The sequence below is a fragment of the Palaemon carinicauda genome, chromosome 28, assembly GCF_036898095.1.
Source record: "Palaemon carinicauda isolate YSFRI2023 chromosome 28, ASM3689809v2, whole genome shotgun sequence".
Classification (NCBI taxonomy): domain Eukaryota; kingdom Metazoa; phylum Arthropoda; class Malacostraca; order Decapoda; family Palaemonidae; genus Palaemon; species Palaemon carinicauda.
Window position 1 is genome coordinate 90,353,567 of NC_090752.1, and position 55,000 is coordinate 90,408,566.

Below are 55,000 nucleotides of genomic sequence, written 5' to 3' on the forward strand. Positions count from 1 at the left end.
TAGTTTTATTCACATTCACTTTCATACGACTGTATTTTTCCACAGAAAACATTTATAGGACAATTCCAGGGTACCAAAAAATATCAAACGTAAAATCAGTTTTAAAAAGTTCACAGATATATTCTTTTTATTTGAGTGTTCGAGATAGAGAAAAATGTTACAAAATGCCAACAATAAACTAGCAACGGCGGCTCTTTATTTGGATTTTCTTTGATCGTTCAAACGATAAAAAATATCAATGTTTGACAAAAATGTTTAAGAAAAAAAACCTATTCGCTTCATAACGAAGTTAAATATGTCCTTTGATTATACAGCCTCCAGCGGAACTGTTCTGATGATGCCTGAAATTTTCGATGCCTTTCATGGACTACATTTTACACAACACGATGGCTTGACATCACAGCTCAGTGTTACCGGAGTTCAATCCCACTAGGTCATATTAATTTGGTCCCGTTTCCTGAAAACTCCATTTGACCTTCATTGACCTGACCACTGTATAAGGTACAGTTGGACACAGGAATTCCTGGTACACTGCGCTATGAAAAAGGGCACCTTGTCCCACCCTCACTGCGGGGCGAGATCCTGTATGTAGCCCCACCTGGCGTCTTTCCCAAAGCAAGGGGTTCCCAACCTTGGGTACATTTGCCCTCAGAGGTACATTTTTTACTCGTCAGGAGATACATTGGATCAGGTAATCTGCACTGAGATTTAATTACAATTACATCACAATATCAATTTCATAGTTTTTCTTTTTTAATTAAATTTAAGGGCACCGTATTCTATAAAAAAAAAGGCCCAAGAGGTACAAAAGAACAAAATGGTTGGGAACCGCTGCCCTACTCTATCGCTGCGCAGTAAGGGTGTGACAGGGTACACTTCCTAAGAGCGAGGACTGTCAGGAATATCCAACAGTACCTGGTGGCTAGTCGACTACGGTGCTTCACAGTTACGGTTAAAGAGACATGGTGATAATGCCCTTATTAGATTTAAAAATATTCAGAGGAAAATAATGAAGGGAATAAATGAAAGATATAAATATGCAATAATTTGTTTATGAGTTTTCGTTGCAACTGTAAATTAATAATGATGGAGAACTCTCTATGATGGGAAAAGGCGACGAGTTGAAAAATATTCACTTGAAAAAGTTTGCTAAATATTTTGCCAACGAAGGGATATGAACTATTTTTTTATTGCGAGCCATCGAATTCAATTTTCCTTTTATCTGAGGGATATATATATATATATATATATATATATATATATATATATATATATATATATATATATATGTTTGGATGCAAAAAAAAAATTCTCTTTTCTTCCATAAGCCCTTATGAATAAATATTTCAAAATCTATAACATATAGCTATATGAATTTTACCCTAATATCATGAAAAAAAATTTCACTTCGAGATCTTTTTTTTTTTTTATTTTGGTAAAAGCCTATCCGACGATTTGATTCTATATCACATAAAGTGAACTAGGAATTGTTTTTTTTTTTTTTTCTTTTTTAAGGGGAGAAATTTACCAGCCCGTTGAGTCCAGGAATATAAAGTGTGATAAAACCATAAATTGTATATTTCGGACTTTTCATGTGGCCAATTATCTCTCTCTCTCTCTCTCTCTCTCTCTCTCTCTCTCTCTCTCTCTCTCTCTCTCTCTCTCTCTCTCTCTCTCTCTGGTGAGCGTACACGTACGGGGAATTTTCTGTTCGGTTTTTGATATTTCAAAAGCAGAGATAACTTTGGCACATCTAATTCTAATTTATGAATAAAAAAAAAAGCTGATCTTAACAAATGAATTGAGTTAGAATAAATTCTATCATTATCTCCCCTTCATAATAAAAAGCAAGAGTATGACTATATATATATATATATATATATATATATATATATATATATATATATATATATATATATATATATATATATATATATTCTGGTCAAACTGAACGTATGACAACTCGGTTTGGGTATGAGGGAGTAGTCATACCCCGGGTGAAAGGGGGTACCCTAAGAGGTACGCTCGGAAACCACAATCTCCCACAAATTGCCGAAACTACTGTGTTGTAGTTAGGAAAGAAGAGTGTAGAAAGAGTTGAGCCTCTGTGTGTGTGTGAGGGTGTGTGCATACCTCTCTATTCAGACGTCCTTTTTGCCCAGTCGTGTACATTAATATAATATGAGCGATTAAAAATATTTAGGGTTAAGATCAAACGAAGGAGGGAGAGAATTTCAAAGCATGAAAGCACACGGGAAGAATTCACTGAACCGTTTAAATGAAGGACTAAAAAATTCCCAAAGAAAAAGAAAAGAGAACGACGAACTATAAAAGAAAAACTACAGATTTTCAAGACTTCACACAATTCGGGAGAGTGAATTTGAAAATCCTATGATATATAAAAAGAAAAAAAAAGGAAAAGGGCGACTACTCCATTCTATCCCGTCACGCTGTTTATGTGCTGCGAGTAAACGCTTGCAAGAGAGCTCTCAAAGGAAGCCTTTGTGAGGTAACTTGCCTTTGAAGCGGCACTTCATGGAAGCGACACTTCATAGAGAAACTCAGATTCTACGCTTTTTTTCTTTTTTATTGCAAATTAAATTTTGCATTCCGGATAAAACGTACAAAGGGAAAAATGTCTTGCAATCAAAAAACTTTTGTGTGCGTGTGTGTGTGTTTCGTTAACAAAAAGTTTGTCTTCGACGCAAAAACGATTACTTTTATAGAAGTATATTTATTTTCTTATTGGAATTTATTTCTTGCTGAAATTAGCATAAAAAAATTTAATATAAATCTAAAATAAAATGTAGTCTGAACAGCGAATTCTTAAAAATTAACGAGAGAGAGAGAGAGAGAGAGAGAGAGAGAGAGAGAGAGAGAGAGAGAGAGAGAGAGAGAGAGAGAGAGAGAGAGAGAATAATATACAAGAAAAACTGAAACAGTAAAAGAATCAAAGTACATAAGTTCAAATAAAATTAGTTTCATAATTCAAATCTATAAAAAAGCAATACCCTTTCACAAAATTTAATTTCAAACACTTCTCCATAAAAGTCGAAATTGCATCGGGATTACACATAAGAACGACTTGGCGAGGAGGTCATGCTATAAAAATCTGTCTGTTTATCTGTCTGTCTCCTTCTTTATATATATATATATATATATATATATAATATATATATATATAAACTATGCATTTATATAATTATTATTACAAGCTAAGGTAAAACCGAAATTATAAGAGCAGAATACTATAAGCCCAAGGGCTCCAACAAGGACAGCAACCCAGTTCGGAACAGAAATGGAGAAGTAACGAATAAACTATTATTGTGAAATAAAATGATATCAAATATATTAAGATCACCGAGATTATTAAAATGGAATGAGACATGATAAGGTGTTAAACAGAAAATCATTTGCAACATATTTGAACTTTTGAAGTTCCACCGATTCAACCACCAGGTTAGGAAGACCATTCCACAATCTGGCCACACATAAAATAAAAACTTCTAGAATACAGTATACCATTGAGCCTTATGAAGGAGAAAGCAAAACTTAGAAGTAACTGCATATTTGAAATAATAATAATATTAATAGTATTAATGATATTAATAATAATAATATCAATAATATTAATAATATTAACTATTAATATTTATAATATTATCAATTTACTAAGTGAGGATTGGCTGATCTGAATGCAAAGGGTGGTCTTGACTCTGAAAAATCTAATCGAAAGCCGGTGCTAGAGATCAATGTTAAGATAAAGAATAACAGATTCAATAGACCAAAATTTAGTTCTATGAATCAAGATGAGAGTCACCAGCTGGAGACAAGGCAGGAGAACAATATTTATGAAACTCAATAAGATATAGACTAGATGTCTTTCTCAAAAGTAAATTTGCAATCAAGAAGCACATCTAGAATTTTCAATGAGTTTCTCACAGTTTAAAAGATGTTATCAATGCAAAGTTCTGGATGTTGAAGAGCCACTGTCATTAATCTACTTAAAGTCATACTTTGAGTTTTGTTAGGGTTCACCTTCATCACCATTATCTTCACCAAACACCAATTTTAGCTGGATCTTTATTGAGGGATTCAGTAACCACAGGTCTATATTCAAGAAATGGAATATCAGCAATGGGAGCAGCAGCATCTGTACACAGATACATACACAAAACACACACAAACACACTCATATATATATATATATATATATATATATACATATATATATATATATTTATACAAACACACACACACACACATATATATATATATATATATATATATATATATATATATATATATGTGGAGAGTCCTGCGTTATTATAGAGTTCTTCTTAAATATTTAAATTTGATTAAGCCCGTTCATGAGCATAGCAAGTGCAAAGTTAATGTTAGTGGAGTCCTATCAAATGAATTTCCAGTGAGCATTGAAGTACTCCAAGGAAACGTGTTGTCATCTTTGTTGTATATCCTCCTCATGGACTTTGTAATGCATAGAACAGTTGAAGATGGTGGAGAATGATTGGACTGGATAGGTAACAGGAAATTAGCTGATCTAGAGTATGCTGATGACGTTGTCTTTATTAGCAAAACACCACAGGACTTGCAATGCTTGCTTACCAGGATGCATGAAATATCACATGAGGTTGAGCTGAAGATAAATAGGAGAAAGACAGAGATGATGAGAACGGAATATGCAAAAGATGATGAAATATCATTCGAAGGAGAAAGTATTAATGAGGTGTAATCATTTAATTATTTAGAAACTATAATCTCTGATAAAGGATCTTTAGGATTTGATTTTAATGAAAGATTGAAAAAAGGAAATCAGACATTGGCTAGGTTGAGTTAAATTTGGAAATCAAATCACCTGTAATTACATATAAAAACTCAGGCTGTATATCAGTTTAGTAAGATCTGTGTTACTGTATGGACAAGAGTCGTGGTATGACAATGTAACAATATCCAACTGATTTTGTAGATTTGAGAACAAAGGCCTCGAAAGAGGTGACCGGAATTCTTGCCGCATGCATTTTCACCGTAGGACTTTTTGTCATGGACTTTTTGCCGTAGGAATCTTTGACACTAGGTATTTTTGCCGTAAGGAATTTTTGCCGCAAATTGCATATTACTTTTATAATTTAAAGGTATATGAAAGAGTTGACCTATAAAAAATAAGTATAGTGGGCTACATACATACATCTAATGCGATGGATGGTCTCTGATAATTAGCTCTTACTTATGAAGTTTTAAACAAGCAGTTTTAGCCCATACATACACTCCACTGGTCTTTGATAAATAGCTCGTGCTTCGGTTGTTACATACCTACTTGCATACATACATACACACATACATCTATGTATGTATTTCTAAAGTTAGAAAATATTTAGAATAACAGTAACTTTTTTCGGCTTAGAATAGATTTATGTTCCATTATTCAAGCCCTTCACAATGCCGCATACTGTGAAAACTATCCGTGGAGGAGAAAAGTTAGTTGACGATAATAATTTCGTATATAGAATCGACAGAACATTAGAAAGTAAAACTTATTGGAAGTGTGAAATTAAAAACTGTAAAGCTAGAGTCCACACACTTCTGGAAAGTGAAGGTGATATAGCAATATGCAAAACTGTTGGTGAACATAGCCATTCCGGTAACCCAACAAAACCAAATGTGTACTCCACCTTAGCAAAAATGAAAGAAAATGCTACTAATTCCCAGTTGTCTGCAAGATCATTAATTGCCAGTGCTTCTGCTAGCCTAGATGAAGCGGGATGTTATCTTATGCCATCTAATGCAACTTTGTCTCGAAATATTAGGAAATGGAGGCAGTTTCATGTACAGGTTCCTCCTATTCCTAATGCAAGAAATGGCTATGCAATTCCTGAAGACTTTACGCGTCTCGAAAGTGGCGAAAACTTTTTATTATATGACAGTGGCGAAGATGACGTCAGCAGAATATTAATATTCGGCACTGATTCTGGATCAGATGACCTGGAAAATCACAGACATTGGGCTTGTGATGGAACATTCAAATGTGCCCCTGATATATATTACCAGCTATATACATTACACATTCTTATAGATAACATTAGTATACCACGCATATTTGCCTTACTTCCTAACAAGTCTGCGGAGACGTATGGAATATTTTTTGGGGTTCTCAAGGAATTGCGTTCAACTTCGCAACTTGAAACTTTGATGACTGATTTTGAAAAAGCAAATTTTGATAGTTTTCAAAATTATTTCTCAAATGTGAGTGTAACCGGATGTTTGTTTCATTTAGCTAAAAATATTTTTCGAAAAGTCTGTGAATTTGGCCATAAAGTGCGTTACCAGAGTGATTCGGAATTTAACACCTTGGTCAAATGCTTTACAACACTTGCATTTGTTCCTTCTAGTGACGTTATTAGAGCATTTGAGGAACTGGTTGACAACGATGATTTGCCTCAGGACCTGGTATCTTATTTTGAGACGTATTATATTGGTGGGGTAAGAGGCAGGGGCCCTCGTAGACGAAGAGTCGATCCAACATTTCCTGTGCATATGTGGAATGTTTATGAACGGACTTTAAATAAGTTACCAAACACCAATAATAGTGTAGAAGGGTTTCATAATGCCTTGCAAAGTTCTGTTACAAATATCCACCCAAATATTTGGCAATTAATTAACCTTTTGAAAAAAGAAGAGTCTAGCAAAAAAGAAAAGAATTGATATTGAACGCGGCGAAGCATCTCACATGAAGAAAAAGTACTAAGATGTTTATGTACGAATACAAAGAATTGTTTCGAGATATGATTTTCAGCATAAAATACACTATTTACGGAGTATTGCAATGAATTTGCACTCATTCTAAACTTAAATTTTTTTTTTTTTTCAAATATTTTGAATTTTGAATAAATAAACCTTCTATATTGTAATACCTTTGTTATTGATTTTATTTTGACAATGATGAATATTTGAATATTTATTGTAACTTCAATTGCTCTTAAATTTATTACTTGTTTTAAATAAATAAACTTTCAGTTTTATAATACACTATTATTCTCATACCCTTTTATACTCATAATTTAGATATATTTTATCAATTATACGGCATTTATGTATGTAGTAGAGTATGTATGTATACTAAAAACTGCTTGTTTAAAACTTACTAAGTAAGAGCTAATTAGATGTATGTGTGTATGTATGTATGTAAGTAGGTATGTATACTTCTTGTTTATAAACAACTTGTTTTACAATTTAGAAGCACGAGCTATTTATCAAAGACCAGTGGAGTGTATGTATGGGTTAAAACTGCTTGTTTAAAACTTCATAAGTAAGAGCTAATTATCAGAGACCATCCATCGCATTAGATGTATGTATGTAGGCCACTATACTTATTTTTTTTATAGGTCAACTCTTTCATATACCTTTAAATTATAAAAGTAATATGCAATTTGCGGCAAGAATTCCTTACGGCAGAAATACCTAGTGGCAAAGTTTCCTACGGCAAAAAGTCCGTGACAAAAAGTCCTACGGCGAAAATGTATGCGGCAAGAATTCCTAGAACCCTCGAAAGAATATTGGGAGTTAAATGGCAGGACAGGATTAGAAATGAAAATAAAAGAGATTACTCGAGTGTCATATGTGGATGAGATCAAGGTGAGGGGTAGATGGAGATGGTTTGGGCATGCTCTTCACACTCCCCAAGAGAGATTAGTTCACCAAACCTTCAATTGGGCTCCACTAGTCACAAGAAGAGTTGGAAATCCCAGGCCTACATGGCTGAGGACTATAAAGCGTGAAGTAGGAGATGAAGAATGGAGAAGTATTGATTTAAAAGCTGGCGAAATCTAACCGAGGTCCAATGCGTCTAAAGAGACGGTTGGTTAACTTGAAGAGATTTGAGGTATAAAGTAAACCGGGAGTAATTGCATGTCATGTATGTTAAAAAATCAGGATGCTATACTCCAAGCGCTTCAACAGTGAAAATAGCCCAGTGAGGAAAGGAAATAAGGAAAAAGACAGAATAATGTGCGTGGGTGTACCCTAAAGAAGGAGTATTCTAACCCAGGACAGTGGCAGATCATGGTGCAGAGGCTATAACATTACCCATGACTAGAGATCAATAGTTTGATTTTAGTGTGTCCTAGAGAAGCTGCTTATCATAGTTGAAGAGGATCTCTTTTACCCTAACGAAGTGGAAAGTTGCCTCTGAATAGAGTGCAACAAGTCCCTTGAGTGAAGAAGTATTTTGGGTCATAATATTGTTGTCTGGTGTATGAGGAAACAGAAGAATGTTTAAGAATAGGACAGACTATTCGGTATCTATGTAGACATTTAAAAAATGCGCCGTAACAGAGAGGGACCCAATATAATACTATCTGGAGATTCAAAAGACCCAATAACTTTTTAGCGGTTGCATCTCAACAGGTGGGTGGTACCTTGACAAACCTACAATACTGCAATAAAAATAATACTCATAATAAATAATCAATATTTACACATTATAATAAAATCTAAAGTAATCGCATTTTTATGTGTAGTACAACGATAGTCTATGAGTTATTAAATCTAAGCCAAGAATGGCAGGTTTAGTCCGCCATGACGTCACTCAAAGCTGTCCAAATATGGGAATGCAAAAAGAAAATATAATACATATTCCAAGCTTAAGGAAGTTACGTAAAGTTTCGATCATTTCTCATGATCTTTATATTAATACGATAGCGTGTGTGTTATTTATTTTGTGTGTCACGCTTTAAAGAACACTGAAATATTTTCATGGTATACTCTTACAAATTCACGCTTTAAAGAAAACGGGAATAATTTCATGGTATACTCTTACAAATTCACATTAGACTTTGATTACTTAACCAAAGCACATCTTATATAGTTTTCCCAATTTTGTCTTGAGCACCTGACTCTTCTTTTAAGTACTAGACAAAAAATTGAGTTCTATCAATTTCCATAAACTAGATTATAAAATTACTCTCGGGCCTTTTCGTTTATCGACTAATCCGTTCTTATTGTAAAAGATTTCTCATAATTCTGATCACCCTTTGCTTCAAATCTTCCTTTTTCCCGTCCGCCTATCATATTCAATGATCATTAATAAAGCTCAAGAACAGACTTTCGATAGGGTTGGGATCTACCTACCACAACCTTGCTTTCCTCATGGGCAACTTTATGTAACCTTCTCAAGAGCAAGGTCTATGAACAGTGTAAGAGTGAAAATTTGTCCTCAAAATAATTCTAATCATGGCCAGAGAAGAGGAACTACCTTCACTAGAAATATTGTATATAAAGAAGTTTTGTAAATTGTTTCATGTATAGCTCATTTTAAAAAATAAATATACAAGTCAAATCTTATCAGATTTTATTCAAACATGTATAGGAACAAGATAATTAGTATTGAAAATATCATTTCATGTAATTCACACGGGTTCCGCTAGTAAAATCATGAATGACAGTATGGGTATACTAGATATCTTTATATGAAAACAGAGATTTTTTCAATACAGTATAAACAAGTTCAAAACTATGTTCAATATCTATAAATGGCTTTTAACAATTCGCAAATCTTATTGAATAGAAAAAAAAAAAGTTCATCAGATTTGAAAGGCATGATAATCCTTCCCCTAACACAAAAATTAAGTCTTGCCACTTCAGTTAACTATGTTATTATAAATCTGTTTGGCTAAACCGAGTCAGATACCTAGAAGCGACAACCCAGTCACCCCAAATGGGCTTGCAACTTCATCTCTTGTGAAAATAAGGACAAAAAGAAGAAGGAACATTATCTTCAATGCAATGTTTCAAATTTGTGAATGATAAAATATATGATATAGGATAAAATATATAAAAATTTAAATTCTCTATTCTTTGAAATGAAATGTTACTAATATATTAGAGTGCTTGAACAAGATAAAGGCGTAAAGAACAAAATTTAAATACTTTTTGAATTAATTTTCACTCGACATTTGAAATACAGATACCCAGCAGAATATTCAATTTAAAGGAGGTATTAAGTATTTCTCATATATCTTATACTGAGAGAGAGAGAGAGAGAGAGAGAGAGAGAGAGAGAGAGAGAGAGAGAGAGAGAGAGAGAGAGAGAGAGAGAGAGAGAGAGATCCTTTACCTGAAAGCTGGAAAGTGAGCAAAAAAAAAAAAAGAATTGTAAATTTGACAGCGGGTTGTCTCCCATCCGGATATACACGGTATTTGAGTTCATCTCCATTTCGGATTTGCGGAAAAAAAAAAAAAAACACATTTCTTGCTTCTTATCTTGAACTCGAGCGGATAAACATATGCGTTGTCGGATTATGTAAATTCTGGTCCAAATGAGATATCTTCTTGTCTTCCACGTTGAAATTTTGTCTTTGGGTTTCAGCCTTTATTCAACAAGGCAATTGTTACCTCCACCAACGAAGCTGGAAGGAGGTTATGTTTTACCCACTGTTTGTGTGTGTATGTGTGTTTGTTTGTGAACAGCTTCCTGGCCAAGTTTTAATCGTAGAGTAATGAAACTTTCAGGGATTAACTGTTATGTAAAAATCTGGAAATGATTAAATTTTGGAAGGTCAAGGTCAAAAGCCAAGGTCAAAAGCCAAGCTCAAGGTCGAGAAATATAGTTACTGTTGTGCTAATATATATCATCATTATAACATTAAAACAAACTTTGTCCGTTATAATTTAGTTTTCATCAACTTAATCCTAGCTTTTGTTTCATTATCAATCGTAGCATTACTGTATATGCAAAGTTTAATACGAGCTAATTTTACTTGCACTGAAAATTAAGTAATGTAATCTACCATATTTTCATGATCCTTATTTTAATCAACGTTATCATTATATGTTCTTTAATAGATTCTTTATTTCTTTCTCTGTTGGCCATGAACCCTTAAGGTTCCTCCTACTCAGCTAATAATTGTTGTCTCTGTATGATAAATTTGGGCATCCCTAAAGGGACCATAATAAAACATTATAAGATATAGGGGGAAAATGTTTCCACTTGAGGCAGTTGTAAGATTTAAGAGTTGAAAGAAGGGCAGCTCTTGAATTATCTATGACATTAAGACGAAAAGTTTGATAAATTCCGCTGATGCCGCCATAACTCTCAATAAAACTACTATAAAAGGGGGTCTTTTTCTCGCATCATTATTATTATCATCATTATTTTTATCATTATTATTATTTTTATTATCATTATTAGGTAAGCCAGAACCCTAATTGGATAAGCCGGATGCTATTAGCCCAAGCACTCCAACAGGGAAAAATTGCCCAATGAGAGGAAAGGAAATAAGGAAATAAATAAACTACAAGAAGTACCGAACAATTAAAATAACATATCTTAAGAACAATAACAGCAATAAAATACATCTTTCATAAATAAACTATAAAAAAAGACTTATGTTCAACGTAAAAACGTTCGCAGCAAGAAAAGACTAAATGGACTTTACCTTTCAAAGTAAGAAAACACAAAATGGAAGACCCTGACAATACTCCAAAGTGATTTGGAAAAAAATATTAAGATGATTTGACTTCCCAGAATTTTGATGTAAGAGAATTTTACTAAGTTGCGGCAAATAATGATAATGTCATTATTTGCGTATTATTAAAAGATGAAGTAATAATAAGAATGTAAACGATATCCAGATATTTCAGCAAATAATTTTACTTCCTACATCAATGCCACGTGTTTCTAATGCGTCTAATTTCAATGTGATATAATTAACTAATTAAGTATTTAGAGCAGCCTACCAAGTGTAATGATATTAGCTGAAGAATGTTTCTAAAAAACACTGTTCCGGGTTTCATCTAGGTTTACGGCTTGGTTATAATAAAATTAATTTTGTTTTATGCCTATTAAAATGTCATCACCTGATTAAGTTCCTATTTTTACATAATTCATCTAATTGAGAAATTTTGTACCTTCATTATACAGATGAACTCTTTATGAAAAGTGACCAATTCTGTAATGATAATTAACCTATTAATAACAATAATAATTATCTCTAGCATTTAGTTGCATAAACAGGCATGGCGCCTGTTTATGGTGACTATGATGTTTGGAAACCGATAAACAGATATTTTCCCTATTGAGTTGAAACCGCCTGTTATCTTCGTACTAAAATAAAGTTGCAATAACCGATACTCATTTCCCAGTTTTTAGGAAACTAATTTCCATCGTAGGAAATGCATATTCTTTCTTGTGATTCGCTCTATTGGTCAATTTTCCTTTGTAACTTTTATATATTAATACAACAACAAATGCAGCCATTTCTAGTCCACTATAGGACAAAGGCCTCAGACATGTCGTTGGTCATGTTTGGGGTTTAGCTATGTCCAAAATCACGCTGGCAAAGGTGGGAGACTAGTCTGCTAGCTCACAACAAACCAACCTTGTATGGGTGGCCCTGACTAGTACAGCTTTGCTGATCATGGCGACACTCAAATCTTTCACCACATTAAGGTATACCCATAATAATTCATTAAATGGTTTTTTGGATGATAAAAGAGTGTAGAATGATCTCATTGTTAGATAGAACAGCATTCTTCGTTAATTTAGCTGTGGAAACGAAATATTTAATTTCTATTTTATGGCCATGATAGCTATGGATGGAAAACCAGTAGTGAACACAGATGTCATCATTATCAGCAACATATTTTTCATAATTGTCATTACTATCATTATGTTCTTCTTGTTATTACCGATGCCTAGTATGACATCACACTCAATTTTATCTACATCAATATCTCATTAGTTAAATCCACTGCACTCACCTCCATACATAACACTCCTAGCACTGATGATTCCTTCACAGACAACTCGTTTGAACTAGCAGTTCCTGCTGCTAAGGCTACTATCATTTCCCCCTCCTTAAGAGCGAACTGTTGACTATCCAATAACACTTCCACACTGCAGACAGAACTAGTCACCATTTACAAAGCACTAGAACTCTCACTTACCCCTCAGGGCAACACAGAAATAAACAATGACTCCGTGAGAGACCTATCAACCATTAGAAAGTAACACCTTTAAAGAAAACATCTTTTTAACGTCTTCAATAAAATATCTTGCTCACATTTACCAATTGCAAAACACAAAGGTCATCCTAAACTGGATTCCAAATCATGCAAGATTTCAAGGAAACGAAGAGGCAGATTTTCTCGGTAAAGCACTTGTGCATAGACATAATTAGTATCAAATTTAACTCCCCCCCCCCACCACCTTTCTCAAGTCAAGAAACAGATGAAGAATTTTTGCCGAACGCAACTACAGAGCGAAGAACGACATGTAAACCATGCTAATTCCAAATCAGCCACATAGTATATAAAACATCACAAATATTGAACTACACAACATTCTGAAAGACACGCCCACGACATTAGCGGCAATTATCCACTGACTACATATATGCTAACAATGCTCCTCAGACCTCATAAATGTAATTCATGTTCCTGGCAGCTCATAAATGTCTAGGACAGAAAATGCAAAATCTCCCAGCTTCAACCTCATCTACCCGTTGAGCAATGCCTCTTTCATTACCCAGAGACCTGCAATATCCGACTAAATTTTGCCAAGACCTACCTCTTTCTGCTTACTGGGTGGAACTGAAGGTCTTCAGGAACATATAAATCCTTCCAGGTTTCCTGCACTCGTAGCCTCCTTTGCAGTAATTCTAACCTACTCCCATCTTACCAGCAAGAACACAATCCTTCCTCATCACTCCTTCCCTTCCCAGTTCAGATAAACGCCGAATGACTTCTCTCTACACAACCCAAGTCTCCAAATTTTTCACACTATACCCCTCCTTACAAACTGAAAGCATCCACAATTAAGGACAGTACGCTACATCCTTCAGCACAAAAACTGGTATATTGAGAAACTATTTCAAGATTTTTGAGAATTGTATATCCAGGGGAAATGTTCTAATTCATATATTCTGCCCTGTTTCGAATATAGTTCTATTGTCTAGTTTCCATCTGATCTTGTTTGGAAAAAAATTGTGGCCTATTAAATTGCTCATCCTTGATCTAGCTTTCTCCCAATTCTGGCCATTCTTTTCATTCATATCTTCCCAGACTATATAAACCACTACGTCATAAATAGTCAGCAGTTAATTCTAATAGTCTTGCATTTTCTTCTTTAATACTCATTATAACACAGTATTCTACAAGTTTCATTGTAGCTGTGACCAAATTGTGGAATAACCTTCCCATCCAAATAGTTGAATCAGATAATCTTCAAATACATCAGAAGATCTTCAAAATGATATGGAATAATGGAATGCCAAACTTACAACTCATGGCATGAAAATTAGTAAAGAAAAAAACTGAAATTGTCCAGAAGACATTCTGAAATAAATATCATGCTGGATGATCAGACCTTACACCAGAGTAAAAATGCCAGGTACCTCGGTGTAACAGTCAGTAATAACAATTTTTATATGCAATAGTCCCTAATGAAAGACCGAAACATACCCCGAAAAGTAAGAACTTTAATGTATACATCTATACCACGACCAGTTTTAACCTATGGCCATGAATCATGGACAGTTACATATGAAACCAGAAGCCAGATTCAAGCAGCAGAAATGAAGGTATTGAGATTAATAAAGGGTGTGACAAGATTAGTGGCAGATATTTTCAAACTTATTGAGAGGGGACAATTGCGCTGGTACGGCCATGTGAAAGGAATGGAAGATGTTAGTTATCCCAGAAAATATCTTGAATAGAAACCAGAGCGATCATGACCTGTTAGTAGCCAAGAATGAGATGGAAGGAAATTTTAGATTCATCTCTGAGAAGAAGGGGCACTTCGTTGTTAGGGATTGAGAGGGTTGTGCTATTTAAAGACAGGCAGCAGGAGAAAGAAATCCTTAGGCAGGATGACTGGAAAGATAGTTTAGCTTTCCTGACCTCTGGCGAGAAAGGTGAGAAAGATGAACTTCAGAAGTGCAATTGATTTTTGTTCGGATCATGTTGATATAAACATCGTTTCATAGTTTATTATGTTATTTATCTGTTTAAAAAGTGCATATTATCTTGACATAGTCTATTTTCTATTTATTTCTTTTTTATAGTCAATTATTCATTTCTCACTTTCTCTACTGTTGGTGCCATTGGGATCATAGAATTTTAATTTTCTGTGTAGGGTTGCAGTTTTGCTGATGATAATAATAATAATAATAATAATAATAATAATAATAATAATAATGATAATAATAATAATAAATCATTACCACGTGTCTTGGGAAAATCTTTCTTTTTCATAACATATACTGTATTACTCTTTTCATTCAAGTATATAATGTTTCGTTTCATTTCGAGCACACTTCTTACGCCAGATTCCGTGAACAATAGAAACTTCTTGGTAAATATGAGCTTTCCACTATTTCCATCAAATCTGAATTTCCCCAAAATATAAATCTACCTCCCTCTTGACTTCTATTCCAGGAGGATTTGCATTAATACGGATATTTCTCTTTGTCCTTGTGGCAAACTTACAATTGCAACTTTGCATGTGGTTCTTTTCTTGTTCGTTTCTGCAATTAAGAATCTTTTCTTTCATTCTCCACAATTTTCAGGGACGGAGATAATTGCTTTGCCTGGATGGAATTTTTTTCTTTTCATTAATGACGTTATTGATTATATCTTTCCCCAGTTTTGTTTTATTACAACAATCAGTTTCTCATATTTTACAGATTGATTTTGTTTACAAGTATCCAACTCACAACTTTCATTAACATTTGATGTATTAGTAAATCTTCAACAACAAACTCATTTTTACTATAAACCTTATTTTTTACATTTATCCATTAACGTCACAAATCATTAATTCACTGAGTCAGTCCCCTTAACAGCCTATAATACATTTTCATTATCAATTAAGTATGTCAGGATAATAAACTCATGACAATCCCAAATTTGTATTTAAGAATAAACCAAAGAAACACTGGAAATACAATACTGAGAGAAATAATCTAAGAGGTAATCTCCCTACATAAAAAAGAGTAAGTACCTGGTTTTATATATATATATATATATATATATATATATATATATATATATATATATATATACATACATATATATATATATATATATATATATATATATATATATATGTACATACATATATATATATATATATATATATATATATATATATATATATATACATACATATATAATTTTGTCCCGCTTAGGGGGAAGAAGGAGAGTCATACTCTGGTAAGAGGTTGTACCTCAAAAGGTTCATTCGGAAATCCCAATCTCACCCAAATTGCCGAACCAGTGTGGAAAGAGGAGAGGGATAGGGGTGGGAAGGGTTGAATCTGTGTGGGAACATATCTATCTAAATATTCAGAAGTCATTTTTGAGCACTAGGGTACACTAGTTGTGTCGTTCTTTCCTATGTGTCTGTTAAAAACATAAATTATTGAAATAAAAAAGAAGGTAGGATACTCTAAGCCCAAGGGCTCCAACAGGCAAAAGTAACCCAGTGAGAAAAGAACATAAGGAATTAAACTACAAGGAAAGTAATGAACAAAAAAAAAAAAAAAAATTTCATTAACAGTAAAAACATTAAAATGATTCATACATATATATAACTATAAAAACTTGAAAAAAACAAAAATAACAGAAATAAGATAGAATAGTGTGCCCGAGTTCACCCTCAAGCAAGAGGGTAGCTAGTAATAATAATAACAATTATAATAATAATGATATCTATATGTGAGAGAGAGAGAGAGAGAGAGAGAGAGAGAGAGAGAGAGAGAGAGAGAGAGAGAGAGAGATTTAAAAAAATAAATGCATGAAAATACACTAGCTAAGAAAAACATTGCTTTTGCTTGTACACAGTTCATGCTTGTGCAATGTTTATGCACTCTGGTGTGGAACGACGCGCATGCGTGCGCGTATCAACAAGGATTCCCATTTTGTATCCTTGTTTAAAGGTGATTGAAATACGAAGCTTTGATGACCCCTTTCCGTATCACTCCTCTTAATCAATCCTCTTCAGTCATTGGAAAACAGGATGCAGACACAACAACAACAACAAAATTCATGAAGGGGAAAAGTCGAGGGCAAAGAGGAAATGTGAGTAATTTAGAGAGCAATAAAAGAAAACTGTTACACAAATAAATTGCAAAATAAAGATCCACTAATAAATGAAATTGTCACCATAGTCGAAACAAAAGAGCCGTGAGAATTTGTACAAAATTCAGGAATGAAGAATGAAAAATGTAATAGTGAAATTCTAATGGAATTAAGTTATAAGAAAAAAAATATCCCTTATATAAATAACAAAAAGGATGTGTCTGGATATATATATATATATCTATATATATATACATATATATATATATATATATATATATATATATATATATATATATATATATATATTATTGTCCGATCACGCTCAGAGGTATCGCTTTCTCCCGGTTCCTCGGGTAGAAGGGAGTAGTAGTAGTCATTTCCTGGTCAGAGGGGGTACCCCGAGAGGAAAGGAAAAGGGAGTGGGAATGGTTGAATCTCTGTGCTTGTGTGCATATCTATCTAAATATTCAGCTGTCAGTTTTGACGGGTCGCATAAACTAGTAATATAATAAAAAGACATGAAGCCTGAGTATGAGGCAAACGTCTCTGTTATCTGAAATACCAGAGTTTGTGTATATGTCAAAATCTTTAATAAAAAAAATTAAAAAATATATATTTTTCAAAGATGAGACAATAATTATGAACCGATCACAAATCACTCATCGTTTAAACTATTCGTTACATCAAGTTAATTTACAAACAATATAAAGATACTGTATCTATATAGGATATTTCATTCCCCACAGCCACCTAAGCTTTCGCCGATATCCATTCTCAATTTGTGAATTTTCGCATGCAATTACAAGTGCATACTATTATTATTATTATTATTATTATTATTATAATTATTATTGTTATTATCATTATTATTGTTGTTGTTTACTAAGCTACAACCCTAGTTGGAAAAGCAGGATGCTATAAGCCTAGGGGCTCTAACAGGGAAAATAGCTCAGTGAGGAAAGGAAACAGGAAAAATATATTTTAAGAACAATAACATGAAACTAAATATTTCCTGAATAAACTATAAAAACTTTACCAAAACAGGAGGAAGAGAAATTAGATAGGATAGTATGCCCGAGTGTACCCCCAAGCCGGTATATAGGCATGGACGGAAATAAAGGTAACTTTAAGAAATAATTGCCATTTTGTTGTCTTTATCATTGAATGGCATATACTAATAAACTGTCGTAGTCTTACACGATCACGCCCAGCTCAAACTATTTCATAAAAAGCCCAAATGCAATCGACAATCCTCAAATAACAAGCTAAAAATAGCGTTAATACTCTTAACACAATCACAGTTTTCTGACACTATTAGCTGAACTATTAAAAAACACTAAAAACTAGATAGACTTGTAATGCACTTTTTAATATCCTTAATCCATTTTATCTTTCATAAAGGTAAGTCATTCCTCAATAGTCATTACTGTATGTGTTTTGTGACCAGGGAACTCCTAGGTTAGGTTAGGTGGTTTTGTTAGGTTCTGTGCCCTTTTTGTACTTTTTACATATTTTGTAAAACTTATATGGAAAGATTATTTAAAATTCGTATGGAAATATCTATCATTACTATTGCTAGTAATGTCACCGTACTGCTGGTAACTCTGTGTGTCATTCGTAACATAGAGAATTTTAACGTTTTCAGTAAATACCTGAGGTTTGTGACCTGTCATACTACTAGGTTAGGTTAGGTGTGTTTGTTAGGTTCTGTGCCCTTTTTGTACTTTTTATATATTGAGTAAAACTTATATGGACAAATTTTTTGAAATACGTATGGAAATATCTAGCGTTGCTATCGTTAGTAATGTCATCGTGCCGTTGGTAACTCTGTGTACCATTCGTCAACGTTGGTAACACTGTGTGTCATTGGTAACGTTGCTAATGTTATCGTTCGCAGTACATTCGTAAGGGAAGTGACACCGTTGAACAAGTGCTTATATTTAAATATTTTAACACAACATATATGACAACAGTAATTATATATAACCATCACTGAATATATGTTTTCCTGTAGGAAATAACGTGATTTAACCGGTTTTCACCTTCATTTCATCCGTAATAACAGCAACCAATTCGTCAACTTAAGTTAGCCAAATTGGTTGATCTGTTTGTTTGTGGTTGAAATGAAGATCAAATTCGATTAAATCACGTTATTTACTATAGGAAAACATATATTTTCTGTTCGAAATCACACCCTGTAATACAATACAAATTTACCCTATATCCTACGATAATAGGGGACCCCCAGTGGGAACTCGGGCTCTTGGGTGGGTAAAACATACTGGAGAAACGATATATAATCGCAATACAAGCCTTTTTTTCTCTATACATTACCTTCTTGAATGTATTATAATCGGAGGAAAATACAAAACAGTATATCTGGATAAACTTTGGAGGCGCCGAGGCAAAGATTATTTCATGAAAAAATACAGTAACCAGTGCTGCCAACGTCTGATGCAGATCAAATGTTAGCATTCCATGCTAACATTAGCACCCGTACGTACGTACGTACGTACGTTCGTGTATACCAGTTTTCGATCTGCGTAAAAATCACCCCCCCCCCCCTGCGCAGAAGCTTCTTCCCCTTCAGTTACTCATTTTAATATCGTATACCTTTTAAAATCATCTCATTTTAGATTCCCATTCAATATTATCTATCATACATTCCATTTTATCTTCCTATATTGGGATTATTTCTTTTGTTATTTCCTTTTCTCTCCCCGGTTTCACATAAATACTTTCTCTGGACTAGTTTCCCTATTTAGTTCATTCATGTTTACCCTCTAGACTCCGTTGTTTTTCCCTTAACCAATCACGAACCGATACGTATTCAAAGTTTACACAAGGGGGTGGTCAACTGGTATTTCCCTACCCCCCTTCCTTTACCTCTTTGAGTGGTCTGTTCATACCCCTTCCACCAAATCCTTTTCCCTTGAAACCTTTGTCCTAATAAGGTGTCCGTCATTTCGAGTGAGATTTATTTTTTTGTATTTTGCGATGGAGGAAGTTATAGAACCTTGTGACGGCTGCAGTATTCCGTACCTAAAAGCATTTGCTAAATTCCATGGTGTTTTTTATGATTCTTCAACCAATGTTGATAATTTCCTGAAAGCACACAACGTAATTCCTCAACTCTTATAGTACCCCAAGTGCCTTTCCCTCCTACCTTACAGGAAAGTCTTTCACGTGTTTTATTGTAATACTGAATCTAACATACCTAAAACCAAAAAGAAACGTCGTTGTGGTTATACCGTTACTTCTTAAAACGGTACATTTTTGGGAAAAAGTCGTCTACCCCCATGGTAGATAATATTATTTGCAAACCACTTTTTACATAAGCATTGGCCCCATAACAATCCTCATCCTAGTCATAGGAGTTAAGCCGTCAGTCTCACCCTCCCGTGACCCGCAACTTTCGACATCTTTTTCATAAAGGTAAGTCATTCCTCAATAGTCATTACTGTATATGTGTTTTGTGACCAGGGAACTCCTAGGTTAGGTTAGGTGGGTTTGTTAGGTTCTGTGCCCTTTTTGTACTTTTTATATATTTTGTAAAACTTATATGGAAAAATTATTTAAAATTCGTATGGAAATATCTATCATTACTATCGCTAGTAATGTCAACGTACTGCTGGTAACTCTGTGTATCATTCGTAACATGGAGAATTTTAACATTTTCAGTAAATACCTGAGGTTTGTGACCTGTCATACTACTAGGTTAGGTTAGGTGGGTTTGTTAGGTTCTGTGCTGCCATTTTTGTACTTTTTATATATTGAGTAAAACTTATATGGACAAATTATTTAAAATACGTATGGAAATATCTAGCATTGCTATCATTAGTAATGTCATCGTGCCGTTGGTAACTCTGTGTACCATTCGTCAATGTTGGTAACACTGTGTGTCATTGGTAACGTTGCTAATGTTATCGTTCGTAGTACATTCGTAAGGGAAGTGACACCGTTGAACAAGTGCTTATATTTAAATATTTTAACACAACATGTATGACAACAATCATTATATATAACCATTTTCACAGAAAATATATGTTTTCCTGTAGGAAATAACGTGATTTAACCGGTTTTCACCTTCATTTCATCCGTACTAACAGCAACCAATTCGTCAACTTAAAGTTAGCCGAATTGGTTGATCTGTTTGTTTGCGGTTGAAATGAAGGTTAAATTCGGTTAAATCACGTTATTTACTATAGGAAAACATATATTTTCTGTTCGAAATCACACCTTGTAATACAATACAAATTTACCCTATATCCTACGATAATGGGGGACCCCCAGTGGAAACTTGGGGTTTTGGGTGGGGAAAATATACTGGGGAAACGATATATAATCGTAAAACAAGCCTTTTCTTCTCTATACATTACCTTCTTGAATATATTATAATCGGAGGAAAATACAAAACAGTATATCTGGATAAACTTTGGAGACGCCGTTGCAAAGATTATTTCATGAAAAAATACAGTAACCAGTGCTGCCAACGTCTGATGTAGATAAAATGTTAGCATTCCATGCTAACATTAGCACCCATACGTACATACGTGCATATCAGTTTTCAACCTGCGCATAAATCCCTCCCCCTGCGCAGAAGCTTTTCCCCTCCAATTACTCGTTTTATTATCGTATACCTTTTAAAATCATCTCATTTTATATTTCCATTCAATATTATTTATCATATATTGCATTTTTTCTTCCTATATTGAGTTTACAGTGAGCCCTCGTTTATCGTAGTAGATAGGTTCCAGACCCGACCGCGATAGGTGAAAATCCGTGAAGTAGTGACACCATATTTACGTATTTATTTAACATGTATATTCAGACTTTTAAAACCTTCCCTTGTACGTAGTACTGTTAACAAACTACCCTTTAATGTACAGAACACTTAATGCATGTACTACAGTACCCTAAACTAAAACAGGCACAAATATTAAAGGCGATTTTATATCATGCGTTTCCTAAACACGCCAAAAAGGCAACCAATGTTTTGTTTACGTTTATCTCTGATCATAATGAAGAAACAAACGCATTTACACATCTGTGTATAGGTTAGTTTTTGCATCGATTATATCGATTATTCAGTACAGTATGTTGATTTTGTTATTACCAATGTTTTACTTAATTTTTCTTAGGACTTCCAAATGAAATGTTTTTCTTTATGACGCTGCCTGAAACGGCGGCATCACAAAGTACGCCCCATCTTCGATCGTAATAAACAAACAAAGGTATTTAACGCGCATGATGAAAGTGATAAATGATGATATTACAGTAAAAGCTTTTAGAAAATAAGTTATTACAAATATTATTTACCGTATCTATATATAATCATACAGTACATACGTAGCAAAGCAGGAAAACAATTTACGAGAGAGAGAGAGAGAGAGAGAGAGAGAGAGAGAGAGAGAGAGAGAGAGAGAGAGAGAGAGAGAGAGAGAGAGAGAGAGAGAGAGAGAGAGAGTTGTTTTTTTTAACGTACGTAAATGTAAATTTTAAACAAAAAAATATGATAGGTTATAACATGTATATTCTGACTTTTAAAACCTTCCCTTTAACTTAATGCATACTAAACTAAAACAGGCACAAATATTAAAATGTTAGACTATCAAAGTAAAACATGTATAAAAAAAAATAAAGATTGTTACTGTACTCACCACGAAAGAAGTTGAAGAAAAACTTGAATGATGATGGTGATGAATTTGCTGCACAGTAGAAATGATGATGATGAAGCTGATGATGTCTTCTACTGTGCAGCCAATGATAGTATTTTACATCTCTTTAGACGGAGGTATCTTTTCCTGGGACACCTCTTCAACTTCTTCCTGGGACACTTCTTCAATTTCTTCCGAAGGCGTAGTAGCAGGAGGAACTGGCTCTTTTTTGCGAGGCTGGAAGAACATTGTGATCGGAAGTTGCTGCCGCTGCTTCTTTTTTCGCTCGAAGAGCATCCTGTAGGGAGTCATGATGTCATCGATCTTGTTGCAGAATTGCATAGACCAAACCATATCCTCGTCCCACTCTTGCGACATTTCTTTCACCTCCTTCTCATGGTTGCAGAACTTGGCAAGCCGTTCTAATGTTAAGCCCGTTTCTTCGACCTTTTCTAGGGTCTCTTCCTGCGTTTCACTGTCTTCTTCACTGGCCGATTTCGTCTGGTCTTCTAGGTCTGCGTCAGTTAGCGGCTGGGAATGGCAGTCCAACAACTCGTCGACGTCTTCAGTCGTCATGTCGCCAAACCCGTCACCTCCAATTATCGCAGCCAACTGCACAGATTTGCGTATTGCAGTGTGTTGAATCTCAGACGGTGTAAATCCCTCGTCATCGTAAACAATCTTGGGCCACAACTTCTTCCAGCTCGCATTAACAGTAGCAGGTTTCATTTCTTGCAGTGCCTTTTGGATGTTCTGCAGGCACATGGCTATTGTGTACAGTACGCCTTCAAATTGAAATTTTCATCTTCATCTTCTTGGGCAGCATCCACACACGCAACGCGGTCCGCCAAGGTATTCTTCGTGTAGAGGGCCTCGAACGCCCTGATAACCCCCTGGTCCATCAGTTGAATTAATGACGTGGTGTTGGGTGGCAGGAACTCAACCTGAATGCCCTCATGCGACAGATCAGTTGCGTGTCCACCAGCGTTATCCATAAGGAGAAGGATCTTAAATGGCAAGCCCTTCTCTACGAGATATTTGCTGACTTGCGGGATAAAACACTGGTGGAACCAGTTGGAGGTCAGCATCTTCGTAATCCATGCTTTTTGATTATGCATCCAGTACACGGGAAGGAGATTCTTATTTTTATTTTTCAAAGCGCGAGGATTTTTCGACTTGTAAATAAGCCCCGGCTTTAGCAAAAATCCAGCAGCATTGCCACACATCACGAGGGTAACACAATCTTTGAATGCTTTAAAGATAGAGGCTTTGGCTTCTTCTTTGAACAGGAAAGTTCGCGACGGCATTCTCTTCCAAAACAAGCCGGTCTCATCCATATTAAACACTTGTTCCGGCTTGTATCCACCTTCAGCGATAATGTTCTTGAACGTCTCGTTCGCGTAAGTTTCAGCAGCGGCAGTGTCAGCGGAAGCAGCCTCGCCATGCAGGGAAACGCTTTTGCTGGCGGAAAAACGTTGTTTCTGAGGCTGGGAATCAGTGGATGTCCCTGGTTGAGATTCATCTACATCATCTTCTTCTTCAGCATGGTCGCCATCGTCGTCTTGAGGTTCCTTTGCCGCAAAATTCTCATACAAGCCCAAAGCCTTGGTTCGGATGGTGTTCGTATCCAAGGCTATGTTCTTCTTCAGGCAGGCAGCAATCCAGACTGCTAAAGCACCTTCCATGCGTACGATCGTTTTATTACGCGTGGTAATGACTCGCTTCGCTGATCTGCTAAAGGTGATGATAGCCGTCTTTCTAATGTTCGCCTTGTCCTTCTTGATGTAGCGAACAGTGGATTCGTTCACTCCAAAATGGCGGGCTGCGGCCGCGTAACTTCTGCCTTCTTTTAACATATCGAGAAGCGTCACCTTCTCAGCAATCGTCATCATCTTTCGGTGGCGTTTAGGCTCACTACCAGCCTTAGCAGAAGCAGAACGCTTGGGAGCCATTGTACAGTAGGTGTTAAACAGAAAGTTCAACAAACAGTTCAACTTAAAACAGTCACGCACAGCAGAGATTAAAGTTCACAATAACGCAGCAGCATCTACCCGGCGAGAGAGCGGCGAACAAAGTGGCCGCGAAAAGATGCTGGAGGTTGGAGAAGCGGTCAAAACTCCAATCACAGGCTAGATTTCAAAACTTGGGCTCTGATTCGTCATCTATCAGCACTTGAACCAATCACAATCCGTCTTACATGCTACGTAGTAGTTACCAATTCAAATACAAGGTACTACGTATACAGCTTTACGTACGCTATTTTACGCTTGTTTTGTTGTAGGATATGTACAATTATTCGAGATGTGATATTTGCAACAAAGAATATTATTGGATGCAGTACTACGTACGTACACATACAAAAGATTCATGGAAAAGATGCACATCCATTACATTTGTAGTAGTAGCCATCAGCAGCCTTACACCATTCAAATACGGTATGACTGCATCTGATTTGCGTTTCATGTTCGATTTAATTTTACTACGTACTATATACTGAATTATCGTATGATCACATTCTCTTTTCGTGTTTTATTTCTTTCTGTACTGAATTACAGTGAACCCTCGTTTATCGCGGTAGATAGGTTCCAGTCGCGGCCGCGATAGGTGAAAATCCGCGAAGTAGTGACACCATATTTACCTATTTATTCAACATGTATATTCAGACTTTTAAAACCTTCCCTTGTACGTAGTACTGTACTGTTAACAAACTACCCTTTAATGTACAGAACACTTAATACATGTACTACAGTACCCTAAACTAAAACAGGCACAAATATTAAAGGTGATTTTATATCATGCATTTCCTAAACATGCTAAAAAGCACGATAAAAAATGGCAACCAATGTTTTGTTTACATTTATCTCTGATCATAATGTAGAAACAAACTGGAGGTAGAGCTTTGCTTATTACCCAGACATATTTCCCATACTTTTCCCTTAGAACTACATAACATCTTCCTACTTTAGATATATATATATATATATATATATATATATATATATATATATATATATATATATATATATATATGTATACACATATACATACCTACATATATACATAAATACATGCATACATATATATATATATATATATATTACTGTATATATATGGGTTATGGAAAAAATCCGCGAAGTGGTGAATCCGCGATGGTCGAACCGCGAAGTAGCGAGGGTTCACTGTATATGTCATATGTAATGCAATGAACCATCAGTAAGAGCAGATATTACTAATTACAGTATTAATGGAATTAACGAAATACGTATTTGGGGTCTTCATATATCGCGGTATTTTCGAAATTTCCGGAAAATCCGCGATATGTGTATGTATATGTTATGAAAAAAATCCGCGAATTGGTGAATCCGCGATGGTCGAACCGCGAAGTAGCGAGGGCTCACTGTATTTCTTTTGTTATTTCCTTTTCACTCCCCGGTTTCATATAAATACTTGCTCTGGACTAGTTTCCCTATCCAGTTCATTCATGGTAAAATAAAATAATCTAATTTTATATTCCCATTCAATATTATTCATCATTCATTCCATTTTATCTTCCTATATTGTTTATTTCTTTTGTTATTTCCTTTTCACTCCCCGGTTTCACATAAATACTTTCTCTGGACTAGTTTCCCTATTAAGTTCATTCATGTTTACCATCTAGACTCCAATCACGAACCGATACGTATTCAAAGTTTACACAAGGGGGTTGTCAACTGGTATTTCCCTACCCCCCTTCCTTTATCTCTTTGAGTGGTCTCTTCATACCCCTTCCACCAAATCCTTTTCCCTTGAAACCTTTGTCCTAGTAAGGTGGCCGTCATTTCAAGTGAGATTTATTTTTTCGTATTTTGCGATGGAGGAAGTTATAGAAACTTATAACGGCTGCAGTATTCCGTACCTAAAAGCATTTGCTAAATTCCATGGTGATTTTTATGATTCTTCAACCAATGTTGATAATTTCCTGATAGCACACAACGTAATTCCTCATCGCTTACAGTGCCCCAAGTGCCGTTCCCTTCTACCTTATAGGAAAGACATTCACGTGTTTTATTGTAATACTGAAACCAGCATACCTAAAACCAAGAAGAAACGTCGTCGTGCTTATACCGTTACTTTTTATAAAGGTACACTTTTGGTAAAAAGTCGTCTATCCCCACGGAAGATAATATTATTTGCAAACCATTTTTTGCATAAACATTGGGACCATGAGACCCTCATGGAGGGTATCGACATATCCTCCAAAACTACTGTCGATTGGAGAAGTTTCTGTTCCGAGGTTACTGAATACTTCTTCGATAATTAATCAAGAGGCAATTGGTGGTGATGGACTAATAGTTGAAATAGACGAATCTCATTTTTGTAAAGCTAAATACAACCGTGGTAGACCGTTAAGTGCCATATGGGTCTTTGGGGGTATTGAACGTGAATCAAAGAAATTTCTTATTATCCCTTTAGTTCCCTCCCCCCTTCTACTAAACGAGGTGCTGCTACTCATTCAGAAATATATCACACCTGGTAGTGTTATTATCAGTGATAAGTTGTCTGCCTACAACTCTCTCGGAAATTGGTTACGAACATAAGACTATTAATCATTCTGAACATTTCGTTGACCCCCAAGACCCAACCTTCCATACTCTCTGGAGAGAAGTGAAGGAGTGGGTTCAGAGACCTGGAATGAAGACTGAATATTTCAACCAATATTTTTCCAGGTTCTTTTTTACCCACTACTACCCAGAACATACGTTACTGCACCATTTCTTCATTACTGCCAGTCGCCTCTACCCTCCAATACAACAACAGCCAATGGACCCCCTAGACCCACAAGACCCTGATGCCCCTCATCCATCCACATCCCAGTCATAGGAGTTAAGCCGTCAGTCTCACCCTCCCGTGACCCACAAGTTTCATCGTCATCTTCATATAGGTAAGTCATTCCTCAATAGTCATTATATGTGTTTTGTGACCGGGGAACTTCTAGGTTAGTTTAGGTGAGTTTGTTAGGTTCTGTGCCCTTTTTGTACTTTTTATATATTGTGTAAAAGTTATCTGGAAAAATTATTTAAAATACGTATGGAAATATCTAACATTGCTATCGTTAGCAATGTCACCGTACCGTTGGCAACTCTGTGTATCATTCGTAATATGGAGAATTTTAACGTTTTTAGTAAATACCTGAGGTTTGTGACCTGTCATACTACTGTACTAGGTTAGGTTATGTGGGTTTGTTAGGTTCTGTGCTCTTTTTGTACTTTTTATATATTGAGTAAAACTTATATGAAAAATTATTTAAAATACATATGGAAATATCAAGCATTTGTATCGTTAGTAATGTCATCGAGTCGTTGGTAACTCTGTGTACCGTACGTCAACGTTGGTAGCACTACATATCATTGGTAACGTTGCTAATGTTATCATCCGCAGTACATTCCTAAGAGAAGTGACACCGTTGAGCAAGTGCTTATTTTTAAATATTTTAATACAACACATATGGCAACAGTGATTATATTTAACCATTTTAACAGAAAATATATGTTTTCCTGTAGGAAATAACGTGATTTAACCGGTTTTCACCTTCATTTCATCCGTATTAACAGCAACCAATTCGTCAACTTAAAGTAAGCCGAATTGGATGATCTGTATGTTTGCGGTTGAAATGAAGGTCAAATTCAGTTAAATCACGTTATTTACTATAGGAAAACATATTTTCTGTTCGAAATCACACCCTGTAATACAATACAAATTTACCACTGTAAGTTACATTCATAAAGACATTCATAAAGACATACACAAGTACAAGACACAAACAAAATCATAATTACAGTACAACAAAGTGTTACTCACATATATTAGTGTGTATCTAATCATTACTCTGTTTCTTCAATTATTACACTGAAAAAAGGTCCTCATAAGTAGGTGATGTGTTTCCCATGCATGAAAAGTGTTACCAAATTTTCAAGTGAAGCTATTCGGCTTATCCTATAATATATTTTATTCCCTAAAAGAGTGTGGGATTATAGGCAATATTCCGTAAAATAATAAAGAATTAAAACACTATCATTCAATTAAATAGCACATAATTAAATATGCTTCTAAATCTAAATAAAAATGTAGGCAGCAACTAATGTTTACATTGGAGACCTGTACTCACGTGCCTGTATTTACATCCAGCTGTCAAAACGAGTCTACGACGCTCAAAGAAAAAAATAACAAGGACAATATTTTGGCTTGGTTTTGCTTTTGTAGTTGTTATCCTGCATTACACTTTGGCATGTAATATATATAAACTGATACTGAGTCACAATAAACGCTCACAATACAAATTTCACATAGACAACAGAAACAACACAGCAACACAGCGTTTTGGCAAAGATGTCGTCTTTGTAAACAAACTCTTTTGAATGAAATCCCGTTGTTCACTGCTTTGCCAAACATTTTTCCTTCATTACAAAACATTCAAGAATCAGAGGAAGCCATTATATCAATAAATATTGGCGTATAAATCCGAAATATTACGTAAAAGATGTAGCAATAAGTTCGTGTCACACAACAGGAAACTTGCCGCCGAAAGCACCCACATTCAAGACCAAAACAAAAGCTGATAATGTCATTGGTTGCTACATTATGACATGGCATTAGTGAGCCAATGGGAAGGAAGCATTGCTGTGACGTATCCAGGCCACCTAAATTGTCTAGTGGGGACCAAAGACTATATACTGAAGGAAGATAGGAAGGCTCAGGCTTTTAACACACATATGAGTGTGCTATGAAAAGATGCCAGATACTCCCATGCGAAACGAATGGCTCCATCTGTTGAGCGAGCAACCAAACATTCAGAGCGGTAATGCTTACGGGTATATAGGATGGAATTCGATTGTAAATTTTGCGACATATTTGTTCATAATTTGCATTACTATGTCAGTATATTTTACTCATATATTCATGATATTCTTAAATTTTAGGTAACTAAATTGCAAATTATGTTTCTCAGTCTATTTTTCAGAAATTCAATAGCTATATCTCTTATGATTTAGTTAATTTTCTTGCAAATTGAAGTATTGTACAGTATATTACAACCATTTTTAAATGTTCTATACAATACCATATTCGAATAAATTAAACCATACTGTATATCTGATTTGTTAAACTTAGCCACAAATGCTTATGTGTAAGCATACATTTAATTACAGTTTGTAGGCCACTGTAAGATGGAGAGATATTAGGTGTATTAAAACACAATTGTATTTTATTTTTTATTGAAATGGAAAAGCATGATGCACTCATGTATAGTTTAGTATTATAAACTAATAAATGTATAAATGTAAAATTAGAAGGATCAAAATAACACAAAATTGTATAACACACAAAAATAATCAAAAGGGGGTTGGAAATAGAACTAAGGTAGCATACAAGCCAACAAAAAATGAAAAACAAAATAGATCTACTGTGGATGCCTTGCCTTAATCTTACATCAAATATCAGCGGGGCTTACTCATTAGCAGCACATACTGCATGTATTTACTGTTTGAACTCACCGTTCTTTGTCCTTGGGGAACCTGTGAAACACCTAATGAGGATCGGTTTCTTTTTGTTTATGGCACACAACACACTTGTGTGACTTATTCACTGTCGGCACCATGATTTCTTTTGAGTCAACTGTCAAATTCTGAATATAAACAAACAGACGACAAACGATGTATACTTACAACGCCATCTGAAATCGGAGCAACCAACTATTGTGTTCACTTTGGAGTTGCCAACTAGCGTATTAACATTCTATTTTGAGCCTTCCTATCTTCCTTCAGTATATAGTCTTTGGTGGGGACGTGAGAACAGGGAATTTGAACAGAGGATTAGCAAGCCACGATCGTGGCTTCACGGGGTCTAGCGGTAAAGCCACGATCGTGGCTCAAGATCGAGATGACTATCAAAGTCTAACCGAGGCCCTTGGCGTCAATATGAGTAGGAGGAAGTGGGGATGATGCTGATGATTATACATTAAGTCGTGGCTAAAATAAGACATTGAAAAATTCATGAAATAGACGATAGGTTTTACTCGTTTTTATATATACGTCGTGGCTGCAATATATATATATATATATGTCGTGGCTAAAAAGACACTGCAATAGATATTACATATACGGTACCTGAATTTAACACACACACACATATATATATATATATATATATATATATATATATATATATATATATATATATATATATATATATATACATATATATATGTGTGTGTGTGTGCGTGTGTGTATGTGTGTATAAATATGTTTCTTTGAAATACCCATTAAAGAAACAAAGAAAATGGAAAAAAAAATGTTATTTTTGTTTCTTTTATGGGTCTTAAGAAGATAAATGTTAAAATGTTCAATTACAGTTAGAAGTAATATATTAGACACACACACATATATATATATAGATAGATAGATAGATAGATGGATGATAACGTAGGTGAATGGGGGATTCATGTCAGCATGTAGTAAAATATTACTTTAAACAACGTATACAAATATATAACTTCACATAAACACACACACACACACACACACACACACACACATATATATATATATATATATATATATATATATATATATATATATATATATATATATACCACAACCTACACAAAAGCTCCAATTGTATTGTCCAAATAAAATTTTCCAAATGAAATAATTCGTTTAAATGTTAGTGACTCATATTGCCATAATAGTTTTATAATATTACTGTCATCTCTGCCATTAGTCCTGGAGCCAAGGGGTGTTTGCATCCATTTTATGTCCACAAAATTACCCACCTGATTTTGATAGTGGACCACCTTGGACACATTTTTAGCGAGGGTGTTTGTTCTGAAACCCGGCAGTAATGGAGATATTCACTAGTTTGTTAGAAATGCTCTGATGCAAAATCGCTCCAAAAGTTAGGGGTACGGGAAATTAAAATTAACACAACATTGCACACAATTAACCTATGGTTTTGTGTTGGTGCTTAAATTGAAGCTAGTTTAGTTATCTACAACATGAAAACAAGTTCAAGGTCATCAGATGAAAGTCAAGGTCACCAGAGGTCAAAGTGTGACGTAATTTTACTTATGCTTGAAATTAAAACTTTCTTTCATTTGAAGGCCAACAAAAAAACTCATGATGATATAACTGTTTATTTGAATGCACATCTGAATACCATACAATATTAGGTAATTTTAGAAAAAGAATTGAAGTCTCTAACACAAATAGTAGTCCTTTGAGGTTGAGTTGAAAATAGCGAAAATCGGCAACTTTTGCCAATTACATACATGCAAAAGACAGACATACGGCAATGCACAGGAACATCATTTAACTTAACAGATATGATAAGAAGGGTACAAAAATCATTTTCCATCAACCTTTACACCAACATTTTAGAAGAATATCAGTTGCATGCATGAAACCTATTTACTAGTGAAACGATTCTATGATACCGGATTTCTACAGCCTGTGTTGTTTGACTGGCAGCTGCAGTAGGGGCAACATGTAATTTGATTTTGTCTGCAAGGACAGCGCTGGGTAGCACAGGCAGAACATTTGCATGGGAGTGGAAAATCATTTGGAAGCAATAACTGCATTCTCTCGGGCAGCAGAGCACAGTAATCCTGATAGAAGCCAAACTCGCACGGGTTTAGTTCTGCATTGTCAAGGCTGTGTAACTGCAAGTATGTCCCATAGAATGCTCGAAGTATGTGTCCTTTAACTGAGCGACTAGTTGGAGGAAGGTCTATATGGTCTTCTTGCTGTGATGGTAGAGATGATGCCTCAGCTGGTCCATTGATTTACATGGTGTTCCAGATTTGAAGACGTTCACAAGATACTCTTCAACTGCCGCAAAGTCAATATTGGTTGGATCCTTACCAAATTCACAGAGATATTGAGCAGGCTTTGCTTTCAAACCAGAAGATTTAGTTCCAAATTTGCTTGATGAATCACAACCAGTAAGGTGATGGAGTGGTAGTATGACTTTGCGGATCTCAGGGTCCATCTTCTCTGCCAAGGTATGCAGTGGTATGTGTCTATAACGAATATCACCTTCATTATTTCAAAAGGAGATCAACACTCACAACTGTCATTAGTAATTTAATATTTTCATCAAGATAATTCACATAAGGTAATTGTGTTAATTAAAAAAGGTTTATATTAACCTCACACCTTTCCTATCACTACTTTTTTCTTCTACGTAATTAAAAGCTCCATTCAAATGATCTTAGTTTCTTTCTTCGATTATACATAAATGCACACAAAAGACATACTGTACATTCCCACACGCAACCACACACACTCACTCAGTTACAAAAACACAATGTACACACACACAAATATTTACACACACACACACATATATTTATATATATATATATATATATATATATATATATATATATATATATATATATATATATATATATATATATTCATATGTATACTCTAAATCACATAAATATATTACTGAGAAAAATAATTTTCTTTTTAATAATTTTGGTGAATATAAATTTATCTTACGAAATAATTTGAATCCCATATAAATCACAGCTCATCCATTGAAAAATCACTAAAAGGGAAAACATCGTACTAAAATGTAAAAAAAAAAAAAAAAAGCTATACCTTTTTTAACACAAAATATGATTACCTAATGTCAGTGAAACAAGAAAAATCAAATATCTTTCAAGTCAATAATAAATTTATATACCCTTACGTGTTTTATAAACGTGATATAATGAAATCCCAATACATAAAAAACAACAAAAAAACAATATATAATTAAAACCAATTTGGTTTACAAGGCCTTTTTTTACATTTGAGAGTATAATGAAAATGTTATTTCCAAAAGAAATAGTAACTCATTAAGTAATGAATGTACGACAGTTACATCCAAAACTGTAACTGTTTCAATCTAGAATTCTATCCAAGATTTGGCGATTCTAATTTCAAATTCCAAAGAGGAAACAGCGTATCCTTAACTTTTAACTCTCCCAATGTTTTCGACTACGAGCTCTATAGAAAAAAACCTTCTAATCTCACATAGATGAAAATTGAAATAATCATTTTCAGTCGTCGGCTCATTGAATGGGGAAAGGGGAATGAGAAGTAGTGCTTTCCATTATATCCGTCCATTCAATGTCATTAATCCTGGAAGGGTGACGCAGATGACTACCATCAAAGCATTGTTCTCCCTTAGCCATCAGGACACGTATCATTGAAATATTTAATATATAGGTGAGGATAAGTTTTGTTGGTTTAATCTATAGATTTTCTTTTAATGAGAATAAAACTAAAAATTCTCCCTCCTTGGGTGTTAACAAGAAATACACACTAGTTACACATGGCATGGTATTACTTGCAGGGGTGTATTTCGTAATTGGATGGTACGTACATTAACTGACAGAGAAACTGTATATCTTTATTCAAAGGCAAACATTATACATTCATGTACACACAAACATACACACGCACACACATCTCTCTCTCTCTCTCTCTCTCTCTCTCTCTCTCTCTCTCTCTCTCTCTCTATATATATATATATATAATTAATACTGCCTCCAAAACCATACACACACTATATATACAAATACACACATATATGCATACATAAAAATATTATATATACATATGTACAGATAACATGAGTGTTTTTGTCTGTATCTATGAACATACAAAATACGGCTTTCACTTACTCCCCCTAATTTGTATGCAATTCCGCATAACGCACGAAAAAATACAAACATGTGCGTGTAAAAAAAAAAAAATGTGCATCAACTTTAGATTTCCACGATTTCTAATTTTGAAAAAGAATGGGAAAGGCTGTGTTCTTCTCAAGGCTTCCATTTTATGAGGAAATTTTCGTAATAATTATTATCATCATTTCCCTAAAAATAATCTTTTCAAGTTATGAGGTAAAAGAATGAATGAGGAGAGAGTTAAAAACCTAAAATCCATTCGTATTAAATTACTTAATAAAGTTTTGTGTGACTCATGTTGGTGTGGAAGAAAATTCAACTTCTATTCATAATGAATTAGCTTTTTTTATAGTGTGTCGTTTTGATTTAAGAAGTTGACAGATTTATTGTGCGTGAATCATGGGGATACCCTTTATGAATACAAAATTAATCGTCTTAAATGCAGGAGAGAGAGAGAGAGAGAGAGAGAGAGAGAGAGAGAGAGAGAGAGAGAGAGAGAGAGAGAGACTGGACAGAATGCACACACACACACATATATGTATGTATATACATATATATATATATATATATATATATATATATATATATAAAGAGAGAGAGAGAGAGAGAGAGAGAGAGAGAGAGAGAGAGAGAGAGAGAGAGAGAGAGAGAGAGTGGGGAGAAAATACACAGAGCGTAGCACACCCAGAGAGAGAGAGAGAGAGAGAGAGAGAGAGAGAGAGAGTACACACACACATAAATATATATATAATACATATATATATATATATATATATATATTATATATATAATATATATATATATATATATATATATATATATATATATATATATATATATATAGAGTTATAATGAATATTCCAATTATTAGGTATATAATGTGAAAACTTATGAGTGGAATAGAATAATTATAGAAAGAAAGAACATAATCATCACTAAAATCTAAAATGCCATTCAGGCGAGTTTAAATATATGCTTTAGCGACTAAGAAATTTTATATAATATCAATCAACAGTTTTTAAAATACAAAGGTTTTATTATTTGCGTTAATTAATGAGCATATATGTTTATTTGTTCAGGTGGCATCTGTTTTAAACAATAAAGTTTTACCACTGTCATAGCTATAATTGTATTATAAATCAAAACTTTCCAATCAGTTTATTATCTGACATAAGCGGTAAAGTTTAAATTTTAAATAGATGTTTTCTAAATTAGGCAATTTCAATTTTAACCAATTAGCTGTTTTCTGAATTAGGCAATTTCAATTTTAACCAATTAGCTGTTTTCTAAATTAGGCAATTTCAATTTTAACCAATTAGCTGTTTTCTAAATTAGGCAATCTCAATTTAGGCCAATTAGCTGTTTTCTGAATTAGGCAAGATCACGTTCCAGCCGCGTCAATCCTTTTAAAGAAAAAACATCTTCATTATTGCCGTTGAATATACAAATGCAACATGCTCATCAGCAACGCGTCGCCCAGCCAACACTTATTGCGCCATCGACAGCTATCTTACCTGCATTCTTGCTTCCCAAACGTTAAAGCCGTTCCATTATGGAACCTTTCCACTGCACAGGCTTATTATTTTCCCTTCCAATAATGCTTGCGAATCATCCACTAACTAGTGTACACAACCCGACAAAAATTACTGCTAAATATTTACATAAATTTGCATTCACACGGGCATACAACCTTCTCACCCCTATCACCAGGGTATGACTACTCCCTCTACCCCCTATCCCAGGGACGGGAAGAGACCAAATAATATGTTGCTAAGCATGACCGGTTATTTATATATATATATATATATATATATATATATATATATATATATATATATATATATATATATATATATATATATATTGTACCAACCGTGTATCACACGATCGTACATAGTTCATTTTGTGAATATATTATGCTTGTATCTTCGCTCTTCCCTCGCACTAAAAAGAACCTGAATAAACATGTCTGTTTTTCTCACCGGTAACGGTGTCAATTTTGAACATGAAATTTCCTGTTGCCTTGAGCTTTTGTATATAAAGGAGAGTGTTCAATAATAAACTCACTCAGCTGCTTTCATCCTGTCTTTGAGTCACAACCTTCTCTCGGCCCGTCACATTGGTGACCCCAGAAGTCGACTTGCTCCTCCTGCCTTCCACATCCCCCTCGCCCCTCCATCGTTGGTACTATGGCGGACTTTACAGAAGTTAGCGCTGCGGCTGCCCCATTCAAACTTTCATCGTTCGCCAGTGGAGAGGCATTTGCTTGGTTTCAGCGCGCAGAAGCCCAGTTTCGCATGAAGGGCGTAATTCGCTCAACCACCAAAGCAGATTATGTTCTCGTGGCGATACCCGAGGACACCTTCCCGGAAATATCCGACTGGCTTTGTGAACAAGGAGACATTCCAATAGCGTATGACGCCCTCAAAACATACCGTCTGCAGCAGTACTCGCTGTCGCCAGCTGCCTGTATAGCAAAGCTTTTTCAGCTCTCTCAACAACAGCTGGGGGACCAAAGGGCTTCACTCGCCCTCAGGGAAATGACCAGTATCGCTCGCCTGCAACCTGCCGCAGACGGCTCTCCTCGTGAGGTGAACCTACTTCGTGCCCTTTGGATACGCCGTTTACCCGAACCTGTACGCGCTGCCATACCCGATGCCGATATTTTACCCATAAAGGAGATTGATGACCAAAGCCGACGCCCTTATGGACAGTCACTTCAAGACCTCCATCAACGCCTCCACCCCTGACGAAGAGGACGCCTATTCAACGTCAACCGAAGCTGACGTGAATGCCGTAGGACATACACGCCTACCCCATGACGTGCCGAAGCGGCGACAAAGCCACCCACCATCCACCAATCGCTCGCGCCCCAAGCAATGACTTCTACAGCCACTTACTACCTCCCATCCGCCGCAGTTTTGCAACTACCACTTCAGATTTGGGGCAACCGTGAAGAAATGTGCCTAGGATTGTCAGTGGCCAAATAATGTGTGAGTAGGCAATCGCTCGTACCGGTGGCCTCATGTATTTCTAATCTTTTCTTTTTACATGATGAAGGAACGGGCGTGCGATTCTTGGTAGACACGGGTGTTTGTCGTTCTCTTATGCTAAGGGAACTCTTCAGGACACGACATAGTCTGTCTACATCTGTCGACGTCCGCCTGGTAGCTGCCAACGGATCTGCGATACCCACCTACAGTTACGAGAACCTCACATTATTGTTGGGAAACGGTAAATTTAATTGGAAGATTCCCGTTGCTGATATCACATTGCCAATCCTCGGTGCGAATTTCCTCTCTCATTTCCACCTGCTGGTCGATGTCGCCCACCAACGATTGGTCAACGCAGACTCGTACTTGTCGACACCTCTTCAACCCGCCCCCTCCAACCTCGCTCTCCACATCAGCGTACCCACGGACGCCTACTCCCACCTCCTCACGTCGTACCCATAAGTTTTCCGTCCAGAACTTCGCCAAACACCCACGGCCCCTGCCAAGCATGGTATTTATCACCATATCAAGACGACGGGACCCCCAGTCTTCGCAAAATTCAGACGTCTGGCACTGGAACGATTGGCGGCCGCAAAACAGACGTTCGCCGAAATAGAGGAAATTGGCCTTTGCCAAAAGGCCTCTACCCCATGGTCGTCACCCTTACTCATCGTTCTGAAGAAAGACGGCTCCCTTAGTCCGTGCGGGGATTACAGGTGCCTGAACATGCAAACAGAACCGGATCACTACCCCCTCCCAAACATCGCCGACGTGACCTCCTACCTGCACAAAGCGAAGGTTTTCTCTACACACGACCTCCTGAAGGGGTATTATCAGGTGCCTATGAACCCAGAAGACATCCCCAAGACCGCCATCACCACTCCGTTTGGTACATACACCTTCACTTACTCCTGTTTTGGCCTTCGTAATGCTGGGGCCACGTTTCATCGTCTCATGGATGGCATCTTAGGGGACCTCCCTTTCTGTGTATGTGATGTGGACGACATACTTGTGTTCTCCTCCTCAAAGAGGAACACCTCCATCATCTGCGCATCGTGCTCGACTGCCTGCAACAAAATGGCCTTGTAGTCCGGTATGATAAGTGTACCTCTGGCGCCAACGAAGTGTCGTTCTTAGGGCTCCGCATCACTCCTGAAGGAGTCCATCCCCTCCCTGAGAAGGTAGCAGCTGTTCAGGACTTCCCCGCGCCCTCGAACGTCAAAGCTCAGCAGGAATTCTTGGGCATGATCAACTATTATCACCATTTTCTGCCAGCCATTGCCGCCACTCTTGCTCCCCTCTACGCCTCCCTCAAGGGCAAGCCAAAGGACCTAAAGTGGGGTCCCCTTCAAGAAGTGGCCTTCTGCAATGCAAAGAAGGCCCTATCAACCGCTGCGGCTCTCACTTTTCCTATCCAACATGCCCCTCTCCTTCTCTCCACAGATGCCAGCGACGTCGCTATTGGTGCAGTACTCGAGCAGGTGGTCAACGGCTCGCCCCGCCCATTGGCCTTCTTCAGCAGAAAACTGTCCAAGGCAGAATCGGGTTATTCTACCTTCAATCGCGAATTGCTGGCGGTGCACTTGGCTGTCCGTCACTTTCGCCATTTCTTAAAAGGTACGCCCTTTGTCATTCGCACAGACCACACACCTCTAGTGCACGCCTTCACTCGACAGTCTGACGCCTGGTCCGCCCGTCAACACCGACATCTCTCCGCCGTGGCTGAATACAATTGCACCCTTCAATACGCCCCTGAGAAAATGAATCCCGTTGCCGATGCCCTGTCAAGAAACACGTGGGCTGCTGTTGAACTGGGATTGGATTACAACGCCCTGGCTGAAGCCCAACGACAGGATCCAGAGCATCAAGCATGTAAGACACCCTGCACGTCCCTCCGTTGGGAAGACTTCCCCCTCGAAGACTCCAACACCACCCTCCTCTGTGATGTCAGTACTGGTAGACCGCGACCTTGGATTCCTGCTCCCATGCGCCGACAGGTGTTTGATTTCATTCATGGCTTTTCACATCCCTCGTGCCGTTCTACCGCACAGCTGCTGAAGACGAAACTCACTTGGCACGGCATTTCTAAGGATGCTAAGGATTGGGTCCGCGCCTGTACTTTTTGCCAAACTTCCAAAGTACATCGACATACGGATTCAGGAGTGGGCACCTTTCCTCAACCTCAGCGTCGTTTCGCACACATTCACGTCGACGTTGTAGGCCTCCTACCCACATCACAAGGACATCGTTACCTGTTTACCATCATTGACCGCTCCACTCATTGGCCTGAAGCTATTCCCCTGGAAACTGCAACGTCTGCCTCATGTACATCTGCCTTACTCTCAGGATGGCTTGTAAGATTTGGTATCCTTGAGCATATTACTTCTGACAGGGGTACCACTTTCACCTCTCAATTGTGGACATCAGTAGTGAATCTCCTGGGCATCACCCTACATCACACAACGGCCTACAACCCCGCTGCCAATGGAATGGTTGAACATTTTCATCGCACCCTCAAAGCAGCTTTGATGTCCCGCTGCAAGGATTCCAACTGGTTTACTCAGCTTCCCTGGTCCTCCTGGGACTAAGGACCACTCCTAAAGATGCCCTCGACGTCTTGGCAGCTGAAATGGTGTATGGCACCCCGTTGGTCGTCCACGCCAAATTTTTTCCTCCTACAACCTCCTCCGACGATCTCCAGCGCATACGTCACGTCAAGGGGAAAATTTACTCCATGCCGCCAGACTTACAAGCCCCTAGCTAAGTATCACATACCAACAGGCTTGCGCTCTGCAACGCACATCTTCCTGTGCAACGCACTAGCAAGCCACCGCTAACGCCCCCTTACACAGGCCCTTTTCTTGTGATCCGACGCAGTCCGAAAGCATTCCTACTAAACATTGGTGGCAAAGAAGACTGGGTCTCCATTGATTGTCTAAAACCTGCTTATCTCCTGCCAGTTCACCTCTCTAGATCTGGGCTCCCTATTTAACATGTACAGTATGTCATTTTTAGGGGGGGAGCCATGTACCAACCGTGTGTCACACGATCGTACATAGTTCATTTTGTGTATATATTATGCTTGTATCTTCGCTCTTCCCTCGCACTAAAAGAACCTGAATAAACATGTCTTGTTTTTCTCACCGGTAATGGTGTCGATTTTGAACGTGAAATTTCCTGTTGCCTTGAGCTTTTGTATATAAAAGAGAGTGTTCAATAATAAACTCACTCAGTTGCTTTCATCCTGTCTTTGAGTCACAACCTTCTCTCGGCCCATCACAATATATATATATATATATTTATATTTATATATATATATATATATATATATTATAAATATATATATATATATATATTATATATATATATATATTATATATATATATATATATATATATTATATATATATATATATATATATATATATATATATATATATATATATAGCACATAACAATTACATTAGTTATGATGTTAAACTTGGCACGTTACATTTATGAAGAGGTTGTTGATTATAACTTTAAGAAATGTCAATACGCTTGTTTATTTCTTTTAAAAGCAATTTCCCAGGCTATCCAGACTACCACTAGGAACATCTCCAATCAATACTTCCCTAGTTAGAGTATTCAAGTGAAGAGGACCACCCAACAAACAGGAAACTAATTGAAACAGTCTGCACGAAAAGGAACACTTCCTTTATAACATGCTCACGGGCAGCAGGTTATCCTGATTTAAAAAGAACTCTTACGTTTCTTGTGTTGAGCTATTCCTGGTACGTGATAAACTAATCTGACATTCAAAGAATCATTATGACTGATAGTGCAAAGTGAAGTTTATGTATAAATGTAAATATTCTATTTTTAATGTTCATAAGTTTTATTTTTTCTAACTAACTAAGATTATATATTATTTATAGGGTTGTGTGTTAGTAAATGTATTGATGGTCAACATTGGTGTTTCCTTCATTCATCCGTCTTCATGCAACACTTGGTAGCAGAGCATTACGTTATCCACGGAAACATCACAACCCAGGAGGGCCCAGCAGATTGCAGCACAACCCTGAAATCATCGAGTCACAAATACCAGGTCTGTCAACATTCCTCTTCTTTAGTTTCGTGCCAGTTAGGTGTGCAATGAATCTTGTTAGCATTACGACAGTGAATACGTAGAAATTTTCAGTGTACGAACTATTTGATAGTTGGTCTTTGCTTGAAGGCAAGAGATATAGAACTATTTTTACTTGAAGGCAAAAGATATACAGCATAATGAGTGAGGAAGACACCAGAGACACTAGTGATAGGGGATATTGAAAATATTCATGATATGTTTGAATTCATGTAGGACGAGCATCAGGTATTAGCTAATGAACTAGATGATGTCAGGAAAAAGGGGTTGCAAAAGAAAGAAGTAAGAGATTATCAGTATACATTAAACAGATTCAGAGATGAATATAATGAAAAATTTGAAATAATGGAGGCCAAGCTCACATCATATTACAGACATGAAATAGAGGTTCAGTTAAACAAGGTAATGAGTAGATATGAGGAAAAATTTAAATTTTTAGAGAACGAGGGGAAAATACGAGTACAAGTACTCGAAAGTAAAATCTCGGAAATGGACAGGAAAATATTCGTATCAAATTTGATGAATAGTAAATCAAATAATGTTATCTGTGAGGAGGAAAGAAAAAATTAAAACACTCAAATCCAATTCACACGACCTGCAGCACAGCTAGAAATATTTTCAGGTAAAGATAGCACTAGAAGAGAAATAAAGAGGTGGCTGGAATAAGTAGACTACTGTGCAAGTCAGCTGAGTTTTAATGAAACAGAAAAAATATCATTTGCTTGTCAAAGTTTAAGAGATCCTGCATTAACTCTTATTAAGGCTGCGAAGCCTGAAACCATGAAGGAATTAGGAAATATATTAATGGATACTTATGGAAAACGCTTGGATGAATTTGATAAAAGGAGAGAATTGTGGAGTGCAAGACAAGGCGAGAACGAAAGTGTGTGGGAATTTGTTGATAGAATTCATGAAATAGACGAGGATGTGCAAGAGAGCTGTCAAAGGGAGGCCGCAGAGAGAGAGAGAGAGAGAGAGAGAACAAAGTGCACAGTTTTCGTGAAGGGGATGAGAAACAAGCATCTAGCAGCAGAGTTAAGGAAAAAATTGTGTGACAAAACATTGATCTTCCTTGAAGAGGCTGGAAAGTTTGTTAATGATAGATTGAAAGATTTTGAGTCAAGGGAAGAAGAACAGCGAAGTTTTGAAAGGAGGGAGGTTCTCTATTGTTGGCTCTGTAAAAGGCAAGGTCACATAGCTCGAAACTGTAACGCTGACAGAATAATTAATAAACCTTCAAATAATAAAATGAACGAAGTTGAAAATGGCCACAGTACTCAACAAGGGTATGCAAAAAGAAAAGAATTTAATAAATTTGAAGGTAAATGCTGGAAATGTGGCTTAAGAGGTCATCCTTTTTTTAGGTGTTTAGATAATCCAGGCATGTATCATGAGCAAAGAAACTTTTATGATCGTTCAGTCTCTGGTAAGGATAAAGGGGAAAATGTAGTTAGGGAAATTCATTGTGATGAAGAGACAACCGAACAGGGAAACTGGCAAAGCCGGGCTTATTAATTAGCGTCCGGCCTAATGAAGAACCACTTAACAGTAAGGGAAAGGAAATGGAAGTCGTTGGCCTTGTGCGTTCATTGTGCAGTGAAAATCAAAACAATGGAGAATTACATAGGAGAAGCGAGACCCTTAATCTGATGGTGAGAATTGGTGATGTTAGTGTTCTAGGATTATTAGATTCTGGGGCTAACTGTAGCTTAATATCAGGAAGATGGTACAATAGATTCCTGAAACCCAAAAATGTGAATCTCTACAAGGACAGTAATTACATATACGACATAGCTGGAAATGAAATGAGCATTTTAGGATATGTAGTTGTAAATATAAATGTTAATGACATTTGTGTAGAGAAATGTGTACTTTATGTTAAAAAGGATCAAGGAGTGAGGGGTCTAGGAATTAATACAAAACAAGAATGTCTGATAGGTATGAATATTTTAACGTCTTTATTCAAGGAATGGGGACTATCACATTTATTTGAAGATGGAATCGACTGCGGTGGTCAAAAGAGAAAAATTGAAAAGTTAGATTGTTGCATGCGAAGGGTAGCTCAAAACCTCAAAGTTTGGGCAGACGATGAGAAATTAGGTTATGCAATTTGTGTACCTACACAAAATAGGAAAATCCCTGGTCGAAGTAGGAAGGTAATCAAAGTATTTATTGATAAACTGAAGAATGTTCCCAGGGAGAATATTTTGTTAGAAGGCATTGTTAGTGAAAAAATTGACGATCTACAGCCAGGTGTACATATAATTCCTAGTTTTACAGCTGTTGAATGGGGTGTAGGTTTTGTTTGTTTGGCACACTGGAATGAGGATGAAATAACAATAGAAGCAAATGGAAGGATTGCGGAAGCAACTTTAGCCGTAGTAGAAAACAAAGAGACTTGTTCAGATAATAAGATATTAACAAAAAGAGAATTAAGGGATTTTAGGAAAGCACTAGGAATACAGGTTAATATAAACATAAATGAAGAGGCCTTATGTAAAGTGGAAGAGCTTATTCATAGGTATAGAGACTGTTTTGAGCTTCATGAAGAGGACTTGGGTACAGCAAAGGGATGGGAACACAAAATAAAACTAACAAATGAAACTCCCATTAAACTGCCATACAGGCAAATTGCCCCTGCCTTAATACCAGAGGCCAAAGAAATGTTGGAGGATCTGACAAGAAGAGGAGTTATTGAGGAAAGTAAAAGCCCTTATGCTGCACCAATTAGTTTTGTTAAAAAAGAAAGGAGGGGGACTTGGGTTAACTATTGATTATCAGAAGTTGAATAAGATAACTATTAAGGACGCTTTTCCTCTACCGAGAATATCTGAAAGTCTGGACATATTAGAAGGGGGTAACTTCTTTTCTACGTTTGACTTGGCACAAGGTTATCAGCAGATTCTATTAAAAAAAGACGATAGGCATAAGACAGCATTTTCTGTCCCTTGGGGTCATTACCAGTACAGGAGGTGTCCAATGGGACTCACAAATAGCCCTGCTACATTTCAGAGGTGTATGGAAAACATTTTGGGAGACTTTGTTTATGATTTTTTACTTATTTATCTGGATGATCTTATTATCTTTACAAACTCTATTGATGAACATTTAGAAAAAGTTGAATTATTATTAAAAAGGTTAAGAAATTTTGGCCTGAGGTTAAAGCCGAATAAATGTCATTTTCTGAAGACTAGCGTCAGATATTTAGGATTTATAATCAGTAATGACGGTATTGGTCCAGACCCAGAAAAGGTGAGGGCTGTAGAAGAGTGGAAAAGACCAGAGATTGTAAAAGAGGTGAGAGGTTTTTTAGGATTCTGTAGTTTCTACAGACGTTTTATAGAAAATTTTGCTCAAATTGCTAAACCACTCAACACACTGTTAGAGGGAAAAATAAAGAAATCTAGCGAGCAAGTTGCGGATAAATGGCAGGAGAAAGAAGAACAGGCATTTCAGACGTTAAAACAATCTCTCATCAATGCTCCCATATTGCAAGGGATTGAATTTGGTAAGGACTTTACTTTAGAAATCGATGCAAGTTTTGAAGGTCTAGGGGCAGTATTATCACAAAAAACGCGGCAAGAAGCTACATCCAGTAGCTTATGCTAGTCGATCCTTAAGAAAGTATGAGAGAAACATGAGAAATTATAGCTCAAGGAGGTTGGAATTATGTGGTCTGCATTGGGCAATGGCTGAGAAGTTCAAGATGTATCTGATAGGAAGTAGGTGCACTGTTTTTACAGATAATGGGCCTCTCAGTAACTTGAGTTCAGCTAAGCTAGATCACACTGAACAGAAATGGGTGGCAGATTTAGCAGTGTTTGATTTTGAAATAAAGTTTAAGCCAGGAAAGGAAAACTCTAATGCTGATGCGCTCTCGAGGCAGGTTAGGGACGCAGAAGAACCTGATGGTGATGCTATCTGGATTGAACCTTATGTAACAAGTGACTCCGTCAGAGTCATCATGTCACAGGACATATTAGACTGGGAGGATGTTGAGACCAAGCAAAAGACGTGTCCTATTTTAACAGTTGTTAGAAAATGGATTTTTGGTGAACCGGCGGAAACAGAGATTCTTAAATTACAACCTGAATTAATCACATGGAAGAGAGAATTAGAAAATTTACAGATAAAAAAAGAAATAATTTATAAAGTAGATACCAACGAATTCCAAAGATCAAAATTGAGGTTTGCAGTTCCATTAAGCCTTCGGAAAAAGTGTTTGTTGGAACTCCATGATAAATTTGGTCACCAGGGAATAGATAGAACAGAGAAAGTTTTAACTGAGAGGGTTTATTGGCCAAATGTTAGGGGTTTTGTAAGGGAATATATTCAAAATTGCTTAGTGTGTTTGACCACAAAGGAGGAGATGCCGGGTGTTAAAACAACTCCAGTTCACATTGAAACCAGCAGACCATTTGAACTTATCGCTATGGACTTCTGTTCTGTTGAGAAATCTTCAACGGGTAAAGAGCACATTCTTGTTTTAACGGATATTTTTAGCAAATTTTTATGGGCGTTCCCTACTAAAGACCAAAAAGCTACCACTGTGGCCCGAATTTTGGTCAACGAGGTATTTTATAAATTTGGCATTCCGGAAAGACTACATTCTGACCTTTGAAAGCAGTTTGGTTCGGTCAATTTGTAAAATCTTTGATATCTCAAAATCTCGAACGTCTCCTTACCATCCGCAGGGAAATGGCCAGACAAAACGGGCAAACAGAACAATATATAGTTTATTGCGAACACTGGATGAAGAGAAAAAGCAAAAATGGCCTTTATATCTGCAGTCACTAATCTCAATTTTATTCAACCCCTCATTCAGTAACAGGATATTCTCCTTATTTTTTGTTATTTGGTAGAGAACCAAAATTAAGTATTGACTGTTGGGACCCTGATTTAGATATTGGAGGGACACAAAGAGATAAGGAATGGATTAATAAGCAATTGAAGATAGAGAGAAGCATGGGAAATGGCAGGGCATAACACTCTTAAAAACTGAACATCGAAAGCAAAGGGCAGGTTGCAACAGTCTGGGGATAATGAATTAAAGGTAGGGCAAAAGGTTTTGATAAGAGAAAACCAAGTAATTGGGAGAACAAAGTTACAGGATAGGTTTAAGAGTAAGGAATGGGTCATTGAAAAAATATTAGATGACAAATGTGGCCTGTTTAGAATACGACCAGTTGGGTATGAATCTAAAGTAATACACAGAGCCAATATCAGCCATTAAAGTCTTGTAGAGTAAATACTAATAATCCAACCGCTAGAATTGCCGATGAAGATGAGGTTGAAATGCCTGATATGGAAGAGGTCTTGAGGAAATTTGGTATTGATACCGATAAAATATATGGGAATGGAGAAGAACGAGAAACGTTGCATTCACTTAGTATAAGTAATGATAAAGAAAACAAAGGTAATATTATTGACAGTTTTAATAAGCGTCTTAGAAGATCCGAAAGATTGAAAGAGAAAAGGGAAAAAGCAAATGAAAACAAAGTGTAAAACTTTATAATTTTTTTTTTTTCGATGGGGACATCGACACAAGACGTGGGTTAATGTATAGCACTTAACAATTACATTAGTTATGATGTTAAACTTGGCACGTTACATTTATGAAGAGGTTGTTGATTATAACTTTAAGAAATGTCAATACGCTTGTTTGTTTCTTTTAAAAGCAATTTCCCAGGATATCCAGACTACCACTAGGAGCATCTCCAATCAATACTTCCCTAGTTAAAGTATTCAAGTGAAGAGGACCACCCAACAAACAGGAAACTAATTGAAACAGTCTGCACGAAAAGGAACACTTCCTTTATAACATGCTCACGGGCAGCAGGTTATCCTGATTTAAAAAGAACTCTTACGTTTCTTGTGTTGAGCTATTCCTGGTACGTGATAAACTAATCTGACATTTAAAGAATCATTATGACTAATAGTGTAAAGTGAAGTTTATGTATAAATGTAAATATTCTATTTTTAATGTTCATTAGTTTTATTTTTTCTAAATAACTAAGATTATATATTATTTATAGGGTTGTGTGTTAGTAAATGTATTGATGGTCAACATTGGTGTTTCCTTCATTCATCCGTCTTCATGCAACATATATTATATATATATATATATATATATATATATATATATATATATATATATATATATATATATATATATATATATATATATATATATATATATATATATATATATATATATATATACTGTATATATATAGATATATAGTTATATATAAATATACATATATATACATATACACACATTATATATATATATATACATATATATATATATATATATATATATATATATATATATATATATATATATATATATATATATATATATATATATACACACAAATACTTGCTCTTTATTGTATAGGAAAAAAATTTCTTGATTTGATACATCTTTCATTTGCGCTTTTACCAGTTCTTAGCCTCTCCCCATTTTTCATCCTTTTATTAATTCCTTCTTTATATATACAAAAAACTATTGACCTCAACAACTTGATTCTTTAATTTTAACTTATGTTATCTATCATGTCGACTTTTCCAAGACGTCCCTACCAAAATACTTATTATTATTATTATTATTATTATTATTATTATTATTATTATTATTATTACTAGCTAAGCTACAACCCTAGTAGGAAAAGCAAGACGCTATAAGGCCAAGGGCTCCAACAGGGAAAAATAGCCCAGTGGGGAAAGGAAATAGGGAAATAAATAAACGATATGAGAAATAATGAGTAATTAAAATAAAATATTTCAAAAACAGTAACATCAAAACAGATATGTCATATATAAACTATAAAACAGACTTATGTCAGCCTGTTCAACATAAAAACATTTGCTGCAAGTTTGAACTTTTGAAGTTCTACCAATTCAACTACCCGATTAGGTAGACCATTCCACAACTTGATCCCAGCTGGAATAATACTATCCAATATGTTCCAAACAGAACAAATTTCTGCATGGAGTTTTTTTATCACTGGGTGATGAAGTTTGCTCTCCAGATAAAAATAAATCTAAACTTCCATGAAACGTCAAGATCCAAAATGGGACAAAGCAAATAAAATGTAATTTGCATTTTGGTGGCAAGGGAAGAGGAGGGGGGGGGGAGGGGTTGGAGTGAATCCTCCTCAGCAATATTTATCTCATTATCAGAATCTAAAATTATTCCCGTCTTTTTACGACCACAAAGAGGACACTGTATGGACCATTATGGGAATTGCTCTGGCAGCACTGCAACTCTCGAGTTTTTCTTGCTACGTTTATTATTATTATTATTATTATTATAATTGTTGTTGTTGTTAATGTAGTTGTTGTTGTTGTTGTTGTTGTTGTTGTTGTTAGCCAAGCTCCAACCCTAATTGGAAAAGCTAGATGCTATAAACCCAATGGCTCCAACAGGGAAAAATGGACCAGCGAGAACAGAAAATAAAGAAATACAAGAGAAGTAATGAACAATTAAAATGAAATTATGTTAAGAACAGTAACATCTTTCATAAATAAATTTCAAAGAGAGACTCACTCGTAGCTAATTTAAACTTCTGAACTTCCTTTATTTCATCAATAGATGGCGTTTATCTCGGTTATCTCTTCTTTTAATTATTTCTTCTGATTTTATAGTTACATGATTTTAGCCATTAGCTAAATCGATATTCTTTAATAAAAAAAATAAAAAAATATCAGATATTTTAAATAAAATCAGCTCCCTCATAAATCTATTTCCCCTTATGTTAATCCCAATTTTCTTAAGCTTAACTACCAGTTTGTTTTCTTGACTTCATTGCAACCAGTGGACTTTCACCACAACCTCGGGAAATGTGCTTAGTTTCAGCACAGGTCATGGAACATCATATACCTACTGGAAACAAAGTATGAAAGTTTATATTTCGGGATAGTTTAGACTCTCTTTCTCTCTCTCTCTCTCTCTCTCTCTCTCTCTCTCTCTCTCTCTCTCTCTCTCTTTCTTTTTGAGAGTAGGCAGCTGTTACAAGCGGAGTACCTCAAGATTCCGTCCTTGGCCCATTGCTATTTCTGATCTACATTAACGACAACAATCTATTTGTAATATATATATAATTACATGTTTAAAACACATGACCTAAGAGGTCACTGTGGAAGTAGGAGAGTGTGAGAAATGCCATAGTCATGTCATAAACAGGATGCAAATGCCAAACCTCAGCAATGTAACATTTTTCATGAAGAGTAAACACAACCAAGCCGTGAGAAAGAGTTGTCTCTCGAACGGAACTAAGTACCTTCCGGTATTAATGTTGTGTTTACAATAAATCATTAAGTGCTGAAATAACTAATTAGACTTAAACATCAATATGGATATTTGTAGTAGCCCAAGATCTCCATTACAGTAAATAGCCTAGCAAGGAAAGGGAATAAATAAAGTACAAGAGAAGTAATGAACAATTAAAATAAATCTGTCATATACAAATTATGAAAATAGACTCCTGACAGCTTGTTCATTATGAAAATATTTACTGTAAGTATGAACTTTTGAAGTTCCACCGAAAAAAATAGAAATGAACACTTGAGTATTACTGCCCCGACAAAATTATTGCGACTTTTAACATGGTTATTATATCGTTACCGGAAGTTTGATTCCAATTAATAAAGAAACCCAATGTTAACTAATCGCAAAGATTAAAACCGAACGTTGCACAGAACAATTAACTAATTGGCATTCCCTATTAACCACCCATCCACTAAATGACCAAAGCCAATAAATAACCAGAAATAAATGCCCTGTAATAAGGCAACACTCTCCTTCTCCTTATTTCCTCATTCTCTTGAAGCATTCTTGAATAAATACTGTAATTTTTTGCTTCTGAAGGGGAACATGACTATGTCCTTATTGGGCTAAGGGTGAAAGTCCTAGAGACTCAAAGACAACAATCGCCGTTATGTCTCGAAATAGCTCATTACTTCTGCACATTTCCTTTATAAGCCTCAGACCTTATCTTCCTGAAAATGCCTTCAATTTCCATACTATGTTTATAAATGAGCTAATACACACACACAATATATATATATATATATATATATATATATATATATATATATATATATATATGCAAATATAATTTGGCTGTGAACATTTTTTTTTCTCTAGAGACCGCCCCCACTTCTAGCGGGATACTATAATGTTATGAGAGAGAGAGAGAGAGAGAGAGAGAGAGAGAGAGAGAGAGAGAGAGAGAGAGAGAGAGACTAGGCCTAAGCAGATGAGGAGGAAATGAGTTCGTTCCTAAGAAATAATGTCAAACTTCACGACGCCATTTACATTTTATTGAGTCATTCAACACCACGGGTAGCAGGAAGAATGGGCGTGGGTGTACAGAGAGAGAGAGAGAGAGAGAGAGAGAGAGAGAGAGAGAGAGAGAGGAAGAGAGAGAGGACGGGAAATAAGACATGACATCAGAAAGATTTTCGAGATTGATACAGGGTGTTAGTGGAAGGGTGCATCATATGTCCACTGACATTTTAATTCATTCAGCTTCTATTTGGCTATGCAATGATACGTACATACTGTACATACACATATACACACACACAATCTATATATATATATATATATATATATATATGTGTGTGTGTATATATAATGACCAATCCTCGTACAATACCAAGAAGCCTGAAGCAAACTATAGCAGCAGGATGCGAGCGGCTGTTGATGGTATCAAAACCTGAAATCCCTCAGAATAAGAGAGTACCAAACTCTATGAATAATTCCACACGAAAGAATTGATGATTAAAAAACTCTTCGGGGATGTTTTTCTGCCTCGAATGAATTTATCATATCCTATGACATAAGACTTGCAGTCGCTCGAAGACTACGAAATATGGTTGTATTCCTTTTTGAAATCATATATGCCCATCTAATAATGTACATTTCTAATTATGGATGTACAAATAAAAATGAGCATTCAAACCTCAGCCAAACAATACGGTAGTACTGTATTTATCTCGCATGTATCTCTCCAATTGTCTTCATAGGTTGAAAAGTGTGAGTATATGTATGTATGCTATCAACACCACGTCTAGCCTTTATTCACACTGCGCTATTCACCTCTTATCTTGCACGACTCATTCGCTTTTCAACACATGCACATACAGCAAGGGATTTAATAATATATATATATATATATATATATATATATATATATATATATATATATATATATATATTTATATATATATAAATATATGTATATATATAAATATAATATATATAATATATATAATATATATAATATATATAATATACATATATATACATATATATATATATATATATATATATATATATATATATATATATATATATATATATATATTGTTATTCCTGGTGGTCATTGCACCACTTTTTCAAACAAAAGACCCCGCCAGCAAGGACCAGTCGAAATACCACAAGCGTTGGGACCCTACCTACAGCCTCACCAACTCTGCCCATCCTATGCACGTCTACTCCCCTGAGGTCTCATTTTCAGACATCTTTAAAAACCACATGGCCGTTAAACGCCGCCACACGGGATCCGAGGAGAGGCCAGGAGTGAGGCGAGTTGCGAAGGGTGTCGGGAGAGGAGACCAAGGCCGATGACTAATGGGACAGTGGTCAGGCCAATGACAAACAACGACCCCCTCTATTGGGAGGAGCGATTCTTAACTCGACCTAGGAACGGATGGGCATCCTCCCCTCGCTAACCAACCTCCGTGAGAGCAACACCATTCTTCTTCACTCTCAAGACTCCATCAAAGCAGGACCTGTGAAACGTCCTCCACAAGGGAGATAACAGTGTCCTTTTTATCAAGGTAAGGTGTCTGTACATTGAGATCCTCATCATCCTTACCCAGCCTTCCACCCCTTCTTTATCACATCCCATTTTTTTCCTTTTATCCTTTAACGAAAGATCCTACCCAATGAACCTTTGTTATCCCAGTCTTGTGTCCCAACCACGTGTGCCGTTTACTCCTAACCTTAATTAATTCACCTTGTGACAGTGTGATTCCTACGTGTAGTATTTAAATTTCTAAGTTTTGCACTTTTATTTAATTTGCTTAAAGGTTTTAACCACAGGACTTCGTGTTCCCAGCCTACAGGAGTAACCATCGGTTAATAATTTAATTTATTTCCTTTTTCAGGGATTGAGAGTGAGGTGCTGAAATCATCCACGGTCCAACTAACTCCACGAGAGCACTTGTGGCAAACCACGTGAAGTACCTCGTGGCTTACTTAAAATATACAGTAGATATCTGTTGTGCTCCCCTTTTTATTAATTTTTATTAAAATATTATTGTGAATATATCTATTTTTCCTGTATTCCTTGTCTTATTGCCGACTGGCGACCTTTCCATTATTATTTTTTTTTTTTTATTGCCCTGAGTCCCTTTCTGTGTGCGTGTATTAAAAAGCGAATGAGTCGTGCAAGGTAAGAGGTGAATAGCGCAGTGTGAAGAGAGGCTAGACGAGCTGTTGATAGCCTTTCTGGGTAGCCCAATGACGCAACTAACGTTGTAGATGCTTTACTGAAAAGGGGGTTCACTCACAATTAAATGAGTAATAACTCCCTTTATATTGGGAAATAATGAGGAAGTTGAATGCTAAATATATATATATATATATATATATATATATATATATATATATATATATATATTGAAAATAATAAAAATGGACGAAGAGTTAAGCTAAATGATCAATGTACTTTGAGAGTACTTTGAAATAACTGTTTAATTCAGAAGTGTCTGGGGAAAAAAATTAAAAATATTGGATGCAGTGTAAGATTTACTGTAACGACAAAGATTTAATATCCAAGAAACAATAAACTGTATACAATTTTAAGGTTAACGGTACGGGATTTTGGACGTAGTTATCTGTACAGATATATCATTCTCAACAATGTTTAAATTGGCTAAGGTTAGTGTCCTGTATATTTTCGGGGGTCAACTCCTATAAAGATATTGTTCAAAATTTCATTTGTGTGTGTGTATATGTATGTATGTGTATATATGTGTATATATATACATATATATATATATATATATATATATATATATATATATATATATATATATATATATATACAGTATATATATACATATATATACTGTATATATATATATATATTTATAAATATATAAAGTATATACACACACACACACACACATATATATATATATATATATATATATATATATATATATATATATATTATATATGTAGTACATATAATTAAATAACATATTACGTATGCTACATATATATATATATATATATATATATGTATATATATAATATATATATATATATATATATATATATATATATACACATATATGTACTGTGTATATATAAATATTTGTATATATATATATATATATATATATATGCATATATATACTATGTATATAAATAAATATTTATATATATATGTATATACAGTATATATATATATATATATATATATATATATATATATATATATATATATAAAGAGAGAGAGAGAGAGAGAGAGAGAGAGAGAGAGAGAGAGAGAGAGAGAGAGAGAGAGAGATGTGTGTGTGCCTACCTATATACATGTGAGTATTCACAACCATCTTTCTGCCAGAATTTAAACGGGAAAGTTGAAAACAGATAACAATGAAAAGTCGACTGAGTCGTCGAGCAGTTGTTTACCTTTTGCAAGTCGTTAGTGAAATTGACTTGACCCAGATCTACCATTTACAACAACACAACTGGAATAGATTCAAAACAATGGGGGTATTCGTTCAACAAAACCCCAATTGTTTTGTTGCCTCCTTTGTTTTGTAAAGCTTCGAGTTCCATAAATAGACTTAGATTTTGAATGTGCTTTGAAATGGCATCGTTTGTATGGGATCAGTGCATTTACGATGGCTGATTTCAAATAAATAACGAAATTGTGGGAGTGGGTGTCGATGTAGATAGGAACAATTATTTAAGGGATGTGTTATTTTGATTCTGCGGGGGAGGGGGGGGGGGTTGGGGCTTTGAGAGAGGAAGACGACGATTGGTTGAGAGAAAAATAGATCCTGTCAGACATTACGTTGATGAGAAACCAAGAAAAGAAGTTCGTATCTAACACACTTATGTCCAGTACCACTCCAATTAGTAAACAATCAAGAAAGTGGCTGACATCAATTCCATTAAGAGTACCTTTTTATTTATTTTCATTTCTATATAATTTTTCCTAACACGTTATTAGATAATTTCTAATTCGTTATTCAGGAGTTTGCTTTGTTAATCTCTGAGATGAAAGAGTTGAAAACAGATATAAGAGAATAAATGACTAAGCCCTGACATCGGAGCAATTGAATCAAAATCTTTCCAATAGGTTGATTAATCGTGTGCCAAT

General features: G+C 35.7%; 1 protein-coding gene across 1 annotated transcript; it reads left to right on the plus strand.

Moving 5' to 3' along the window:
- Positions 1–5,457: 5,457 nt before the first annotated feature.
- Positions 5,458–30,730, plus strand: LOC137621937 (uncharacterized). Its single transcript, XM_068352437.1, has 2 exons — positions 5,458–6,498; positions 30,554–30,730. Exons 1-2 carry the CDS (start codon positions 5,458–5,460, stop codon positions 30,728–30,730), a joined length of 1,218 nt encoding a protein of 405 aa, XP_068208538.1.
- Positions 30,731–55,000: the final 24,270 nt, after the last annotated feature.

What these genes read in the sequence shown, in the direction of transcription:
- LOC137621937 (XM_068352437.1), top strand. Translation starts at nt 5,458, where the DNA reads ATGCCGCATACTGTGAAAACTATCCGTGGAGGAGAAAAGTTAGTTGAC. An exon ending in AGACGTATTATATTGGTGGG is followed by an intron (nt 6,499 to 30,553) that starts GTAAGAGGCAGG and finishes ATCTTCCTTCAG; the next exon opens with TATATAGTCTTTGGTGGGGA.